Raw genomic sequence first — 72,089 nt, 5'->3', positions numbered from 1 at the left:
GTTCTCGAGAGTGGCACTGAAGAGTTTCGGTGAAATGGTATCACCCTGCCGCACCCCTCCCTTTACGTCAACGATGACTTCCTTGTAGAATGGTGAGATCTTGGTGGTGAATCCGTAATACAGCTCATGGAGGATCTTGATTTACTGAGTTTGAACGCCCTATTTGGCTAGGGCTTCAATGACCGTTTCAGTCTTAACAGAATCAAAGGCCTTCCTTAATTCGATGAATGTTAGAGAGAGTGGCATCATTTTTTCTTCTTTTTCAAAATTTTATTTTACAAAATCTCCACAAATTGCAAAATTATTCATAGTTGGGTTTTTGACATGCAGTGTTCCATCACCAGTCCAACCACCAGCGTCTACTTCCCTCCAGTAGGTTCCCTCTCCTACCCCAACAATACTGTATCTCCATGTGAAAATTATATTTCTTTTTTTTTTTTGAAAATTATATTTCTATGTGGAAAAATTGATAAAAACAAAATTACATAAAGATTAAACATTCTCATAATCACAAAAAAACCGTATGGCGGTAGATGTTAATGAAACTGATTTATACAGTATTGGAACTTTCATTCTTATGTGTGAATAACAGTTTCGCTAGGTTTAAAAGCATTGGCTGTGAATTTTTGTCTTGAATACTTTGCATATGTCATCCCACTTCTTTCTGTTCTTCACTGTTTGTGAGTGTCAATTTTCTTAAAAGCTCTGGGAATGCAATGTCAACTTAATTTTTTAAAATTTTCTTAATGTTTCCCATTTTCCTCCCTCTGCTGATGTGATCATGGTGATTGAAGAGAGGGTCACATGCTCTTTTTTTTTTTTTTTTGGCTTTTTTGGATCACACCCGGCGATGCTCAGGGCTGACTACTGGGAGAGAGCGGCATCTTGACCTCTCGTGAAACCTCAGTGAGTTTGGTCACTGTGTGAATATGGGAGTTCTCTTCTTAAACTTAAACTTTGCAGATCTTTATCCCTGCTCTGTGAAGTAGAATTTTGCATGAAGGAGATGGTGGTCCTATCCCATTTGGAATTTTGGGACAACAGCAACATCAGTCAGGCAAAACCTTCGATTGAATATGATGTGGTCAAGAGGACAAAGAACTTCCGGCTCCGGGCACATCTTTTCGAGTCCACTGTTCTTCCCGCAACAACATACACCTCAGAGACCTGGACCCTATGAAAATGGGATGAGAAAGCTATTCGGGTATCCCAAAGAGGAATCAAAAGAGCTATGCTTGGACTATCACATTTCATTCAAGTTGAGAGAAGGAATCTGGAGTTTCAACCTCCATCAACGGTCATCAAAGAATCAGGGATGCTGTCTCATTTGCCAAGGCATCAAAAATCAGATGGGCTGGACACGTAATGTGATTCAGAGGTGACTGCTGGACTAGAGCTGTTACCGACTGGATTCCACAAGACAACAAAAGACCGCGTGGTCGCCCACCTACAATATGGTCAGACTTTTTCGTCAAAACCCTGAATGAGCGGTTTGAGGCTCTTCATGTTCCTGGAGCAAGCAGATATCATTGGGCTAAACTAGCACGAGACGGATGAATGGAGACGTTACCGGTGCCTGCTCAAGCAAATTGAAGATCAAAGGGATGACAAGTGATACAAGTGATGGTAATATGTTATAAATGAATATTTATCTTATGGTAAATATGTCCTTACTATTATATGAACAGATAGATCATTAGCAATGTAGTAATTTAATCTAAGAATACTGAGTACTACTATATGTGTATATATATATGTACATATATATACACATATATATACACATATATATATATACACTATTCACTGTATCACTGTGATCACTGTCGTCCCGTTGTTCATTCATTTGCTTGAGTGGGCACAGTAACATTTCCATTCGTTCTAGCCCTGAGGTTTTAGCAGGCTCTTTACTCATCCTTCCCAACAGTGCAGCATTGGAGGCTCTTTCAGGGCCAAGGTAATGAGACCCATCATTGTTATTGTTTTGTGCACATTGAATATGCCACAGGAGCTTGCCAGGCTCTGCTGTGCATGCAACATACTCTTGGTAGCTTGCCTAGTTTTCCGTGCATTTCCAAGAGCTTTGTTTTATAGTCTTTGGATCTTGGCCATTGATGGGATTACATGGTGCTGGAGGCAATTTGTGGTTGTGACTGCCTAGCTACTGAAAAATGGGGGATCTGGGTGGAGGAGGCCCAGTCCCTATCCGAGCAGCCTTGGAGATCTCAGCCCCGGGTCCTGCATACCTGGGTTCCTCTGCCAGTTCCTTCATGCTTGAGGCACTACTCTTTTGTGGAGAGTGGCCTTGAGCAAAGCTGTGGCTGGATTCCAGAGGTCTTCAGCTGAGGGGCTCTGCTCGGGGCGGGGAGGGAAATTCAACCGGCCCCCTCTGAGGGGCCCTAGTGAAAACAGCCAGACTCAGGGGCAAGAACTTCTTTAATATATATTATTAAATTTAATAAATAAAAATATGGGAAAAACAAAAATGTCATAGTGCTCCGCTATGCCATGTAAGAACAGACAAGAGTATTTTTACATACACAGGTCTTGCCAAGTTTCCCCCATCTACTTTACTTAGCATATATTCTTTGTAGTTACTTTTGGAGATAGTGCTCTTCCTGGGCCCGGACCTTTATCTCAATTCTCTTAGGCACTTATGGCTAGTTAGAAAGAAAAACTTCCTGAACCTTATTTTTTAAAAGACTAATCAGTCTTAAACATCATCATTCCAAAGATGTTTATAAAGGGTTTTTGTGATAAATTTTGCTCCCCTGCACTTACTACATCTGTGCTTGTCTCTATACATAATACTGTGTGTTAATTTAAGGGAAAGAATCTGTCTTTTTAAAGCTTTGTAAAGAACAATAAAGTATTTGGGCACATAGACTTTAATTGTAGCAAACAAGTGTAAGTACTAATTAAGAGAAAGTGCAAAGTTTAAAGGCCATCTGGGAACATTCACTTTTTTATTTTTAATTAAATCATCCTGAGATATACAGTTACAAACACAACCAATACCACAAGTTGGCTTTTCTCTCCCCTCCCCCCCTCCTCTCTTCTCTCCTCTCTCTTTCTCTCTAATTAAATCTAATTAAAGATTTAGAGACAAATGAGCAATAATGTGATCTCAACAAACTGACTGTACAGTTGACTGGGCTGACGGGGTATTGATGGGACTGGTGTATATTATATAACAGATTGATAGCATTCCTCAGTCAAAAACAAAATACGTGCAGAAGTATTAAAAATAAGGGACATATGATTTCAATAGAACTTTTATTTTTCTTTTTGCATCACACCCAGCAATGCGCAGGGATTATTCCTGGATCTGCACTCAGGAATCACTCCTGGCAGTGCTCAGGGGACCATATGGGATGCTGGGAATGGAATCCGGGTCAGCTTCATGCAAGGCAAACGCCCTACCCGATATGCTATAGCTCCAGTCCAATTTCTATAAACTTTGGCCTGTTATTTTGTCCTATTCGTATCTAGTTCCAGTAAAAAGACTAATGATTAACCTCAGTTAAAGATTGCATTTATGACATTAGTCATAAAATTATGAAAAGGAAAATATGATATAATATAGCAATCCACAGGTGACTTTTGTTTACATTCTTTCCTTAGTTGCCATCTGCTTTTATTTTTAGCTCTGTTTTAGAATCTCATGCAAAAGATTTTTAAATAATGAATGCGTTTTTCAGTTAATTATTAGAACAAACAATTGATTCCAGTTGACTTGTTACAGCATAACTAGTACCAAAAATCTGACAGTTCTTAGTAATCTAGTAACCTAGATTACTGATTACTGAAACTGATCCAGGATGCTCAGTTCTCTCCTCTCACTCCTCCAGCACGTTTATGTCTTCGAGTGTCAATCTCCTCAGTGAGGAAGGGGAATTTCCCTTCCCAGCCTCTATTACTCCATTTTTCTCAAGACTCTTTTCCTTCATGCCCCTATCCCCCACTTTACTTCCTTTTCCTCCCTTTTCCCAGCTCACTGATTACACTTGGCAAATGTAAGAATTTGACCTTACACAAAGAAAGTAAAGTGGCACCAGAAACTTCTACATCTCTGCATGAATGAATGTGACTGTGTATGCACATGCTTTTACAGGTATATATCCATCTTTTTGTTACTGCATTGCCTCATGAACTTCACAAGGCCACGCCTCATAACTTAGTCTCCGCCTCTTTCTCTGGCATTCAGAATAAAAGTTTGCCAGAAATATTTCAAATGCACAAGTGGTTCTCATCTTTGCTGCAGGTTAAAACTAAAGCAAGGATTGGAAGAAAACTATAGTGGATCACCAGTTTCTTTTACAGGATCATCTGGACAGGTTGGATTTTATTTTTAAAATTAATATTAATATTTAAATTTTTAAATAAGCATACAAAATTTAGTCTATTATATGTCTGAAAAGGAAATAAAGTCTTACTATTTTAATAACTTAATGACATAAATAATTAAAACTTAAAAAGGAAATGTCTACCATTTAAAGATACCTTGCATGTACATAACTCTTTACTGTTTAATGAGTTTTAACATAAACCTATAGTATTATATTTTTATACTTTGGACATGTTCTCCATTTCACTGATGAAGAAACAAAGAGAGCATGGTGGAGAAAATGAGATTGAAAATTGACTTCTAATCTTATGTTCCTTTTGGTAAACTATGTCAGAAGCAGTCTGTTGGTAGCAGGGTCCTTGGAGGCTTTGTCACTTTTACAGTGAGAGTTATCCAATAAACAGTAGAAATCCAAGTCCTTGTTATCATGCTGACAGGTAGATCATAGGCAGGGCAGTCACTGTTTTGTCTAAGGGTACTTAGAAGAAATCATGGAACCTTGGAAGATTTGACCCAATAACTTTAGCCAGTATTTTTGAGCATACTGGCTACTGTGTCTACTGGCTATAGTGCTTAGTTCTGGGGTTTTATAATAGACAACGAGTGCTCTTTGTGTAATCTTTTTACACAAATACAGCCAAGTGTATTTGCTAAATGAAAGGCAAATAGGGGAATAAAGAAAATGTCTAGAGAAAGGAGGGAGAACAAAAGGAAAGAAAAATGAAAATGAAAAAAATCAAATTCAGTTGAGTTGATGAATCAGTTGTGTGTGTGTGTGTGTGTGTGTGTGTGTGTGATGCTAGATCAGTAAAAACAGATCACTCCTGGACAGGTTCAAGGAACCATAGGTTGTGCTATAGATTGAAACCAAGATGGATGTGTTCAAGGCAAATGACTTACCTGCTGTCCTATCACTCAGACCCATAAAATAAACTGTTTTGTTTTAAAGCAACTACAGAGGAGTCACATTGTGGTATAAAGTTAACATAAATGAGGGAATACTTGTGTTAATTATTCCTAGTATTATCACATACTAGTTAATATTTAATTATTCTGTGTTAATTATTTCTAGTATTAGAAGTAACCACAGAGGGGTAGCCAGGGCCAGTCAACATTCTAGTATAAGTCAACCACTCCCAAAAAACTACCAGCCAAGTTTTGCTAACCTGGCAGAACACCAAGAAAATCGCTCACTAAAGTAAATCAATAGATTGGGAAAGTGGTATATTTGTACACATTTCTTTTAGAGAAAGATGACTTTCACAAAGCAAGGAGGTTTGGGAATAGGCTTAATTATTAAAAGTTAACTTGTGATTAAACTCATAATTTGGTGATATTTTATCTGATATACCTGAGAAGGAAGTTTTGGAACAGTTGGGGTTGAAGAAATATCAGGGGAGAGGTAGGTGATGACCTTGCATGCTGTGTACCTCCTGTGATCCGTGTTCCACAGGGTCCTCTGGTTGAACATCCTGACATTTGGGGACTCGGTGTTCTGAACACTGCTTGGGACACAATTTCCCCAACCCCAGGAAGAGAGTATTTTATCATAAAGTCATGGGCATCTTTTTCTCAATGGGAAGGATATCCGTGATTAACTTCCTGCGGTTTCTGAAAAACAATACCTATAACTATTTTGACTGAAAACATAAGTAAACAAAAGGAGATATTCATTATGCTTTTCCTCTAGAGTAGAATCTGGAGTGAAAATGAAAAGATGTTATACTATGTTGTCCTAGGGAATGTGTTGTTGTTGTTGTTGTTTGTTGTTGTTGTTGTTGTTTTTATTGTTTGCTTTTTTTAAAAAAAGAAAAGCAAGAGCTTTTTTTTGTTTATTTGGGGGCCACATCTGTCGATACTCACAGCTTCCTTCTGGCTATCTGTGCTCATGGCTCAATCCTGCTGGGCTCAGGGAACCCTACGGTTTGCCGAGGATGGAACATTCCTGGCCTTCCAAATGCAAGGGAAGTGCCCTACCTGCTGCACCATTGTTCCAACCCCTTAAGATAGGTTTTACTGAATGAAATTCACTTAGAAAGATGTGAAGCGAGAGAAAGCACACAAATGTTCAAGAGAGAATGCAGGTTTCTCCAAAGTGGAAAACACAGAAAAGCAAAGATACATAGAGACATAGCAAGTGAGGTACATGTTCAAGGGAGATCAGGAGGGAAGAGCAAGCCTCAGCGAACTTTTCTTTAAAACCCACCCTTGATGTGCAGATCTACTCCGATATCGGTGCTGAGTGAAGATCTCGCGATGCCTGGGATCCAGCCGCACCGCAGGACTCAATCCTGTACTTCAACCCTTTGAGCTGCATTCCCCACCCCTTCCATAGTACATTTAAGAAACAATAAAAGAATCATAAAAGAACAATTAATAAAAATTGCAGGGGCTGGAGTGATAGTATTGTAGGTAGGGTGTTTGCCTTGCACGCAGCCCACCGGGGTTTGAATCCCAGCATCCCATATGGTCCCCTGAGCACCACCAGGAATAATTCCTGAGTGCCAGAGCCAGGAGTAACCCCTGTGCATCCCCGGGCGTGACCCAAAAAGAAAAAAAAAAGCAAAAAAAAAAAAGAAACATTGCAATAAAAATTGCAATAAACATGTACAGATTTACCCTCTCTATATTAAAAAAGATTATTGACTATGATTTTCTACAGATAATTTTCTTTTGTGAAATTTGCTAAGGAGACTTTTTTGACACTATACATTTGCCCTGCTCTGAATAAAGATATTACCATGCAATATGCGCCTTTCCCAAGAGAACATGTCTCTGGGGCCTCTCTGAGATCATTCCCTAAAATGCGTGATTGTCTACACCCCACCACCCAGGGACGAATAGTTGTCTTTGATGCAGTAGGGGAGATGCTTTCTGTTTGTTATCTTACAAAAAGTAAATTTTTAGGTGGATACTGAATGACCAATTTTTCTGAAAAGGGGGTCATCTGCTTAGTATGTTTTGTAACCTCTGATCTAAATTATATGATTCTCTCTAATAGCAGTATAAACTCATATTTATTAACCATTTAAACTAAGATGTATTTGGGCACAGAGAGTAGGATAGGAGATATGGTGCTTACTTCTCTAGCATGTGGCTGACCTGGGTTCAATTCTCAGCAACTCGTGTAGTCCTCCAAGCCTGTCAGGAGTAATCTCTAAGTCCTGAGCCAAGAGTAATCTCTGAGCAGTGCTGGTTGTAGCCCAACTACAAAAAAAAAAAAAAAAAAAACCAACAAAAATCATAAAACCCAAAATAAAATGACTTCTTTCTGTCCACTACATTTTAAACATTAGTTTCCAAAATACAGCATAATTGTTATTCTCAATTTGTAGATGAAATTATGGAGCATAGTAGAACTAGTTTGCTAATTCACATAATTTTAACCAGTAGATGAATATGACAGCACAGCGAGTAGGGCATTTACCTTGCATGCGCCGACCCAGGTTCAATTCCTCTGTCCCTCTAGAAGAGCCTGACAAGCTACTGAGAGTATCCTGCCCACAAAGCAGAGCCTGGCAAGCTACCCATGGGGAATTCAATATGCCAAAAAACAGTAATAACAAGTCTCACTATGGAGACATTACTGGTGCTCGCTCAAGCAAATTGATGAACAATAGGATGACAGTGCTATAATGCAGATGAATATTTGAACAGTGGTAAATATGTTTTAGAGACCACAAGTACAGGATATATAATATTATAATTATATCACTGTCACTGTCATCATCACCGTCATCCCGTTGCTCATCGTTTTGCTCGAGCAGGCACCAGTAATGTCTCCATTGTGAGACTTGTTGTTACTGTTTTTGGCATATCAAATACGCCACAGGTAGCTTGCCAGGCTCTGCCATGTGGGCTATATACTCTCGGTAGCTTGCTGGCTCTCTGAGAGGAGCGGAGGAATTGAACCTGGCTCAGCTGTGTGCAAGGCAAATGCCCTACCTGCTGTTATAATATCAAATATCAGTCAAGCGGCATGAATGCTGGCCAACTTCGACCATGAGTATGGAAATGTCAAAATGCACCTGAATATAGAGCCCTGTATAGATCTGTTAGCCCTCTCTCTTCTATTTCTTCCTTCAAATCCATTATTTCCTTGGTGAGTTTTAATCTTCTTGATCTGTCCAGAGGTGATAGGGCGGTGTTGAAGTCTCCAACTACTATCGTGTTGCCCACAATGTCCTTCTTAAGGTCTGTTAGCAGCTGTTGTAGGTATTTAGCTGGTCCCTCATTGGGTGCATACACGTTTAGGAGGGTAATTTCTTCCTGCTGTACATATCTCTTGATTAATAAAAAGTGTCCTTCACTATCCCTTCTAATCTTTTTCAACCTGAAGTCTATGTTGTCTGATACTAGTAAAGCCACCCCAGCTTTTTTGAGGGAGTTGTTTGCTTGCAGAATTTTTTCCATCCTTTGACTTTGAGTCTGTGTTTGTTCTGGCTATTCAGATGTGTTTCTTGCAGGCAGCAGAATGTTGGATTGAGTCTCTGAATCCATTTTGCCAGTCTGTGTCTCTGAATTGGTGAATTAAGACCATTGACATTGAGAGAGATTATTGTCATAGAGTTTTGTGCCATCTTTCTGTAAATATTTGTTGTGCTTGTAGGGGTTTTTCTTGTCTTATAGTAGCCCCTTTAGACCTTCTTTTAGGTTTTGTTTAGAGTCTATGAAGTTCCTGAGTTGTTGTTTATCCCCAAAATAGTGTATAATTCCTTCGAGTTTGAATGAGAGTTTGGCCGGATAAAGTATTCTTGGTGAAGCATTCATCTCATTGAGTTTTTTCACCATATCCCACCACTGCTTTCGAGCTTGAAGGGTTTCCTCCGATAGGTCTGCTGTGAACCTAAGGGGTGCTCCATTGTATGTGATTTCCTTCTTAGACCTTGCGGCTTGCAGTAATGTGTCTCTATCTGTTACATCCATCATCCTAACTATGATATGTCTTGGAGTTTTTCTGTTAGGGTCTCTTTTAGCTGGTACCCTTCTGGCTCCTTGAATGTGGATGTCTGCATTGTCCAGCTCTGGGAACTTTTCAGCAATGATTTTTTTGACTGTGGCTTTTTCATTGGGGTTGGCTCCCTGTGGTTCTGGTAGTCCAATGATTCTAATGTTGTTCCTCTTGAATTCATCCCCTAGGACTCTAATTTTCCCTAGAGCTATTTTGAGGTCTCTCCCCATTGATTATTGTTGCCTATAGGCTTCCTGGAGCTGATCTTGGAGCTCACTGATTCTGTCCTCTGCTGCAGTCATTCTATTGTTGAGGGCACCCACTGAGATTTTTAATTCATCTACGGAATCCTTGATTTGTGACATTTCCTTCTGTAGGTTTTTTCTTTCTGTTCTCATTTCTTCCCATAATTTCTCAGTGTCTGTTGTATCGTTTCTGTGAGGCCTGCCTTTAATGTAACAAATACCTTGTCAAACTTTCGATTGAGTTGATTGAACATCTTGAGGATTTCAGCTCTGAATTCTGTATCGGAGAGCTCCAGTTTGTAGGTAAGGTCTAGTGATGCATCAAGACTCTTTTCTTCGTCCTCCCCTTGTGGCGGGGATTTGCGCTGTTTCTTCATATTGCTGTGGTAGTATGGCAAAGGGGCCTTAAAGTTCACTTCTGGTTGTGGAAAAGGATTCTAAATGGGCTTGGTCAGTGGTGATCAATTTCTTCTGTACTCTCTCTAGAAGATGTCCCTCTCTGATGTTCCTCTATTACTTATGTGAAAGTTCAAGCAATACTATTTGAGAGTGAGGTCCGTTAGGTTTGGCTTGAATAGCTGCTTCTACTCATTGGTAGTTTTTGAAATTTGGAATTAGCTTGGAACGTATTTAGAAAGTATTTTAAGGCCCTCGAAGATGATAATAAGGGATATAGGTGATGAATATTGAGAAGTACCAAATAATTGCTTGGTATTTGAAAAAAATAATAACTGCGGCCACGTTAGCAAGAAATACTAAATGATCTTCTTTAAAGTAAACAAACTTACCTGAAAGTGGTTAACATGCTTCACATGATAGTATTGAAAAGAAGGAGAATAATAATAGGGTCTCTTTGAGTTAACTTGAGACCCACATACTTTTAATGTAGAAGGGATATAAACTTAAAATTCCAAGCATAAATTTCATAGTGATTTCAAGAAAAAAATGCTTATAAGAAGAGGTAAAAGGAACCTGATTATTACACAACAGGCAGGTATCACAGGATATAAGCAGAAAATAATAGAGCAATGAAACAAATACAAGCTTTATAACTACTAGAATACATATGGGCTGGAGCGATAGCACAGCGGTTGGGCATTCGCCTTTCACGAGACCGACCCGAGTTCAATTCCTCCGCCCCTCTCGGAGAGCCCGGCAAGCTCCCGAGAGTATCACGCCCGCATGGCAGTGCCTGGCAAGCTACCTGTGCGTATTGGATAAGCCAAAAACAGTAACAATAAGTCTCTCAATGAGAGACGTTACTGGTGCCCGCTCGAACAAATCGATGAGCACGGGATGACAGTGACAGTGACAGAATACATATATTAAAATAACAAAAATGTTTCTTCATATCAATAATTTTATTTAATGCCAAACACCAAACTCACCAATCAAAAACTTAGAGAGGTCAGGTAAAAGAGAAAGCAAGTCCATCTTCCTGATTCTTACAGAAGAAAGAACTGAATTTTGTTGATAAACACACACTCAAAGTAAAAGGTTGGAAAATAAATCATTCTGGCAAATGTTAGAAAAACATGAATATTCAAACCATATATATCAGATATATCAGACAAATAGATCAGATATTCAAACAGATATTCAAACAGATATCAGACAAAATACTTTAAACCAAAAATAATGTATAGGTTTATTTAATATTTAAATGAGGGTTATTTAAATTACAAAATTACTTAAATAGTTGGGGCTCCCAACACCTCTCTGGAGCCTGCTTAGTTCTGGGCAGCCGCTGGTCTCTGGAACCTGCCTCACAGGCGTTGAGTGACCGAAGTATGGTTGATTATCGAAAGAGAGCGAAAACCAAGCTCCCAGAAGCTAGCCTGATAGCCTAGTTCTCTGTCTTGGAGAACCTGGAAAGCTACCGAGAGTTAACTGCCCACATGGGGGAGAGCCTGGCAAGCTCCCTGTGTCGTATTCATATGCCAAATACAGTAACAATGATGGGTCTCATTCCCTGACCCTGAAGAGCCTCTAATGCGGCACCATTGGGAAGGACGAGTAAAGAGAGGCTGCTAAAATCTCAGGGCTACGATGAATGGAGATGTTACTGGACCTGCTCTAGCAAATCGATGATAGTGATACAGTGATACAGTGATACTTAAATAGTACTTAACCCTTATAACATATGTGCATCAAAAGAAGTGACAGAGAAACATATAGAGCATTTAAAAGTATGGAAGAGAAACATTGACATCAACACAATAGCAGTAGGAGACTGTAGACTGTAATATTTGTCCTTTGTTATTGGATAGATCAATCAAAAAGAGAATCAATGAGGAAATAATATCCTTAAATAGTAGTTGGAAGAACTAGTCTTAATAGGCATTTGCAGGACTCTCCAAACCCCTGCTCAACTCGGACATATTCTTCTCCACTCTGCATGGAACTTTTTCCAGAAAGACAACACACTTTGGCATATCGAATACGTCATGGGGTGCTTGACAGTTTTTTCCCTGTGGATGGGATACTCTCGGTAGCTTGCCAGGCTCTTTGAGAAGTATATATATATGTATGTATATATACATATATGTATATATTTCGCTTTGTGATGATGTGTTGGGCATCCAGGAATATGTTCACTTATGCTTGAGTGTGTGGAACATGCCCTAGAGCTTGGCAGTGGTAGGGTAGTGGAGGTAGGCTGCTGGGAATTGGATCCCTTGGGGTGGGGAGGGCTCTCATCAGACCCCTCTGGTTTCTTTTATTATTATTTTTTTTATTAGAAAATCACTGTGATGTACAGTTACAAATTTATGAACTTTTGTGTTTGCATTTCACTCATACAGTGATCATTTACCTATCCCTCCACCAGTGCCCATTCACCTCCACCAATGATCCCAGTATCCCTCTCACCACCCCTCCCCACCCCCCACCACCCCACCCTGCCTCTGTGGCGTGGCATTCCCTTTTGTTCTCTCTCCTTTTGGGTGTTGTAGTTTGCAATAGAGGTATTGAGTGGCCTCATGTTCAGTCTATAGTTTACTTTTAGCTCTCATCTTCCAACTCTAATGGGTCCTCCCGACGTCCTCTACTTGGTGTTCCCTTCTCTATCTCAGCTGCCTTTTCCCCCAGCATGTGAGGTCAGTTTCCAAGCTGTGAGGCACACCTCCTGATCCTTTTCTCTACAACTCTTGAGTGTTAGTCTCCCACTCTGTTATTTTATATTCCACAGATGAGTGCAATCTTTCTATGTCTGTCTCTCTCTTTCTGACTCATTTCACTTAATATGATACTTTCCATGTTGATCTACTTATATGCAAATTTCATGACTTCATCTTTTCTAACAGCTGCATAGTATTGCATTGTGTAGATGTATCAAAGTTTCTTTAACCAGTCATCTGTTTTGGGACACTCTGGTTTTTTTTCCAGATTTTGACTATTGTAAACAGTACTGCAGTGAACATACAAATGCAGATGTCATTTCTACTATACCTTTTTGCCTTTCCAGGATATATTCCCAGGAGTAGTATTGCAGGGTCAAATGGGAGCTCAATTTCTTTCTTTTTTTTTTAATTTAATTTTTTTAAATTAAATCACCATGTGGAAAGTTACAGTTTCCAGGCTTATCTCGGTTATACACTGCTCAAACACCTGTCCCTTCACCAGTGCCCATATTCCACCACCAAAATCCCCGGTATACCTTCCACATCCCCACCCCCGCTTGCGTAGCAGATAAATTTCACTTCATTTTCTCTTTACCTTGATTACATTCCATATTTCAACACAATATTAACTATTTTGTTAGAGTTTCCCCTCAAAAAAAAAAAACAGCCCTGCTGACAAAGAAGCATTTGATAGTTTTCCATTGCTGAAAATGAAGAGATATGAAGTTTAGAATTTCTCCATTTTAGTACTTTAGTAGTTAAATCCAGTGAGATATTTGTTAGAAATTGCATCATTTCCCTTTTTGGGGCAGCATGGGGCTCTGGCTTAGCTCACAGTCTAAAGACATTGGTGGAAGCAATTGCTGGTACCAAAAGTAGTCTAGCTGTCCTCTGGATCGTGGTCAGCAGCAGCAGAGCAGCCGCACAAATAAATATGTGGCCACTTGAGTCGCATCTCCGAGCAGGAGCTCAATTTCTAATTTTTTGAGAATAGTCCATATTGTTTTCCAAAAGGGCTGAACCGGTCGGCATTCCCACCAGCAATGAAGGAGAGTCCCTTTCTCCCCACATCCATGCCAGCACCGGTTGCTTTTATTCTTTCGGATGTTGCCAGTCTCTGTGGTGTGAGATGATATCTCATTGTTGTTTTAATCTGCATCTCCCTGATGATTAGTGACGTAGACCATTTTCTCATGTGTCTTTTAGCTATTTGGATTTTATTCTTTGAGAAAATTTCTGTTCATTTTCATCCCCCTATTTTTTGATGGGGTTGGGAGTTTTCTTCATGTAGAGTTCAACCAGTGCCTTGTATATGCTTGATATCAACCCCTTATCAAATGGGTATTGGGTGAATATCCTTTCCCATTCACCAGTCTTCCTCTGGGGCACCCCTGGTTGGGAATTCGGTGGCATGGTTAAGGGCATCTCATTTTATGCTCCCTTCCGGGAGGAGCAGCTGTGAGTTCTGGAGGGTTGCCGATGAGGAGATTATCTGGTGCTGGCAGGAGGTGGCTTATGGGTGTGACCCCTCGGTTGCAGGAGATTGGGGGAAGCAGGCAGAGGATCTCTGCTCCCAGATCCCAATGAGTCCAGAGTCCAAGATAACCTCTTACAGCAGAGTTTTATAGAAATCATGAAGAGTGGTGTATACATAGGTGGGGTGGAACATCGTCATAGCAAGAAGGAGAGGCAAAGCCACTTCTTCAGGGGAAGTTCTTGTAGATTTAATCTCATTTGAGGGTTCAGAACTCCAGATTACTAGGAGATCTGCTCAAGAACGGAATTCCATCTAGGATATATTGCTTTCTCCTTTCCTCAGCTAGTAATCCAGTTGACCAATCATAGTGAATTTACTTCTTATAATATTTCTAACTATTTTGTGTGAACACAGTAAGAGATATATTAAGCTTAAATGTTGACTCTTCCTAGGGACATCTCACTGCATAGTCCAGACTACAGTCCTCAGGCCAGATTAGTCTTTCCTAACCCAGCAGGGTCCTTCTTCAGTTACTACTTTTTGGGTCATGACAGAGTTTGTTTTCATGACCATTCTCTTAACTTATCATACTTATGGTGGTTAGCTTGTTCCCTTTTGACGCCAGGGGAGTTTGCAGCTTGTCCTGGGTTCATCAGTCCCTCATTGGGACCCTGCTTTTGGCGTATGGGCAACTGAGGCTTAAGTCAAGAAAATATGGATGCGCAGGAGTAAATATTATTTTGGAGTCTATTAACTCCCGTGTTGCAAAGCATAGATTAAACTGTCTTCTTGTGTCTATACAAAAAGGACATTGCTAAACCATGCAAGTGACATAAAGGAAAGAGAAAAGCAATATAGGATTATTAGTGCTTGATGAAGCTGGGTATGCTTCAGGAGCACTGTTGTGGGAGTAACTCGATAAACCTAAGCTCCCTGCAGGAGGAACAAGGACAACCCAATGTTATCCAACAACTGATAAACCAAAAAATAAAAATACTGAAGTTCAAAACATTTAAAAACCCATAAGTATTATTTTATAAAGGAATTGAAATAAGTCCCTCAATAATCATATTGACATCCTAGGTATAGGCTGTGTGGCGAATTCCTTGTTGCAGCTTGCCTCTATTTCCTTCTTTGCAAAATGTACATATAATAACTGGTGATTTACAAAGTTTTAAGCACCACAATTGAATTTGACACTATAACAGATAATGTATGTAATATATTATAACAAATAGTAGTCCACTTTTGATAAAGTTTAAAAAAGATTATTTGGTATATATTAGTTGTTTTCCTAATAACTCCCTCTGTCAAAGACCATAAGCCTTACCTTTATTAACACCAACTATGGTCAGTTTAGTAACAGGCCAGATTGCTATAAATATCATTTTATTTTTCTTAACTGTTTAAAGAAAAATATAAGCAGGGTTCTATTTTTGTTGATTTACATATAGACTTGCTTATGCCTAAAAATTCAAATATGTTTTACTTAAGTTTGGTCTTTGCAGGGTTATGTAATGGAAAACACTTTGACTTCTTAGGTTATATTGCAATTAACCAATTACTCCAATGTAAAATTGCTATAAGTATATTACCAGATTTAATAAGTCATTGCCAGATTTAGTCAATATTAGATCTCAGTGAGTTCCTCTACTTAATTTATTTATTCCACAATATTATTTGAATGAATTAGACCAGTTTCTAAAATGTAACATTGCTTCAAAATTATCAAGAAAGCTTAGCTTTTTTATTTTATCTTAGATTTACTGGAGATGCATTTAAAACATTAATTTCAACATTTAAATTTCTGCTTCAAGCTTTCACATACCTCATGATTCTCTCAACTGCCTATATTACAAAGTCTCTTAAACTTTTGTCATTTTCAACAAGCCTTTTATCATAACCTGCCAAAGTATATGAATTTCCCTCATGCCCTTGTCTATTTTGTTAATATTCCATTGTTCATTGTTCACAGTTTTCCAACCTGGAATGTCATTTATTCTTCATGATATGTTGGTGAGAATCTTGGGCAGTGATATTTCTTTTTTCAATTTTCTTTGGGTAGTGTGTTGGGTCACATCTAGCTGTTCTGAGGGCATAATTCTGGTCTGCACTCAGGGGTTACTCTATATGATACTTGGGAACCACGCAGTGCTAAAAATCAAACTTGAGCTTCCAGCATGCAGAGTATATGTGCTCAACCCCTGAAACGGTCCATTGGCCTCTATAAGCATTTCTTATCAAATCCATCATTTTCATTTTCATTTTGTTCTTCTCAATAGAATCTGCTATCTGGATAGTTAAAAAGGTTTCAGACTGTTCTTGCTATTTCAATATGTGCCCCCTCCTTTAATCTTTATATTCAACATAGTTTTCAGGAAAAAAAATCTTTTAAATAGAGTTTAGGTTTCTCAGTTCTCTGTTCAGATGCCTCCTGAACTTTACTGGGGTGGTCAAATATGTTACAAAAAGCTTTAAAATTTCACCTGACTTGACTCCTTGTCTCCCCTAGTGGCCTACTGCTCCCTTTCATCTGCCTAACCACTTAGCAGTTTTCTAAACTCAATGAGCTTGTCCTTAACTTGGAACATTTGAATTTGTATCGACTTCCTTTTTGTAACTTCTCAAACACATCATTATGGTTCACTCATTTATCTTATTCAAGGTATTTATTTATAAAGCTCCTTATTTTTTTAAATCTCATTTAATTATTACATCTTTATACAGAACTTTTCTAATTATTATCTTTAAAATAAATTCCCCAGGATCTGGAGAGAGTACACAGGGAAGGTTATTACTTGCAAAATACTCGCCTGGGTTCATATCTTTGTACCCTTTATGGCCTTCCGAGTCTGCCACGAGTGATCCCTGAGCACAGAGCAAGGAGTAAGTCTGAACATAGCCAGTGGAGATCCACAACTAAAATTTGAAAAAAAAAATTAAAAACTGAACTCCCCTTTCTACAATTTTGCTAAAGTTTTTAGAAATTAGTGCTATCATTTGACATTTTAAATGTTTTACTTATTTTGTCTCTCGTCTGTTTCATCTCAGCAAACATTCTATGCCACCCTTTGACTTCTAGGCCTTCAATGTATTAGTAAAATGAGTGAAAAGATAAAGTAAGGATGTCTTCCAATATGGTTTATTAAAATTATGTGATTTCAAAATACAGAAGAGAGAGACCAATGCTTTCAAACCTGCCACAATTGTATCACTCTCAATGAAATTCATCATTTATGCTGTTGTAAGACTTTAAAACATATTTTTCCATGTTATCTAAGAGTTTCATATCAGAAATTCTATCACTCCTTATAATAATAACACTTAGTGATAATTTACCATTTTCCCTGTCCTCATTACGCTTGATTTTTAACTTCTGGAATAATATGGTGAGAGCAAGTACAAAAGCTTTTATTTGGGGTTTTTTTTTATTAGTTTTTTAAATTTAACTATAGGAGAGAAATTTCACAAGCATAAAATCAGTAATTTACATACATGTTGACTTATGAGTCTAAGAAAGAAAGGGAAAGTTAATCTCTTTAATTTAAACAAACTGTAATTGGAAAACAAAGGGTTTGCTTCCAAGGTTTTATTCTTTGCAATGTGAAGAATTCCTGGAGAACTTAGTGTGGGTGAGGTGAGTAACAGGTGAGGGGGTAATAGGGTAAATGCCGACAGCTTTGCAAGTCCTGGGACATTTCCTGGGATTTCAGATTTTACTTTTCTTGGAATGTAAATACACACCTCCAGGGTAGAGTAAATCCCAGGCCTTACTATCTGTATTTTCACCTTTTAACTTCCAATCCTTACTTGTCATCTAAACCCACAAATTTTTTATTTACAGAATCAACCATCTGAAAACGTAAAAATAATTTCTCTAGTCTCGGCATTCAGTAACCTTTCTATCTATGCTGTTTTCTTCTGAGTAGTTTGATCCTCTATTTTTCCCAAGAAGTTTTTGATTTTCCAAATAACACACTGACATTCACATACATACTCCGACCTATAGCACCAAATTAGATAAATAATAAGTAAAGCAAAGTCACTTTTTCATGCCATGCACTTCCCATCCTGTTTCTGATATTCCCCTAGATTTATGTGCTAATATTTTCATATATAACTTGGTCTTATACAGATATATACTAAGATTCAGACACATGAACTAATAAATATGATTAATTTTATAGTAAAAATAATCTCCTATAAATATTTCCTTGAGTTTTCATCACTTAAGAATATACATGTAGCAAAATATCTGGAGAAAAGAATATTACCTCATATCATTAATTATATATCATGATTTTTATGTACTAAGCAGTTAGATATCATGTAGCTGTTCTTCCCTAATTATAATTCTATTTCTTGGGGCTCGAGAGCTAGTAGAGAGTGTAGAGTGATTTGCATTGCAGGTGCCAATCCAGATTGGGTTCCTGACATCCTATATGGACCCCAGTGAATAACTAGGAATGATTCCTGAGCACAGAGCTAGGAATAATAAGTCCTGAGCACTTCCAGGTATCACCAAAACAATAATTATAATTTTATTTCTAATCTTTATCTGTCCTATTTTGAGAAATAAGATTATCCTTTAAAATCTAGCACAAAGGTCTCTTTTGTAATCTTTTCTCATCATAGACCATGATAGCTTCTGGCTCATCTGTGTAGTAAAGGGCGTGAAGCTGGAAAACTAATAAAGAAATAATCACAGAGTATTTTCTTATTTATTATCCTCCAAGTCTAAATCTAAACCATTTGCTCTTCTCTATTACTTCTTTGTACCTGGTACTTTTCTTCTATTTGTCGTGTATAGTACAATTGATAATTTCTGGTAGTATGAAGTCAATGTAGGTTTTGCCTCATGGAACATTGTTCATTTGGTGAAATACAAAGTCATGTGAATCCTAATAAATAAAAGTATAATTATAGGTAATATGCTTGTCCACGGATTACAGAAGTTTTAGCTGGGAAATTCCTGATAACGTTGATACTTATATGTCACAGTGGAGGAGTATGAGAGGGATGGATTGGAATTTTAGAACTTATCCCTTATTTGGTAAAAGAGTTATTTATACTAATTAAATAACTAAGTGAAAACATTTGATCCTAAGACAGACAGAATTCAGATACTATTTGGAATCTCTTAGTCATCTGAAATTCAAAATCCCAGCCTCATGGAAACCACAGTTGCAGAATGAATAATGAAAAGATTTATCTAAGGAATGATCTTATTTTTAAGAGAGACTGAGAATGTGGAGATGAGACACATGATGCAGTGCTCAGAGCTTACCCCAAGGATCTCTCCTGGGTGTGCTTGAGTGATCATATGTGGTGCCAGGGATCAAACTCCAGTCAACTGCGTGCAAGGCAAGCACCTTAAATCCCATACTATTTCTCTGGTCCCTCCGAGGAATGTTCTTAATGAAAAGCGAATTAAAATCCTCTCCTTACTACAAAACCCTATCAAGTTTTGTTCAAGAACAAGTGGAAATAACTTTATGGAGGACTATCAATCAAGACTGAATTAATCAAGGATAAGAAAAGTGAAACTATTTGCTCTTTTCTATACCCCATAGTACCTTGCATTTTTCTTCTATCTGTCAAGTATAGTGTAAATGACAATTTCTGGTAATATGATTATAGTATACTGGAAGTTGAAATATATCATTGGCAACACTGTGTTTAGTGACTAATATGATATAATGTTGTTTAGCTTAAGTAGCTAAGAAAATCACCTTTTATTATTGAATACCAATTTAAATGGCCTGAAAAATTACTAAGATTCACTCTTACAAAATTTAGCAGTAAAAAAAATTTAAAAAATTTTTAACTTTTACATGATATTATTATCTTTTTATTTATTGTTCTCCAAGTTTAAATCTTAAAATGAACTAAAGTTGCCTCATTAATGTAGCTGCAGGTATTGACATATGCCACTAGAGAGCAGCATCATTCTATTATACTAGGACAAAGATTTTTCCTCAAAGTAATTATACTAGATCTGATCTTGTGTTTCATCTCAGTGCTTGTAGAGTCTAATTTTGATAAGAATTCTCAGTTAGGGACTGGAGAGATAGTACAGTGTGTTGGCCACTTGCCTTTCATGTAGCTGACAGCTTAACCCCCGACACCCCCTTATGGTTTCCCAAGTCCAGCTGCAAGTAATCCCTGAGCAGAGAACCAGAAATAAGCCCTGAGCAGAGAGCCGGGAAAACCCCATTCTCAATCCAACAAAATTACTCACTTTACTCATAATACCCCCTCAGGTAATACCTGACCGCTCAGCCTGCTTTCTGCAACAATTTCAATCTAGCTCCCTTCTTCACAATTTTCTCTATCTCCCAAACTGCTCAACTATAGTGCATTTTCCACCTTTTCTTTCTATTATTTGGAGTTATCCCAATTTTTTAATACTTCTTTAATACTATTGCAAAACTCCACTGTATGAATCCCTTATATTACCTACAATAGTCCTTCCTGAATAAACTCTACATGACCTCTTTACAAGTTTCATAAATATTTTTTTTCTTGATACCAAAATCTGGGGACTGATCAAGCCACATAAAGTCTTAAAGGGTCTATTGTTCTACTTCTTTAGAAATGTGCTATATAAATAACAAAATAATCAAGGGATATAATTTTATCGCCCCAAAGATAATATTTATAATTAAAGTCACTGTCTTTCTAGTGATATAAATCAATGTTGTTTAAATTACTCCTAGACATTTAAACAAGCTTATAAATAACAAAAATTTGAAATGGCTTGTGTTTATTCATATGCCTTCACTTATTTGTTTACGTATTTGTTTTTTTTAAAAAACTGTTGATGATTGTGTTTTAGTCATACAATGTTCTATCCCTCCAACTATGTAATTTCCCAGCACCTGTGCCTTAGTTTCCCTCCCACCCTTCCAAGCCCCACCCTCTGCCCATGCCTGGTCTTTGACAGGCACATCTCTTCTGTTCTCTCTTTCTCTTTCTCATTTTAGGCATTATGGTTTGCAAGACAGATGCTGAAAGGTTCTCATGTATATTGCTTTTCCTACTTTCAACACTCAGTTTCTGTCCTGAGTGTTCATTTCCAACTAATGCTGTCATAACGGACCCTCCTCTATCTTAACTGCCCTCCACCCCCACACCCTTGTGTGCTTCCCAGCCATTGACCAGTCCTCCTGATCCGTTTTCCCTGGCCTTAGATATTAGTTCCACATTGTTTTTTCTTTTTTATCCCACAAATAAATGTAGTCATTCTATATCTGTCCTTCTCCTTTTGACTTGCTTCACTCAGCATGATACTCCCCAGATCCATCCGTTTATAGGCAAATTTCATTTATCCTAATAAATTCATATTATGCAATTGTGCACATATACCATTGTTTCTTTATCTATTCATCTGTTCTTGGTCACTAAGCTTGTTTCCAGATTCTGGCTATTGTGATTAGTGTTGCAGTGACGTAAAAGTGCAGGTGGTGTTTCTGCTATGTTTTTGGACCCTCGGGTTATACTCCCAGAATTGGTATTGCTGAGTCAAATGGGAGGTCAATTTCTAGCTTTTTGAGGAATGTCTATTTTGTTTTCCATAAAAGTTGGAAAAGTTGGCATTCCAAGCAGCAATAAATGAGGGTCCCTTTCTCCCTGAATCTGCACCAACACGGGTTGTTGTTCATTTGGAGGTATGCCAATCACCAATCCCTGTGTGAGAGATGATATCTCACTGTTACTTTAACTTTCAACTCCCTGATTAACAATGTGAAGCATTTTTTTCATGTACCTTCTGTCCATTCGAATTTCTTCTTTGAGGAAGCTCCTGTTCAGTCTCTTCTCCCCATTTTTTGATGAGGTTGGATTTTTTTTTCTTGTAAAGATCTACCAGCACCTTGTATATCTTTAATATTAACTCTTTCCAGATGGGTATTGGGTAAATAGTTTTTCCAATTCCACGGACTGTCTTTGTATCATGGTCAACTGTTTCCTGAGGTACAGAAGCTTCTTAGTTTAATTTAGTCCCATTGTTAATCGTTGCTTCCTCTTGCTTGGTCAGCAGTATTTCATCTTTGAAGATGACTTGAGTTTCAACATCATGGAGGGTTTTGCCTATATTTTCTTCTATGTACCTTCTGCATTCAGGTCTGATGTTGAGGTCTTCAATCCATTTTTGTTCTGACCTTTCTGCATGGTAATAGGTAGTGAGAATTCATTTTTTTACAAGCAGCTGTCCAGTTTTCTCAGCACCACTTGTTAAAGAAGTTTTCGTTGATCCACTTGATATTTCTTGCTCCCTTATCAATGATTAGGTGATCATATATTCGAAGGTCTGTACCAAAATATTCTACTCTATTCCACTGGTCTGTGGGTCTGTCTTTATTCCAATACCATGTGGTTTTAATTACTACTGCTTTGTAGTACAGTTTGAATTAGGAAACGATGTTTCTCATCTTCTTTTCCCCAAGGATTGCTTTAGCTATTCATGGGAGTTTATTGTTCCATATAAACTTCAGGCATGTTTGATCAATTTTTTTGAAAAATGTTTTAGGTATTCTTTTGGAGACCACATTGACTTTGTACAATTTGTGAATGGGATTGTTATTATAATATCATTATCTTTTATTTCATTATATTCATATAGGAAAGCCATGGGCTTTTGAATACTGGTTTTGTAACCTTCCATTCTACTATACAAATCTACTGTTTCTAAGACCTTTTTGGTAGAAACTTTAGGGTTCTCTAAGTATAATATCATATCATCTACAAATAGTGAGAGCTTGACTTCTTCCTTTCTTATCTGGATGCCCTTAATATCTTTTCCTTTCTTAACTGCTATGGCAAGTACTTCTAATACTACATTGAATAGAGGTGGCGAGGGTGGGCAATCTTATCTTTTCCCTGATCTTCGAGGGATGACTTTTTACTTCAGATTTGCTGTGGACTTGTGGTAGATGGCATTAACTATATTGAGCAACATTCCTTTGATTCCCATTTTGTATATCTTTGATATTAACAATGAATCGGTGCTGTATTTTGTCAAAAGCTTGTTCTGCATCTATTAATATGATCATATGGTTTTTATCTTTTCTTTTGTTGATATGATGTGCTATGTTGACTGACTTACAAATGTTTAACTAAAACTAGACATAGAATTGATACTCAAACCCATGTTCTCCCTTTACATGTATCTCTCTTATTTGTCTGTATATCCCTGCCTGCTTGTTTCCAATCTGGAGAAGCCTGTGTTCTCTCTGAAAGATGTACTTCTCCACTTTCTCCCCTTACGTCTTTATATAATAATTTTCAATACAAACTACCTTCCTTCACACAAAACAAAACTAACAAAAAACCCATTGGACACAGTATTTCCAGGAGGGTAATTTTGGACTTTAAGAACAGGGATATAATCTTTGGAAAGGTACTTGAGGCCAAAGGGAGAGTTTCCAAAAGTGTATATTTTATTTTATTTTTTTTAAAATTTATTTATTTTTAATTAGAGAATCACCGTGAGGGTACAGTTACAGATTTATACACTTTTGTGCTTATACTTCCCTCATACAAAGTTCGGGAACCCATCCCTTCACCAGTGCCCATTCTCCACCACCCGTAAACCCAGCGTCCCTCCCACCCTCCCCAATCCCATCTCCCCCCCACCCCACCCTGCCACTGTGGCAAGGCATTCCCTTCTGTTCTCTCTCTCTAATTAGCTGTTGTGGTTTGCAATAAAGGTGTTGAGTGGCCGCTGTGCTCAGTCTCTAGCCCTCATTCAGCCCGCAACTCCCTTCCCCCACATGGCCTTCGACTACAATGTAGTTGGTGATCGCTTCTCTGAGTTGACCTTTCCCCGGAACGTGAGGCCAGCCTCGAAGCCATGGAGTCAACCTCCTGGTACTTATTTCTACAGTTCTTGGGTGTTATTCTCCCACTCTGCTATTCTATATACCATAGATGAGTGCAATCTTTCTATGTCTGTCTCTCTCTTTCTGACTCATTTCACTCAGCATGAAACTTTTCATGCCCATCCACTTAACTACAAAATTCTTGACCTCCTTTTTTCTAACAGCTGCATAGTATTCCATTGTATAGATGTACCAAAGTTTCCTCAACCAGTCATCCGTTCTGGGGCATTCGGGTTTTTTCCAGATTCTGGCTATTGTAAACAGTGCTGCGATGAACATCCATGTGCAGATGTTGTTTCGATTGTACTTTTTTGCCTCTCTGGGATATATTCCCAGCAGTGGTATTGCTGGGTCAAATGGGAATTCAATATCTAATTTTTTGAGAGTCGTCCAAATTGTTTTCCAGAAGGGCTGAACCAGTCGGCATTCCCACCAGCAGTGAAGAAGGGTCCCTTTCTCCCCACATCCTCTCCAACAGCGGTACTCACATCATCTCCATTGTTTTCTTCCGGTGTGCTCTCTACTCAATTCCCATACAAATAAATTTTTTTATTCTGGTGTTCTACCTTACAGTTCAAATGATGAGTTAAAAATTATGTAAACCATCTAGATTCAGGTTTTCTACTCCAAATTTGTTTAACACTACCTAGGAAAATGTTTACTTATTCCTTGACCATCTGTAGACAAAGGGAAAGAATTACTTTACATAATTTACTGTTCCATATCCATTTCTATATAATTCAGAACATCATTCTGGAAAGATTTACTAAAATATTTAATACCCTAGACCATAATAAACTTAGTGCATATAGTTTCATATAAATCTTCCTGATACCCTAGTATTACAGAGACAGGAATTTTTGATGCTCTCTTAGAATAGAAGTCACAGAGAAGTCACAAAGAAGTAACACAGAAGAAAGACTTTTATTGAAGGGACTTTTATCAGGCAAAAGAAAGGCAGCAAAAGGGAAGAACAAATGTTTCTCAGAAAGTAGTCACAAAGACTCTAATGATGTCTATTTTTTTTTATTACATGAAAATCAATAAGAAGGTTTAGTCATGAGTTTTCCCAAAATGAGAAGGTGTTTTCTTTTCTTTTTTTCCTTTTTGCATTTTGAGACACCCTTGGCGATGCACAGGGGTTACTCCTGCCTCATGCACTCATGGTACTGCTGGGTGCGGGAAGACCATGTGAGATGCTGGGAATTGAACTGGAGTAGACCACGTGCAAGGCAAACACCCTACCCACTATGATATTCTCCAGCCCCCGAGGTGTTTTCTAAGAATAGGACTTTACCACTTTTGATTCTATATAAAGGTGTATCTGCAGCTTGCTATAGCAGTTGTAAACTGTCATGGCGTGAAGACCATGTTTGCTGTTCTAACATATTACACTGTACTGCATTGTCCTCCAGTAGTTCATGGATATGCTTGAGTGGGCATCAGTAATGTCTCCATTGTGAGACTTGTTGTTCCTGTTGTTGGCATATTGAATACGCCATGAGTAGCTTGCCAGGCTGGAAGGGGGAAAGACCGTGAGGCTGCCTCTGGATGCTATCCTAAATTCTGTTGGTATTGGGATGTACAAAAACAATATCCTTAAGATCTGTTACAGCACATCAGCAAAATCGTGAAAATTAGGGCAAGACCATATCCTGCTATTATAGTGGAGGTAAATCGGGAAAACCCATTGGACACAGTATTTCCAACAAAAATACTGTGTCAGTTAATCTCATCAATTCACCAGGGCATTTTAAATCTCATCTAGATGTGCTATAGTCAGTCAAATAGATAATGAAAATGGAGAGTGGGCACAGATAAATTAGGACCTAAAAAGGGACATGTCAGTTAACTTCCTCTTTGAACCCCCACCTGTGCCCTGGTGAAGACAGCAGAAAAACTGTAGTTCTAGCATGTGGTCAGAGATCAAGGAATGTGAGGGACAAAGAGCAGCAAAATCCAGCAAAGAGACGCAGGCTGTGGGAACTATTGACTAGACAGCAAACATAACTGGATATCCTGACTCAGAGGTGAGATCATCTAGGTTATATAATCAGTGGGGGAAAAAAATTAAGAGTTCAGGATTAAAACTACATACACAGGACAGCAGACATCCAAAACTATCCACTGATGCTGTAAAAAACAAAAGACAGACCCTGATCCCAGTTATACCAATACATCTTAGAACTTTGTGTTTATTTTACAAGTGAATCTAGAGTGAGTCCAGAGAGATCGTACAGTGGCTAGGGTGACTACCTTGCATGCAGTCCCCCTGCTTGAATCCCTGATACCCCAAATGGTGCCCAAGCCTACCAGGAAAAATCCCTGAGCATGGAGCCAGAAGTAAGTCCTGAGTATGGCCAGGCGTGGTTCAAATACAAAAGCAAAAACAAAAGAAACCCAAATGGTTTCCTGCAAGTATTAGTGGAAATAAGAGAAATAATATACTGATCATTAGGAGACAAATAAAACATTATACCAAGATATTTATGAATCAAAATGTATAATACTACTGCTACATGATCTAGGCATCCCGGGTGTGAAGCAACAATAACATTTTTGCAGATAAGTAGAAAATTTCTGCAGACCAGCATCTGTCCACAGACTGATAGCTGAAAACCAATGCATAGACCCATTCTACCTCATGCTCCTCTGGAAGCTTGACTCCCTAAAAATCATTCTCTCAACAGACATGATTCAGTTTAAACTCATAGCTCTTGGATGACTTGTCATATTCCGGGTTTGTTAGGATGGTCTGGTTTTGTTTTGGGGTCACACATGGCAGCTCTCATATCTTACTCCCGGCTATAAGCTCAGGGGTCATTCCTAGCAGGGCTTAGGGGACTGCAGGTGGTATAAGATTAAATCAGGGTAGGCCACTAGCAAGGCAATCACCTTAACCCTTATGTTATCTCTCCTGCTCCTAAGGTAACATTTTAAGTATCTAAGGAAACAGATGGCATGCACTTTTTTCAAATGATTCTTCATAAATATTCTTAATCATAACCACATACTGGAGAACAGAGAATTCAAAGTTACTCTCTCTGGCAAGTGTAATCTAATGTTCTCTTTTCTACTTGAATAAGATGCAGACTTGAGCCTGGGGCAGAGAAGCAGGATGTACTAACAACCTGCAGAAAAGAGAAAAAGAGCATGTTCTGTGCTTTTAAACCTCTGAACACACTCATTTGTTCAGCCAGTTTTCCATTTCACTCATATTAAAACAATATGTGTGGTGCTTTACAGTTTACAAATCACATTTTAAAAAAGTCTAGTGTTTGCCCCATTCTACACAGTAAAGGGGATAAATTTTATCTTTTATATTAATAAAAAATAAATAAAATGATTAAGTTCCTAAAAAACAAGAAGGCAGATGTCTCATTCACTGTTGTTATTATTATGCACTGGTTAATATTTTATAGAGTCACCAATAAACTTAGGGAAAACCACTGACTATATTGATTCTTTTTCATACTATATTTACAATTTCCTAGCACTGTTGACATTGCTGAACTTATCCTGAACACAGCATTTTTGAAAAATAGCAAAGATAAAACCTTTGCACTCTTTTATTTCATAAAAACTTGTGACTACCAAAGAAAACCTCTTCCTCACAGAAATTAGATAGAACTCAAGATTGGTCCTTGTTTATGGATGAGAAAGTCATCAACAAGCCCTCAAGATACCAATTTTTTGCCTTGTAAATGATTAGCTAAACTGCATTTCTGGCTGATTGTAGACAAGTGAAATATCTGTCTCTTCTACTGCTCCTTAGAAATATATCAACTGTTAAATAGATTCAAATAAAAAAATTGCAAGTTATTCATTTTCAGAAGTACTTTGGGAGCATAAGTATTTTTGTTTGTTATGGTATGCAGAGATTATTTCTGCTGTATTGATTGTTAAGAGTTTAAATGATTAAATCATTGAGTATAGTTTAAAAAATAAAATCCTCAGGAGTAGCAATTATATATGTAAATGTCTCTTTCGAAAAGACAACCTCTATGCAGAATTTTAGAGCCTCTCCTATGAAATAATTACGCTAAAGAGGTTTTTGGGTGTGGCTGATTTTGTTCTTCTACACATATTTGAGGCAATTAAAACATGAAAACTAAACCAGTGTTAATGTAAAGAGGTTAATGTAAAGAAGTTCTGGGGAAATTTAGAGTGATTCTTATGGTAAGCCATACCCCTTTCAGAATCAATCTAAATTCAACTAGAAGACTTCATGGGGGTCTTAGTGATAGTACAGCAGGTAGGGCGCTTGTCTTTCACTCTGGGCCACAGGGTTCATTCCGGGCATCCCCATATCATCCCCTGAGCAACCCAAGGAGTGATTCCTAAGTGCAGAGCCAGAAGTAGTCCCTGAGCATCACTTGCTGTGACACAAGAAGCCAGACAAACAAACAGAAAGATACCATAAGAAACTGCTATAGGAAGCTTGTGAAGAGAACAACTGCATTTCAGGAATTTGTCTACTAAGAATGACAGTGAAAAGAAAACTAATTTATTTGATAAAAGAGAATTTTTTCTATGTATTTTTAAGATCCCATAAATAGGTTTTGTAAATCATTTTAATATATTTGATACTAATGTTATCTGGCATTTCAAAGAACCTGTATATTCAAATAAATACTACTAATAAATGACCTAATTTTTGTTTAAATAATTCTTAGACTTAGTGATTTTTTTCATGCATGAGAGAAGTTTAACAAGTTTTACTTGTTAGGCATATGGGATACATAAAAATGAAGCTACATGGATGTATTAGAGACAAATAGAGTCAAAGAAGTAATTAAAATAAACTGTAACCTTTTTCATTTGTTCTACTTCTGAGTGTGTTAAATTAAATTTAATCCTAAAGAAAATGGATTTGGTCCTGATAAATTAGATCTTCTTCTCATTATAGGAAAATTCTTCTACTGAGGTTGACAAAATACATACATGCATACACACATACTTACATAATAAAATGCATAAAATATCTCTCATCAAGATTCAAAGGGATTTCTCTCAATATCAGAATTTGTACTCTTAACATGAAAAGTCTTTCAAGGTATAAAACCTATCATATTACAAATTCCAAAGACCTCATAATTTTCTACATTAGACTTTATACCATGGCAGTTTACATGTGAGAAAACCCAAAGACCAAGGGAGAAAGTTATCCAGTATCTCTATAAAATAAATTACTTTAGTCATTTTTGAGAATTCAGTAGTACCTAATCTTCAGATATTATTAACATTCATCTAAAGTGTATGTAAATCTTTTGTACAATTGATTCTTGTTTTGCATTGCAGCTGAAACCACAGTCATGCTTAGTTTAAGGATGAGGAGAGAGGTATAAGAAATATGCTTAAGGGGCTGGAGCAATAGCACAGTGGGTAGGGCGTTTGCCTTGTACGTGGCCGACCCGGGTTCGATTCCCAGCATCCCATATGGACCCCTGAGCACCACCAGGGGTAATTCCTGAGTGCAGAGCCAGGATTAACCCCTGTGCATTGCCAGGTGTGACCCAAAAAGCAAAAAAAAAAAATGCTTAAATAATGTGACCCTTACACAAACATTATAGTTACTTACACATGGTTAGATTGTATAGCTTCCTACACACCAAGGTAACATGAACGTCATTCGAGGACTGGAATGGGAAGGAGTGGGAGTGAAGATAGACAGTCGGCAACTATACCACCTCCGCTTTGCTGATGACATCCTTCTAATAACACCAAACATTGGCCAAGCAGCACGAATGCTGGCTGACTTCGACCATGAGTGTGGAAAGGTTGGTCTGCAGCTGAATCTCATGAAGACAATGTTCGTGAGAAATGGACTAGTTCCTGACTTTCCATTTTGCTCTCAATGAAATGAACATCTCCAAATGCAGCAGTTATGAGTACCTAAGTCAGGACGAATGACTTGGCACCAGAGCTGCATCGAAGAAGTGGTTAAGAGAACAAAGAACCTCCAGCTCTGGGCACATCTTTTCAACTCTACCATTCTTCCTGCTTTAACATATGCCTCAGACAACTGTGCCCTGTGAAAACAGGATGATAACGGTATTCGTGTCTCCCACAGAGGAATCATCAGAAGAGCTGTGCTTGGAGTATCATGTTTCACTCAAATGAGAGAAGGAATCCTGAGTTCTGACCTCTGTCAATGATCGAGGATCAGGGATGCTGCCTTGCTTGCCAAGGCACCAAAAATTAGATGGGCCAGACACGCAATGCGATTTGCAGATGACCACTGGACTAGATCTCTTACAGACTGGATTCCACAGGATGTCAAAAAACCCTATGAGATGAATGGACATCTTTGTCAAGACCCTGAACGAACAGTTTGATGCTCTTCATGTTCCTGGAGCAATCAGATGTCGTTGTACTACACTAGCAATGAATGGAGACATTACTGGTGCCTGCTCAAGCAAATCAATAAGCAACAGAATAACAGGTGATACAGGTGATTGTTGATCATTGTTTAGTGTATACTTCTAATTAATACCTATTGACTTTATTAATGATGCAAAACAGCACACCTGGGACATAATGTTTCAAATACTTACTGGATGCTCTTGCCTCTCACAAAAAAATGAAAACTGATCTTGATAATAAAAATATTTTTTAAAAAAACTGTTATAATAGGTCAGTGGTTTGCTTCTTGCTCCACTTTCTCTTTATAGCAAGAAAGCATCTTTATAAAAAGAGAGCATTTTCTTGATGAACATTTTAGTTTTTAAAAAATTACAGAGTGGAAAATAGAAAAGTTGTAATGTATCCAAATTCAGGTTGTATACTTCGAACATCCAACAGCACAACATATTTTACATCTAGTTAGGACAGGTCTCATGGGGCCCCAACTTTCTCTAGAACCAAGACTAAATATGATCTGCAATGTTTTATTTAACTATGCGGTTATTTGTTGCTAAAAATGGATTGTAAATTTCTGTTGGGGCAAAATCTTGTATACCTGATTTTCTCAAGTTTTTGAGAAAATCAAAACATAAACCACAGACACACACAAACACACACACACATCCCTGAACAAATTTTATGGGGAGAACAGGAAAATATGTCCTCATATTCATAAAATATACTTTAGAGAGTTTTAGAAACGGGGTAGACTCAACATCCTAGGGATCAGCTTTATTTATATATTTTTGTATGAGATGTCAGTATGTTCTTACCAAAAATCACCTAAGACACAGGGGATACCATTGGCTTACAGAGGACAGTAATCAGCAAGTGGACTGGATGGCCCTGAGATAAGTTAACTTTATAAATAATTTGTTACTACTCTATTGAGGACCATTGAGCAACTTTTCCTGGTAATATTTGTGTCAGTTAGACAGTTCAATGGGTTGAGTATGTGGAAAGTGTTGTGGGAGGTTCCAGTTCAATCAACTGCATGATATTGATTTCCGATTATCCTTGGGAGCAACCTTTGGGCACAGAACTGAGAGTAATGTTTAAGCACAACTAGATATAAGTGTAGCCCCCCCCAAAGACAAAAACAAAAGAAATGTTTGTATCACATGCAGTAGAAGACTTTACAAATTTTTATCAAACTTTGAATTTTCAGTCAATCACCGTGCCTCTTATGAGGTAACTACTGACATCACCTCACATAGATCTTTCACACTGTAACTTTCCTTGTCACGAATGTCTAAGACACAATCCAGGAAAATATGCCAGCAAATCTCTTTGGCAGTTTAAATTGCCTAATAAGCTGTGTAAGATCTAAATTGAATATCAGAGTTAACCTTGTCATATGTCTATAAGTACTTTAGTTTTCTGTATGTTTTCATACTGTCCTGAGGAATTCCTTTGGAAACTGCTTTTGCCATAGCCAAAATTCCTCTAGAAATGACTGTTTTAACCTAGAAAAATCTTTTTGTTTTAATTTTAAGGTCACACCTGGCAGTACTCATGGCTTACTCCTGGCTTTGTGCTTAGTGATCACTCCTGCTAGTGCTCAGGGGACTGTCTGTAGTTACAGGGATCTAACCTGGGTCAGCCACATGTGTAGCAAGCTCTTTAACCCTTGCACTAACTTTCCACCACTGAGGAACTTCTTTTGAACTTCATAATGCAATTAATGATCTTTCCTATATGCCACCCACATGGCAGAGCCTGGCAAGCTACCTGTGTATTCAATATGCCAAAAACAGTTACAAAAATGGGCCTCATTCCCCTGAACCTGGAAGAGCCTCCAATATGACAGTGTTAAGAAGGATGAGCAAGGAGAGGCTGCTAAAATCTCAGGGCTGAGCAAGGCTGCCAAAGTGAAGAAGGACTAAAATGACTGTCTGCACTTTTAACGCATGAATGCTGACATCAGAAGCTTCCATCAAGGACCTGATGGAGCAAGCACAGAAGATCTAGTACAACATCATTGGACTGACCAAGATGAGAAAGCATCAATTACATTACGCCTTTTTCAACACTGGAGAAGAACTGTTCATCAGAACATGAGACAGTACAGGCATCAGTGGTGTCGGTGTCCTTATCAACACAAAGTTGGCCATGACCATTGATTTGTTCTAATGCCTAACAACCAGAATCAGACACTTACATTTGAATAGATGTAGCTAATTGCCAGCAGTTTCTATCTTTGTCATCTACGCACCAACATCCAACTACAACAAAGAAGAAATTGAGAAGTCCTACATGGAGCTGGAGAAGTTCTATAAAGAAGAAGAAACTTTCTACAAGATCTTTATCAGTGATTTTAATGCCAAGATAGGACCTAGAAGGTTACCCAAAGAAGTTCACATAGGGACTGATGGCCTAGAATGGAACAAACAGGGTGAGAGACTGAGTACATAATGTTGACCAAGACCATCCATGGTAACTCACAGTTCCAGAAGGCTGAATCTAAACACTGGACATGGGAGTCTCCTGGTGGACAGTTCCACAACAAAATTGACCACAAAATATTCAATCGATGCTCTTGCCTGACCAATGTTGCTGTTGTCCCAAAATTCCAAATGGGATCAGAGCACTGTTGTTTTTGTGTGAAATTCTACTTCATGGAGCAGGGAGAAAGGGCTGCAAAGTTTAAGAAGAGAACTCCCAGAATGACCACCAACTGGAAGCTCTTTCGCACTATTGCGACAATATGGGAATATGCTGTCCCTGACAACATTGACGGGGGATATGATCAACTAATTGTGCACTTCCATGATTGTGCGAGGAACGACAAGAGAGAGAAAGCCACAAAAAGATGCCTTTTTCAGAAACTCTCAAGCTCATTCACCAACGTGGTTTGGTGAATGAGCCTCAGACAATCACAAGCTAGCATCTGAGCTTGCAAAGCTGCAGAGAATCGATAAAGGAAGATCTCAAAGACAGAAGAGCAGCAGTGTTGGCTGATGTGGCAGAAGCCAGGAAACAGTTTCTCAACACTTGCTTGTCCTTTGCCAATGATAAGACCAAGATGACTGTCCTTCAACACCCTGATGGATCTATCCATTCCAGAAGGGCAATGGAAAAGGTTATCCACAACTTCTCCCTTTCAAAATCTGATATGCCACTTCGTTGGTAAGAAAGCATATAGCACCTGGTCCAGACAAGTTCAGACCCTAACTCCTGAAGAATCTGCCACCAGTGCTCATCAATTCAATGGCTCAGCTCTTCACATGCTACATGCAAGGTTCTGTCCCAGTGGAAAACCAGCAGGACCATTCTATTGTACAAGAAGGAAGACATCCATGACATCAGCAACTATTGCCCAATCTGCCTGTTGTCCATCATATATAAGTTATTCATTTGAGTCTTCCTGAATAGGAGTGGCAGAACACTAGACAATGGACAACCATGAGAGCAAGTCGGGTTCTGAAAAGGATTCAGCATGATCAGCCATATCCACACAGTAACTAAGTTTATTGAAGTTTTGCTAGAGTTCAAGACACCGCTCTGTCTAACTTTCATTGATTTAAAGAAGGTCTTTGATTCTATTGAGACTGAAACTGTCATCAAGACCCTAGCCAAACAGAGCATTCAAACTCAGTACATCAGAATCCTCCGTGAGCTGTATTACGGATTCACCACCAGGATCTCACCATTCTACAAGGAAGTGATCATCAACGTAAAGAGAGGGGTTTGGCAGGGTGATACCATTTCACCGAAACTCTTCAGTGCCACCCTCGAGAACATCATGTAAGGACTGGAATGGGAAGCAATGGGAGTGAAGAAAGATGGTCCGCAACTATACCACCTCCGCTTCACCTATGACATTGTTTTAATTACACCAAAAATTAGTCTATCGGCACACATGCTGGCTGACTTCGAACATTCCATTTGCTCTCAATGTAACAAACATATCCAAATGCAGCAGTTATGTGTAACTAGGCTGAGACCTCAACATGACGAATGATCTGGCACCTGACCAGCTTAACAGGAAGAGAGTGGCATGGAATGCCTTCAAGAGTGTCAAAGAAGTTGTTAAGAGTGAGAAGAATCTCTGGCTCCAGGCACATCTATTTTACTCCACCATTCTTCCTGCACTAACATATGCCTCATAGGCCTTAGCCCTATGAAAACAGGATGAGAATGCTACTTGGGTCTCCCAAAGAGGAATGGAAAGAGCTATGCTTGGAATATTACGTTTCACTCAAGTGAGAGACGGAATCCAGTGTTCTGATCTCCATCAACGATTAAGGATCAGGGATGCCGTCTCATTTGCATCAAAAATAAGATGGGCCAGACATGTAATGCGATTTAGAAATGACCACTGTACTAGAGTCATTACTGACTAGATTCCACTGCACATCAAAAGAACGTATGGCACCCACCTACAAGATGGTCAGACTCTGAAGAAATGTTTTGAGGCTCTTTATTTTCCTGGAGTGAGCAGACCCGATTGGGCTACACTAGCACACAACAGGGTCAAATGGAGATGTTACTGGCACCCACTTAAGCAAATGAATGAGCAACAAGATATCAAGTGATACAAGTGAATTAATGATCTTTCACTACCTATGGAAGGACAGTTGCTTGACCACAGGTGTAGAAAGGTTGAAAAACAACCATATAGTGAATGAGAAGCTCATCTTACTGTCCAAGTGCTCTGACAAGTTTAAATCTCTGACACGTTTATACCCTTTAGCCAATTTCATTATATTTTTATTTTCATAATGTCAACAAAATTACTAAAGCTGCATTGGATTCCCAAAATACCGTAGTCAAGGTCTTGTTCTGATCCTTCAGCCTTTTGAGACATAACCTTTAGTGACAGTCACAAAATACTCAATGCTGAGTATTTTGTGGAGGGGAGGGGAGATGAGAGGAGAGGAGAGGAGAGGAGAGGAGAGGAGAGGAGAGGAGAGGAGAGGAGAGGAGAAGAGAGGAGAGGAGAGGAGAGGAGAGGAGAGGAGAGGAGAGGAGAGGAGAGGAGAGGAGAGGAGAGGAGAGGAGAGGAGGGGAGAGGAGAGGAGAGGAGAGGAGATGAGAGGAGAGGAGAGGAGAGGAGAGGAGAGGAGAGGAGAGGAGGGGAGGGGAGGGGAGGGGAGGGGAGGGGAGGGGAGGGGAGGGGAGAGGAGAGGAGAGGAGAGGAGAGGAGAGGAGAGGAGAGGAGAGGAGAGGAGAGGAGAGGAGAGGAGAGGAGAGGAGAGGAGAGGAGAGGAGGGGAGAGGAGGGGAGGGGAGGGGAGGGGAGGGGAGAGGAGAGGAGAGGAGAGGAGAGGAGAGGAGAGGAGAGGAGAGGAGAGGAGAGGAGAGGAGAGGAGAGGAGAGGAGAGGAGAGGAGAGGAGAGGAGGGGAGAGGAGAGGAGAGGAGAGGAGGGGAGAGGAGGGGAGAGGAGAGGAGGGGAGGGGAGAGGAGAGGAGAGGAGGGGAGGGGAGAGGAGAGGAGAGGAGAGGAGAGGAGAGGAGGGGAGAGGAGAGGAGGGGAGAGGAGAGGAGGGGAGAGGAGGGGAGAGGAGAGGAGAGGAGGGGAGAGGAGAGGAGAGGAGGGGAGAGGAGGGGAGAGGAGAGGAGAGGAGAGGAGAGGAGAGGAGGGGAGAGGAGGGGAGAGGAGGGGAGAGGAGGGGAGAGGAGGGGAGAGGAGAGGAGAGGAGGGGAGAGGAGGGGAGGGGAGAGGAGGGGAGGGGAGAGGAGGGGAGGGGAGGGGAGAGGAGGGGAGGGGAGAGGAGGGGAGGGGAGAGGAGGGGAGGGGAGAGGAGGGGAGAGGAGGGGAGAGGAGGGGAGAGGAGAGGAGAGGAGAGGAGAGGAGAGGAGGGGAGGGGAGAGGAGAGGAGGGGAGAGGAGGGGAGGGGAGAGGAGGGGAGGGGAGAGGAGAGGAGAGGAGAGGAGAGGAGAGGAGAGGAGAGGAGAGGAGAGGAGAGAAATAGTACATGGTGTCTACTTTACTGAATATAATGCTGAGTTCAAATCACCTTCACCTCCTTTACACACCCTTCAGCCCTTCTGTGTCTCAACTGCTGCTAGCTTTCCCAGCAGTAATCTGCAATCGTTGGTATTGCAACTATTCCCTTCTGTACCATAGGCAGCGTGCATAAGCACCACAAAGAGGAGCACAACTCCTCAGCAATCATAGTAACTTAAACATGTGTAAGTGCCACAACTAAGGGATAATAGACAAAGTCAAGAACATTGGAATATATTAATGTCTGACATGCTACAGCTACAACAAACATTAAACAAAATCTAATTCTTAGATGCACAATATTCACAAGTCTGATAATACTAGATACTGCTGAGGATAATGAATAATGATAATTCTTTCAGTGCTCATCAGAATGAAAAGGTATACATTGACTTTGGCAGTTTCTTATAAAGCAAAACAGTTTTACCATAAGATCCAACAGTTACACTCCTAAGCTTTATGCAAATATGATAAAAAGTTATGCCCACACATAAATGTGAATACTAGATTTACTTATAATTGCAAAAATTTAAATCAATTCATGGACTTCAATGGATAATGAATAATGGATAATGATATTAGACATTAGGACATTATTTAGCAATAAAAAGAAATGAACTATTGAGTAACCACAAGAAATGAAGAAACATTTTTGGAGGGCTGGAGCCATAGCACAGTGGATACGGTGTTTGCCTTGCACGTGGCTGACCCGGGTTCGATTCCCAGCATCCCATCTGGTCCTCTGAGCACCGCCAGGAGTAATTCCTGAGTGCAGAGCCAGGAGTAACCCCTGAGCACAGCCGGGTGTGACCCAAAAAACAAAAAAAAAAAAAGAAGAAGAAACTTTTTTTTTGCAGTTTTTATTTCTCTTAATTTATTTTTCAGAGATCACAAAATATTTAATTTTTTTAATTAGTGGATCATGGTGAGGTACAGTTACATACTTACAAACTTTTTTGTTTTACTTTTAGTCATACAATGATCGAGTACCCATCCCTCCACCAGTGCTCATTCTCCACCACCAATTATCCCAGGAGTCCTCCCAGCTCCCCCACTCCATCCCCCCTACCCCGTCTCTGTGACAGGGCATTCATTTTTGTTCTCTCTCTTCTTTGGGGTGATGTGGTTTCCAATAGAGGTACTTTCAGCATACATCTCACATCATGAGCGGGTCTCCAAACATCTTTTACTTGGTGTTCCCTTCTCTATCTGAGCTGCCTTTTCCCCCAGCATGTGAGTCCAGTTTCCAAGCCATGGGGAAAATCTCCTGGTCATTATCTCTACTATTCTTGGGTGTTAGTCTCCTATTTTGTTACCTTATATTCCAGAGATGAGTACAATCTTTCTAAGTTTGTCCTTTTCTTTCTGACTCATTTCACTTAACACGATACTTTTCAAGTTGATCCAGTTATATGAAAATTTCATGACTTCATCTTTTCTAACAGTTTCATAGTATTCTATTGTGTAGATGTACCAAAATTTCTTTAACCAGTCTGTTCTTGGGCACTCGAGTTTTTCCCAGACTTTGGCTATTGTAAGCAGTGCAGCAATGAACATACAAGTGCAGATGTTATTTCTACAATACTCTTTTGCCTCTCCAGGATATATTCCCAGAAGTGGTATTGCTGAGTCAAATGAGAGCTCAATTTCTAATTTTTTGAGAATAGTCAATACTGTTTTCCAAGAGGGCTGAACCAGTAAGCATTCCCACCAGCAGTGAAGGAAAGTCCCTTTCTCCCCATATCCATGCCAACTTTTGTTCTTTTGAATGTGGGCCAGTCTCTCTTGTGTGAGATGATATCTCATTGTTGTTTTAATTTGTACCTCTCTGATGATTAGTGATGAAGAGCATTTTTTCATCTACCTTTTGGCCACTTGGATATCTTTTTTGAGAAAGTTTCTGTTCATTTCATCACCCCATTTTCTGATGGGCTTGGATGTTTTCTTCTTGTAGAGTTCCACCAGTACCTTGTATATCCTTGACATCAACACCTTATCAGATGGTTATTGGGTGAATATCCTTTCCAATTCTGTAGATTATCTTTGTACTTGGTCACTGTTGCCTTTGAGGTGTAGAAGCTTCTTAGTTTAAGATAGTCCCATTATTTTTTAAATCTCTGTTTCCACTTGCTTGGTCAGTGGTGTGTCATCTTTGAAGATATCTTTAGCTTCAATGTCGTGGAGGGTTTTGCCAACCTTGTCTTCAATAGACCTTATGGATTCTGGTCTGATGTTGAGATCTTTAATCCATTTTGATCTGACTTTTGTACATGGTGTTAGATAGTGATCTGAGCCCATTTGTTTGCATGTAGCTGTCCAGTTTTGCCAGCACCATTTCTTAAAGAGGCTTTTCTTGCTTCTTCTCCCTTATCAAAGAGTAGATGATCATATATTTGAGGTTGTGTGCCAGCATATTCTGCACTGTTCCAGTGGTCTGCAACTCTGCCTTTGTTCCAGTACCATGCTATTTTAATTATTATTGCTTTGTAGTAGAGTTTGAGGTTGGAGGAGGCGATGCCTCCCATCACCTTTTCCCTAAGAATTGCTTTAGGTATTCATGGGGGCTTATTTTTCCATATTAATTCCAGAAGTTTTGCTCCATTTCTTTGAAGAATGCCATGGGTATCCATATAGTGATCGCATTGGATCTGTACAATGCTTTGGGTATTATTGCCAAGAAATTAAGAAACTTTGAATGTATATTGGTAAGTCAAAGATCCACCCCAGAAGCTCTGTGATAAAAAAGAAAGCAGTGTTTCCTCAAATAATATTTCTTTCTTTTCATCAATAACTTGTTCCAGTATCATACTACTTCAACTATATTTTTTAGGGTCAAACTTGTTGGTTTTCAAGGTTTACTCCTCGTACTGCACTCAGAAATCACTCTCAGCAGTGCTCATGCTACATGGGGATCATATGCAGTACCAGGGATCAAATCCCTGAGGATTGCATGCAAGACAAGTGCCTTACCCTATGTACTACAATCTCTACCGCCCCCCCCCCCGAAGCTTCTTTTTTTATGCAAACTGCAATATCAGGATACCAGATGGGATATTGACTCATGAATCATTTAACACGACCAATTTGATCTTTAAATTTTCTTGTAAAATTTGATTTTTAATAGCATATATTGTGTGACTATAACTATTTCATGATTTTGAAAAAACTGTGTATGAAAAGACATTAAAATGCTGACTGATTTTCAGGAGTTCAAAGGTGTAGATACAGGGTGAATAGTTGGAGTAGATTAGATTTTTAGAACACGAAGTTGTGTGAAGCTATTACAAATGATGACAATTGTAGGTGCATGACAACTTTGAGTTCTTCCGTTCTAATAGATGTGTGCATTACAAAGCAGGAGGAAATAAACAGGGGAAATTATACAGGGGGACAGAATTATATTAAATTCTCTCATTCAGATATGAAGTATCTAACTACTAATGAATCCTGCTTACCTGCCAACATGAAGTGCTTGGGGGAATTATGGCTATAGAACTTTGACTTTCTTGTGAATTTGTAGTAAAAGTTAAAGATAATATCTAATTTATATTAAATACGATGTGTATACACATTCCTCCTGAGAACACTCTTTTTGTACTTCTATTAGGAGGGATTTTGAACATCACAGCTGCCTGGCCACTTTAAATTCCATCCTTGCAATTGATATTCTTTCTCTTCCTTTACTTAAAAAAAGTTTTTGTATTTTTCAGGACAAACCCAGCCATACTTGGGGCTTACTCCTGAGTCTGTGTTCATGATCCCCTAGCAGTGCTTCGGGGCCCATATGTAATGGCAGGGACTGCACCAGTGTCACCTATGGTGCAAGGCGAGTGTCTTAAGCCCATGTACAATCCCTCTGTCGTCTATTTCTCTCTCTAGCTATTATCATTGTCTAACCTTAATTTTTTAATGTATTAATAGTTACATTGTTGAAAAGAAAGTTTAATTACAATAATTTAATATAGTTTATCAATTAAAAAAATGTTTCCACTTCATCATTGACCTTCTCCCCCCACTACTGCTACTGCGATCACATCTATCCAAATAATCAAGCATTTGATTAATGTATTTCATTTGTGAGGGGGTCCTTAGGGGTGGCTCCTGGTAGTGCACAGGGAATTCCATGTGGTATTGTGCCCTGAACCAGGATTGGTCATGTGCAAGGCCATGTCTTGGCCCTTGTGCCATGACACTGTCTCAGCATCGTCCTTTAAAGGTACTGACATGAATTTCTGTCTAGTTTCCTAGAAAATCTGGGATTCTGTGTTTCTAGAAACTAAAATCAGACCAAGACCCAATTATCTTATAGCTACTGTGCTCATTGCTCACAGGGGAAAAAATTAGGTCAAAGTGAACATTTTTTTTTATTGTTTCATTATTATAAATATGAGAAACATTGTCTTTTAGACTACTTTTTAAGAAAAAGAATTGTTTACCTCTGGTAGTTGTCACATCACATGGTTTAAAATAGTGCCTCTTATTTATTTATTTATTTATAGATTCGGGGCCACACCCTGAGGTGCTCAGGTGTTCAGGGTCCGATCCTGACACTATGCTCAGAGATTACTAGGATTCCTGATAGTGCTCAAAGGACCATGTGCAGGGCCAGTGAATAGTCAGGATTTTGCCTGAGTATAGAGCTTCTTTCCCCACTGATGTCCCCTTTTCACTCAAGAAATGAAAGATGGATGAGCATGAAAAAGTATTTTGAAAACTAGAATTTGGAAAGATTTGTCACATTTCTCTTGTTAGTTACTTAAAATAGAATGGTGAGAGATTAAATTAAGGTTATATCTATTTAGTTTACATCATGCTTACACTCTGACTTCTTGGTATAAAAGTATAGAAGTATAAATCTCACGAATTATTATATAAAAATAGCAGAATTAAGATCTGTAGTAGGTTGGAGTCCCAGAAGGACAGGGAGGCAACCCCAATGAAAATTTCACAGTTAAGGAAATCATTGCTGAAAAGTTCCTAGAGCTGGAGAATGCAGATGTTCAGATCCTAGGAACCTGAAGGGTGCCAGCTAAAAGAGACTCAAACAAAAAGACTCTAAAACATATAGTCAGAATGATGGATGCCACAGATAGGGACACAATAATGCAAGCAGAAAATGCAAAAAAGGAAAATCACATGCAAAGAAGCACCCCTTAGATTTACAGCAGACCTATCAGAGGAAAACCTCCAAACCAGAAGAAAATGGTGGGATATAGTGAAAAAACTTAATAAGTGGGTCAGGGAGAAAAATCAAGGAAGAAATCAAAAGGTACCTGGAAACAAATAAGAATGAAGACACAAGCTACCAGAACTTGTGGGATGCAGCTAAAGCCATTGCTAAGGGGAAAATTTATAGTGCTGCAATATACCTCAGGAAGGAAGAAAGGGCCCACATAAAGAACTTGACCTCACAGCTCAAGACCTTAGAAAAGGACGACAAAAGGAACACAAACCAGGCAGAAGGAAAGAGATAATGAAACTTGAGCAGAAATCAACGACATGGAAACCCAAAAAACAACCCAAAAGATCAATGAAACGAAGAGCTGGTTCTTTGAGAAAATAAATAAGATCTATAAACCATTAGCAAAACTCACAAAGAAAGAGAGATTGAGAACCCTAATAAACCGAATCACAAATGAAAAGGGGGACATCACAACAGAAACAAAAGAAATTCTAAAAATCATCAGAGACTGCTTTGAAAGTCTGTAGTGCCATGAAACGAAACAGGAGAATCTAGAAGAAATGGATAAATTCCTGGATTCCTATAACCTCCCAAGACTGAACCAAGATGACTTGGAATACATGAATAGATCTATTACTATCAAGGAAATTGAAACTGTAATCAAAAGTCTTCCCAGAAACAAAAATCCAGGTCCAGATCGATTCACCAGCGAATTCTTTCAAACATTCAAAGAGGTTCTATTGCCAGTTCTTTTCAAACTCTTCTAGGAAGTTGAGGAAAGAGAAACACTCCCAAACAGTTTCTATGAGGTACATATCACCCAAATAACCAAAAGAAAACAGAGACACCACACAAAAAAGAAAACTACAGGTGATATCTCTGATGAACATGGATGTGAAGATCCTCAACAAAATATTAGCAAATAGAATCCAACAATTCATCAAAAAGATCATACACCATGACCTCAATAAAATACTAGCAAATACAATCCAACAGCTCATCAAAAAGATCATACATCACGACCAAGTCAGATTCATCCCAGGGATGCAAGGATGGTTTAACATTTGGAAATCAATGAACATAATCCATCATACCAAAAAAAGAAATGATAAAGCCATATAATCATATCAATAGATGCAGAGAAAGCATTTGGCAAGATCCAGCACCTGTTTATGATGAAAACTCTCACCAAAATGGATATAGAAGGAACCTTCCTCAATATACTCAAAGCCATCTGCCACAAACCTATGGAAAGTATCATCCTCAGTGGGGAAAAACTAAGGGCCTTCCCTCTAAGATCAGGGACAAGACAAGTATGCCCACTGTCACCATTTCTGTTCAAGATAGTACTGCAATTACTTGCAATAGCAATTATGCAAGAAAAGGATATTAAGGGCATCCAGAGAGGAAAGGAAGAAATCAATCTCTCACTATTTGTAGACTATATGTTACTATATCTAGGAGAACCCCAAAACATCTACCAAGAAACTTCTAGAAAAAATAAAACTTGTATAGTAAAGTAGCAGGCTATAAAATTAATATCCAAAAGTCCATGGCTTTCCTATACACAAATACTGGGAGAAAAGAAAGTTATATGAAAAAAAAGCAATCATGCCTCAGAAAATTAAGTACCTTGAAATCAGCTTAACTAAGAAGGTAAAGGACCTATACAAAGAAAACTACAAAATGTTATTTCACGAAATAAAAGAGGGCATGAGGAAATAGAAACATATACCCTGCTCATGGATTGGGAGAACCAACATCATCAAAATGGAAATACTCCCCAAAGCATTATACAGATTGAATGCAATCCCTATAAGGATACCCATGACATTCTTCAAAGTAGTGGATCAAAGACTCCTGAAATTCATATGGTACAACAAACCCCCCACAAATAGCTAAAGCAATTCTGTGGAAAAAGAAGATGGGAGACATTACCTTCCCTAACCTCAAATTCTACTACAAAGCAGTAATAATTAAAACAGCATGGTACTGGAACAAAGGCAGAGCAGTAGACCAATGGAACAGGGTGGAATATCCTTACACAGACCTGCAAATATATGATAATCTGATCTTTGACAAGGGAGTAAGAAATGTGAAGTGAAGCAAAGAAAGCCTCTCTAACAAATGGTACTGGCAAAACTGGACAGCCACATGCAAAAAAATGGGCTCAGACCTCTACCTAACACTATATACAAGAATGATCAAAATGGATTAAAGATCCAAACATCATACCAGAATCCATAATCTGCACTTTTATGTTCATTGCTGCACTATTTACAATAGCCAAAATCTGGAAAAAACCCAAGTACACAAGTATAAATGACTGGTTAAATCATTGGTACATCTACACAATGGAATACTGTGCAGCTGTTAAAAAGATTAAGTAATAATATTTGCATATAATTTGCATAAACTGGATCAACATGGAGAGTATCATGTCAAGTGAAATGAGTCAGAAAGAGAAGGACAGACATAGAAAGATTGCACTCATCTGTGGAATATAAAGTAACAGAATAGAAGACTAATACCCAAGAATGATAGGGATAAGGTTCAGGAGGTTTTCCCCACATCTTGAAGCTGGCCTCACATGACGGGGGAAAAGGCAGCTCAGATAGAGAAGGGAACACCAAGTAAAACATGTTGGGAGGACCCACTCAGATTGGAAGATATGAGCCGAAAGTAGACTATAGACCAAACATGAGGACCACTCAATACCTCTATCGCAAACTACAACACCCAAAAGGAGAGAATGCCCTGCTAACGAGGGGGGGTGGGCGGGATGGTATTGGGGTGGTGGGAGGACTCCTGGGATCATTGATGGTGAAGAATTGGCACTGGTGGTGGGTTGGGTACTCGATCAGTGTATGACTGAAATGCAAACACAAAAATTTGTAAGTACATAACTGTACCTCATGTTGACTCACTAATTAAAAACTAAATTGAAAAGAAAAGCCAATGCTAGATTATTTGTTTTGTATTGCATTCTATGGATAGAATATATGATGTCAAGGAAATTCTGTGTTCTTCTCTTCTGGGACAGAGAGCCACAGAATGCCCTGACCCTATACCAGGCTGTCTTCACCAGGGCACCTCAGAGGGGAGGGTGTGGTTGAGTTTCCTCCCCTGCCCTAGGCAGAAGCCCAGCAGCCAAAACCCTCTAGAACCCAATTACTGCTATGCCCAAGGCCACTGACCACACTCTCAGACAAACCTCACCCAAGAGGGTACAAGCCTCACCTAAAACAGGATGAACCTCACCAGAGAGAGGACTGGCAGGAAAACCCAGGTATGCAAAAACCCGTAACTGAGATTTCCAAGCCTGCTTGAATCGGGACTGGGCCTCCTCCCCCCAGCTCTGCAGTTTTCCAGTAGCGTGGCAGTCATGCCCACAAACTGCCCCTGGCACCATGTAATCTCATCAATGGCCAAGATCCAGAGATTATACAAACAGGTTTTGCCAAGTTTTTACATCTATTCTACTTGGCTTATATTCTTTGTAGATATTTATGATGATAAGGATCTTCCTGCACCTTTATCTAAATTCTCTTAGGCATTTAAGGCTAGGTTAAAATAAAAACTTCCTGAACCTTGTTATTTTTAAAGACTAATCAGTTTTAAACATCATCATTCCAAAGATGTTTATAAATGATTTTTTGTGATAAATTTTGCTCCCCCACTCTTACTACACCTGTGCTTATCTCTGTACACAATACTGTGTGTTAATCTCAGGGAAAGAATCTGTTTTTTAAAGCTTTATAAAGAGCAATGAAGTATTTGGGCACATAGACTTTAATTGTAGCCAACAAGTGTAAGTACTAATTAAGAGAAAGTGCGAAGTTTAAAGGGCACCCGAGAATATTCACTTCTTTGAGTTTTAATTAAAACACCCTGAGTAACACAGTTACAAACACCACCAGTGCCACCAGTTTCCCTCCAAACCCACCTCCTGAAGCCTGCTTCTATAACAAACACTTCTCTCCTTTCGCTCCTCTCCTCTCTCTACCCTTATCTCCTTCCTCTTCTCTCCCCACCTCTCCCCTCCTCTCCTCGCCTCACTTCTCCCCTTCCCTCCCCTCCCTTCCCCTCTCACCTACCCTTTAACCCCCCATCTCTCCCCTCCCCTCCCTTCTCCTGTACTCTTATCTCCCCTCTCTTTCTCTCTTCCAAAGGAGGTGCAATCTAATTAAAGATTGAGAGACAAATTAGCGCTAATGTGATCTTGAACAAACTGTTCAGTTGACTGGGCTGATGGGGTATTGATGGGATCGGTGGATATTATATAATGGATTGATAACATTCCTCAGCCAAGGACAGAATATGTGCAGAAGTATTAAAATTAGGGGACATGTGATTTCTATAAACCTTTGACCTGTTGTTTTGTCCTCTTTGTATCTAGTCCCAGTAAGATGATCAATGGTTAACTTCAGCGGAAGATTCCATTTATCACATTAATCATATAATTATGAAAAGGAAAATGTGATATTATAAAATAACAATCCACAGGTGACTTTTGTTTACATTTTTCCTTAGTTGCCATCTGTTTTTATTTTCAACCTTGTTCTAGAATCTCATGCAAAAAATGTTTAAATACTAAATGTGTTTTTCAATTAATTGTTAGAACAAACAATTGATTCCAGTTGATTTGTTACAGCACAACTAGTACCAGAAATCTGACAGTTCTTAGCAATCTAGTAACTTAGGTGTTCTCATACAGGATCCTCAGTTCTGTATTTCTTCCCTCTCATTTTTTTTTTCTCTCCTCTCACTCCTCCAGCACGTTTATGTCTTTGAGTGTCAATCTCCTCAGTGAGGAAGGGGAATTTCCCTTCCCAGCCTCTATTACTTCATTTTTCTCAAGACTTTTTTCCTTCATACCCCTGCCCCCCACTTTACTTCCTCTCCCTCCCTTTTCTCAGCTCACTGATTACACTTGGCAAATGTAAGAATTTGACCTTAAGCCAAGAACGTAAAGTGGCACCAGAGGCTTTCTACATCTCTGTATGAATGAAAGTGACTGTGTATGTACATGCTTTTGCAGGTATTTGTTCATCTTTTTGTTACTGCATTGCCTCATGAACTTCACAAGGCCACACCTCACAACTTAGTCTCCTCCTCTTTCTCTGGCATTCAGAATAAAAGCTTGCCAGAAATTTTTCAAATGCACAACTGGTTCTCATCTTTGCTGCAGGTTAAAACTAAAGCAAGGATTGGAAGAAAACTATAGTGGATCACCAGTTTCTTTTACAGGATCATCTGGACAGGTTGGATTTAATTTTTAAAGCTGTTATTAATATTTAAATTTTAAATAGGTATACAACATTAGTCTATTATGTCTGTTTGAAAAGGAAATCAAGTGTTAATAATTTAGTAACTTAATGATATAAATAATTAAAACTTAAAAAGGAAATGTCTGCCACTAAAAAGATATCTTACATTTTCATAACCCTTTAGTTTCTAATGAGTTTTAACATAAGCCTCCAGTATTATAGCTGTATACTTTGGACATGTTCTCCGTTTTACTGATGAAGAAACAAAGAAAGCATGGTGGAGAAAGTGAGAATGAAAATTGACTTCTAATCTTATGTTCCTTTTTGTAAATGTGTCAGAAGCAGTCTGTTGGTAGCAGGGTCCTTGCAGGTTTTGTCACTTTTACAGTAAGAGTTATCCAATAAACAGTAGAAATCCAAGTCCTTGTGAAATTTATCAGTTACGTATTCGGGGGCGGGGGGTGGAGGTGGGAGGTATACTGGGGTTTTTGGTGGTAGAATATGGGCACTGGTGAAGGGACAGGTTTTTGAACATTGTATAACTGAGACATAAGCCTGAGAACTTTGTAACTTTCCACATGGTGATTCAATAAAATAAATAATTTAAATGAAAAAAAAAAAGAAATCCAAGTCCTTGATATTATGCTGACAAGTAGATCATAGGCAGAGCAGTCACTGTTTTATTTAAGGTGACTAGAAAAATTCATGGAACCTTGGAAGATTTGACCTAACAAATTTAGCCAATACTTTTGTGCATACTGGCTACTGTGTTTACTGGCTATAGTGCTTAGGTCTGGGGTTTTATAATATACAAAGAGTGCTCTTTGTGTAATATTTTTAAGCAAATCCAGCCAAGTGTATTTGCTAAATGAAAGGCAGATAGGGGAATAAAGAAAATGTCTAGAGAAAGGAGGGAGAACAGAAGGAAAGAAAACTGAAAATGAAAAAAATCAAGTTCAATTGAGTTGATGAATCAGTTTTGTGTGTGTGTGTGTGTGTGTGATGCTAGACAAGTAAAAGCAGATCATTCCTGGATGGGTTCAAGGAACCATATGTTGTAACATAGATTGAAATCAAGATGGATGTGTGCAAGGCAAATGACTTACCTGCTATCCTATCTCTCAGACCCAGAAAGAAAAGTGTTGCTTTGTTTTTTTTTTTAAAGGCAACTAGAGGGGAGTCACATTGTGGTGTACAGTTAACATAAAAGAGGGATTACTTGTGTTAATTATTCCTAGTATTTTTGCATATTAGTTATTATTTAATTATCCTGTGTTAATTATTCCTAGTATTAAAAGTGACCATAGAGGGGTAGCCAGGGCCAGTCAGCAGTCTAGTAAAAATCAGCTACTCCCAACAGACTACCAGCCAAGTTTTGCTAACCTGGCAGAACACCAAGAAAATTGTTCACTTGAGTAAATCAATTGACTGTAAAAGTGGTATATGTACACACATTTCTTTTAGAGGAAGATGATTTTCACAAAGCAAGGAGGTTGGGAATAGGCTTAATTATAAAAAAGTTGACTTGTGATTACACTCATAATTTGGTGAGATTATAGCGGATATACCTGATAAAGAAGTTTTGGAAGAGTTGGGGTTGAAGAAATAGCAAGGGACAGGTAGGCGGTGGCCTTGAATGATGCGTAAATCCTGTGATCCATGCTCCACATGGTCCCCTCGTTCAACAGCCTGATATTGGGGACTCAACATTCTGAACACTGCTTGGGACACAGTTTTCCCAACCCCAGAAAGAGACCATTTTATCCTAAAGACATGGGCATCTTTTTCTCAATGGGTAGAATATTTGTCAGTAACTTCCTGTGGTTGCTGAAAACAATACCTATAGCTTTATTTTGACTGAAAGCATAAATAAACAAAAGGAGATACTCTTTCATTATGCTTTTCCTCTGGGGTAGAATCTGGAGTGAGAATGAAAAGATGTTATACTAAATTGTCCTAGAGAATGTTTTGTTGTCTGTAAAAAATACAAAAACACACACTCGGGAGGGTGCAATGATATATGAGTTGTGCTGTTGTTCGTGGGCTCTCGGGGCTGTGCTCTCTCTCTCTCTTTCTCTCTCTCTCGATGCTCTTGTTCGGTGCTCTCGAGCTGCTGTGTATGGGCCAGTTCGGGATGACTCCTCCTTGTGCTCTGCTTCTGTGTGTGCCACTATGCTCTCTTCCATCTTTCTCTCTATCTCGTCTCTGTAGTCTCTCCTCTGGTCTCTTCCAGCCTCTGTCTGTCTCTTGCTTCTGTGTCTTCTCTCTTGCTTCTGTGTATTCTCTCTCCACTCCTGTCTCTTCTCCTTGCTTCTGTCTTACCTCTACCCTATCCTGCCTCTGCCTCTGCTTCTCTTACAGTCTTAGTTTATATAGCAATCATATAGGGTGGTGACACAAAGGTGGGTTGAACATAAATAAATTAACAAAGAAGGGTAAGACCATTTCTCCAGGAGATTAACAAAAATCTCATCTAAGGAGATTACTCCAGATTACTAATAGATCCACTAAAGGGTGGGATCCAAACAGGGGTGTGTTACTTTCTTCCTTCCTCAGCTAGTCATCCACTTAGTTATAGTAAATTTACTTCTAATATTTCTAGCAATGCCATTATGTATGAGCACAGTAAGAGATATATCAGACTTAAAGTTTGGTTCTTCCTAAGGACATTCACTATGTACTTCAGACCACAGCCCTCAGGTGAGGGTAGTCTTCCTAACACCAGCAGGGTCCAGGTCTTGTCGTTACTTTTGGATCATGACAGCATTTGTCTATGACCATGCTCTCAACTTATAGTTGAGTATTGTGGCGCTTTGGCCTGGCCCGTTTCAATGCCAGGGTAGCTCACAGCTTGCCCTGGGTCCATTCTGTCCCTCACTGGGACTCTGCTTTGGAGGTACTAGAAACTAAGGGCAACTGAGTCGAGAAAGCAGATGCTCAGGAGTAAATATTATTGGAGTTAATCTGCTCCCAAGTTACAAGGCATAATATTAGCTGTCTTCCTGTGTCCATACAGAAAGGACACTGATTTAAGGTAAACTAAGTTCCCTGCGGCGAGGCTAAAAGGACAAACCCAATGTTATCCTACAGTTGTCGTTTTTGTTGTTCTTTGCTCTTTTTTTTTTTTTTTAGAAAAGCAAGATTTGGAAACTCCTTGATTCTAAGAATTTTGTTTCTTCTTGACGTCGGCTTGTCTATTGTTCTAATTTTTAAGTTCAAAAGAACTTTTATCATTTGTTTTGCTCCTTCCGATTTATTTTGCTTATTATGTCCCTTCAGAATTCCATTGACACTGTCACAAGAAAAATATTTTATCATTTCTTTTAGCAGAATGCCTATCACATTGCAAATATAAGTATTTTTCTCTAAGTACTCATGTGTAATTAGGCATTTTAATTTCATATATAGCTTAGCTATATATGAATATATATATATATGTAAGTAGTGCTGCAGTAGACATAGGTGTACATATGGATTTTGCACAAGTGTTTTTGGGTAATGAGCTACTTAGCTATGAAATTTCTGAGTCCAATGGTATATACTTCTAATGTTTGTTTGAAAAATATTATAGTATTTTCTGAAGAGACCATACTAATTTATATCCACCAGAAGTGTAAGAAGGATGTTTCCATATATCTTTAAACCTATTTTTAATCACTAGATGTTTCTGGTAATCCTTTTACATAAACCTTTAACACATGTGTTAGGTGATATCTCATTTGTGGTTTGATTTGTGTTTTATTAATAACTGATTATGAATATTGTTATATGTCTGATGACCATCTATATCTTTGTAAAGAGTGTGTCTAGCTCATCTTTTCAGGTTTTTAAAGACCCATTCAAAACCCATTAAGCGTATATAAACAGCAGCAAGACATGCTATATACATGAAAACCATAATATATACAAATATTTTAATATTAATGCATTATATATAACATATAAACTATAAATTCAAACTTTCTTTTCAGTCTACCACACAGATGGATTCTTCAGAGTCTGACTATTTTGAAAACTTTGGCAGAGTTCATGGGGTTTTATTGTACAAACACTTTATCAAATATTGGGATGCAGTGGAATCATTCCAGGCAAGAGAAGATGATGTTGTGATTGCGACCTATCCCAAGTCTGGTGAGTCTTGTTTAGTCAAAACCTTCCTTTTTACTTAGAAATGACAATGCCACCTTGATATTGATAGATATATGTATATAAAATATTCTTTTTTCTACTTTTATTCTCCGTATTAATAAAGATCATTGAAATAGTTTTGATACAGAAATATCAAATTTCTTAAATTTTAATCCTGTTCTTAAACCACAATAAAAACCTGTCACTTGAGCAGAAAAGAACTATATATTGCTTGCCTCCATAGAAATTTATATCACTAAGTACAGTTAAATAAAGAAATAACTAAATTTAAACTTATAAACTCTGCTTAGCTTATAGAATTATATTATGAACAAAGAGAAAACAATTTCACATTTATAAAGTATTACATTTAGGATAGGCAGTTCAACTGACTGAGTAGATGCTTTGCATGAAAGCTGTCTGGATTTCATCCCCTGACACTGCATAGTCCTTATGCACCACCAGAAATTCCCCTGAGCACTGAATCAGGAGTCACCTCTTCATACCACTAGGTATGGACAAAGATCAAAGCAAAATCCACTCTTTTGCATTGCACATATCCTCATCTTTAACTCTGCTTTTCTTTTTCGGTTCTTATTTTGAGTCACACTCAACTGTGCTTAATGCTTACTCCAGTTCTGCACTCAGCAATCACTCCTTAAGGATCACTCTGATGGGGCTCAGGCAGTCATATAGGATGCAGGAAATCAAACTGGGGAATTGCGTGTGCAAGTCAAGGAACTTATCCACTGTACTATCTTGTCTGCCCTTTTATCTCCACTTTTTTTTTTAAACGCCATACCCTCTGTGCTATCACTCCAGCCCTTAACTCCACATTTTAAACTTCACTTTTAAGATTTTTTTCTTGAGATTAACTCAATTATTAGTCATATCCTCATGGCATATTCCAAAAACAGTAACAGGAAGTCTCACAATGAAGACATTACTGGTGCCCACTCCAGCAAATCAAGCAACGGGATGACAGTGATGACAGTGATGATGATTAGTCGTATCATGGAGTATTATTGTTTGAGACTCCTAATCTTTAATTCTATCCAAATGAAATGCAAAATATTAATCAGCTCATATACTTTCTGAATTCATCATGGATAAATTGGACACATGCTACATGTATCTTTTAGTACAATATTGGTCCTTATTCTAATTTTGGTGTACTATAAAATTAAAGATTAAAAATATTCCTGGTTTCTGTCTCTATTCCAACTCCTTTCAAGTTATACTGCATTTATTTTCCAACTTTATTCGATATACTATAAATCCACCAATCTTATCATGTGTGGTCTTTGGTAAACAGAATTGCTTAATCTTTTATAGGCACAACTTGGGTTAGTGAAATTGTAGATGTGATCTACAAAGAAGGTGATGTGGAAAAGTGCAAAAAAGATGCCATTTTTAATAGAGTACCTTTTCTGGAGTGCAGAAATGAAGATAAAATAAATGGTAATTTTTGAATTGATTTTTATATTGCTGAAATAAGTTGCTGACATAACTTGAGGTGCAGATGTGAATAATACAAAGAAAAAGAATAAGCAAAAATGACAATAAGTATTGTCTTCTGCATAGAAGAGAAAGTACATTTAAATTTAAATCTTGATACAGTTTATAGCAAGCATGTGACTGAAATAAAGAGATTGAGGATAGCTTTTATATGTGTTTAGCATAGGTTAATAATTTGTATTTTCTCTCTAATATCTAGAGAGATATTACTCTAACACTTAAAAATATTCATAACTATTTCAAACGTATGTAAAAAATTATATTTATCACAGATTCCTTTTTGAATTGTCAATAATTAGAAACAGCATAAATGTAGAATGAATAATAGGAGAGTTAAAATGATTTTACTGTAATTTTATAAAATCATCGAAAATTTTTAAAAGCTGCATAATCGTTGACTGAAATACAATTAAATTTCATAGATGAAAATTAATTGTAATTTCAGTATAATACTTGAGAAAAAAAGAAAATTGATGTCAAAAATCCCATTTTTTATGTAGAACCTTGTAATTCTTGGATACATAGATATATTTTTATGAAAAATTGTTACCAAAAAGTTAGTAATAATTTTCCAAAGTGGTGAAATGTTATTTGTAATTATTTTATTCTAATATTATTTATTAATTTTTATAATAAGTATTAACTATTATTGAATGTTATACAATCTTATTTTTACTTCCATTTTAATAAAGGTCATATAAATATTCATGGTTTTTATTCTTTTAAATCAGGAGTAAAGCAATTAGAAGAGAAGGCATCTCCTAGGATCATAAAAACACATCTGACACCTGAACTTCTTCCAGCCTCATTCTGGGAAAAGAATTGCAAGGTAACTAAAATCAGGATTTATAGAACTTAATTCAAGTCAAAGATTTTGGGATGATCAATTCAAGTAATATAGTAAATGTGAGTATATTATTTTTATTCTTTCTATGAATTTATGTAAATTTAATAAATACGGATTATAGTCAACATAATAGTCTAGAGATCAATTGCAACTCCAAAGGTCACCTTGAAAAAATAGGTAAACTCTTTCTATTTTTTTATTGAATTACTGTGAACTAGAGCATTACGGAATTGTTCATGACTGCATTTCAGTCACACAGTGTTCCAGCTCCCATCTTTCCACCAGTGAAATTTCCCAGCAGCAATGTCCCCAGTTTCCCTCCCAACCCTTCAAGCCTCCCCCCACTCCATCTTGCCAATATGGCAGACACTTCTCTTCTCTCACTCTCTCTTTCTCTCTCTCATTGTAGGCATTATGGTTTGCGATACAGAGGCTGCAAAGTTATCATGTACTTTACCTTCTTCCAACACTCATTTCCTGCCAAAGTGATCATTGCCAACTAGAATTGTCATAATTGACTCTCCTCTATCTTTACCATTCATCTCCCACACCATTGACCAGATATTGACCAGTCCTCCTGGCCCATTTCCCCTGGCATTGGGTATTAGTATCATACTGTATTTTTTATATCCCACAAATAAATGGCATTCCATATTTGTTTCTTTCCTTCTAACTCAGAGTATCAGCATGATACTCTCCAAGTCTATCCATTAATAGGAAATTTCATGACCTCTTATTTTTTCTAACACTATGTAGTATTCTATTGTGTAGATATACCATAGTTTCTTTACCATATGTCTGTTCTCAAGCATGTAGGTTGTTTGCAGCTTCTGGCTATTGTGAATAGTGCTGCAATGAACATAGCAGTGTAGATGGTGTTTCTGCTGTGGGTCTTTGGATTACAAGGGAATTCCCAGAAGTTATATTGTTTGGTCAAATGAGAGCTCAATTTTCGTTTTTTTTTGTGGAATATCCATATTGTTTTCCAAATGCTAGACCCGTCAGCTTTCCCATCAGTAATGAATGAGGATCCCTTTCTTTCTGCATCTGCACCAGCTCTGGTTATTCTTGTTCATTTGGATGTGTGCCAGTCTCTGTGGTGTAAGATGATCTCATTGTTTAAACTCTCTTTATAGTCCTTTTTAGTTAAAAAAAATGATACCAATATATGTTGTTGCATGAGTAGTTATGAATTTTGTAAAATTTATTTCTCTTCAAACTGGTGTTTTTGACCATGTAAAACATAAAAATGTGGTAGGCAATAAACCAGAAAAATAAATGCATATGAGTAAATATCTTGTGCCAGAAATATAATAATTGCCAAGATAAATGCAAATATGGATTAATAGACATATCCGCTAAAGGAAAAGAACAAGTTAAAAAGAAAATGCCACGTAAGTAAGAGAGGAACTCTAATATAATTACCAAAGGCCAAAAATCCAGACTGAATAATATCTCATTTTATATTTGAAGGCTATATAGGAATTAGTCTTTACAGTCTCAGAGAAAATGCAAAGACATCTGAAATCAATTCACTTTAGCTTGAACTTTTTATATATGTAGTAGCTGAATGACAGAAGGAGATAAGCAAGTTTTATTACTATAGACAAAACAAAAGGGGTTTCATAACAATTACTGAATATTTTCATTCTGTACTCTGATTATCTATAACATATTCGACATTTTCTGGAGATCCCTGGTTCAAATTTCTAACAATTCCATGTTTCTTGTTTATTTAATAAAAGCAATCCTAAATATGCTCAATAGACTTTGTTCTGTTTTTTCCTACATAAAAGACTCTAATTCTAAAATACCATTTATATTTATTTTACTTTGGAATGACTGTGGTACAGGTAAAGGTGATTGACTGATAAAGAAGAGGGAAGATGCAAGACTTATTAAATAAAACAAGAATTCAATTTAAGGCTTCAAAATTTAATCTTTAGTGATCTGACTTGATTCATAATTTGATTACAAAAACAGGTATAGATTAAGTAAAATAGAGGTAATTGTCAATTAATACAATGACCTAGAGAATACTATAAATCATGCATATAAATGTTAAAATTACACAAGATGTTGGCATAGGGAATATCGTTATGAAATGGCACTCAAATATTCTATTACCAAGAGGATAATGGCCGATTCATAATGACATTAGTTGAAAGAAATATGGATGGTATATCTCAGGAACAGACTTTTAAAATATAGAATTGACTTTTTATTCTTAAATTAATTTTTTAATGAATTTTTTGAATGAATTTAATTTTTTTAGTGAGATAGTTACAAAGCTTTACAGAGTTACAACGTGAGATACAGTTACAGTTACAAAGTGATCAGGTTTTAGTTATACAATGTTCCAACATCCATCCTTCAACCAGTGTACATTTCCCACCACCAATAAATCCCATATTACTTCTGCCACCCTGCCACCATGCCAACCATGCAGCCTGCCTCCATGGAAGGCATTTTTCTTTTTCTTCTCTCTCTTTCTCTCTCTCTCTCTCTCTCTCTCTCTCTCTCTCTCTCTCTCTCCCCTCGCCATCCCTCTCTCTCTGAACATTATACGCAGTACAGTTACTGAGGGGCCATCATGTTTGGTCCTTTACCCACTTTCATCATACATCTTCCATCCAGAGTGATCCTTTCCAACCGTCATTGTCATAATGATTCTTCAGATACATTGTGATCCCAAGTGAATTCTGGATAAATTAGCAACTGTGACTTGAGGAAACTATAGGTAAAGTCATATCTTCAGAAAAGATCTAGTTATTCCTCAAATATAGGTAGAACATGAATTTGGCTTTTAGAACAGAACTGTCAAAATACAGATAAGATGAACTGGTGAGGATTTAGGGAAAGAGATATTTGCTTTAGCTACCTCTTTTTCCTATTAAAAATGGAAGACCAAAAAGATTTCTAGAAATCCTGAAACGAAATTGTAAAAAATGGGTATGGATTTTGAGATATAGAGACCATTCAAACTAGAGGAAATAACATGAACAAAAGAAAGGAGTAAAAATTCGGATAAAATTTCTGTGTATAACTGGCAAAGACTTCAATTTTTCTAATAGACCTAGGAAGCCATTTAAATATGACTGGGAAAATTCAACATGTCACTTAAAAGAAAATGACACTCACTTCTGTGGCAACGTTTTTATAGTAAAACTCAAAAATTAAAACAATATTAGTTAAAATATACTACAAGAGTTTTCAAAAAGTTAAATGTAGAGATTTCAAGAAGATCAAGGTGATGACTTTAATCAGATTGGTAGACAATAGGCAGTCAAGAGCAACTTTTCCAGATAGTATTACGGAGAAGACTTGGCACAGAAATGGGTGAACATAGCATAAGAGAGGTGTTTTGTTTTATTTTTTTCAGATGTTTTTCCTGCAGCTTTGAGTGTCAAATTGGGAAGAAATGACCAAGATTTAATCCAGTATGTGGACTCACTTATAACTAGGAACTTTGAGTCTCAAATGATTTTGCAAATGATAGACATTCCTAGTGCCAGTAATAGTAACTAAAACCGGTGTTTCACTTTTGCTATTTTGTTGACATGTTCTCTATAAGTAAAAGGAAAATCAGCAAGGTTTTAGGGATTTTTCACTTAGATCAGTTATTCATTATAATAAATCCTCAAAAACCTTCCTTTAGATTGTAAGGAAACAAGATTTTTTCTTTATTATTCTGAATAGTGGAATTGTATGATTTACTGAACTGAATGATTTACCAAATTATTGATTCTCACAGATATGTTTTCAGTATGTAATCAAAGCTTTCATTTAGGCTCTTTATTTATCTATTTCTAGATTCTTTTGGCCTAATTGTTTTTTGAGGATGGGGAATTGGGTCACTCCTTGTGATGCTCATGGGCTATTCCTTGTCTGTGCTTAGTAGGGACCCCTTGGGCCATTGAGGTGCCACAAAAGGAAACAGAGTCAGCTTCATTGCATGGCAAGTGTTTTAATCACTGTGTTAAGTCTTGCATGTGAAAATTAAATAAAAATAAAAATTTAGAACTTAAAATTTAGAATTCTGCAAGCGATGTTGGATTTTAGATTATAGGTCTATTCTTTTAGATACTGTCGACAATAAGTATGGCCTATATTTATGATTTAAAGCTTCCTTTTTAAGATACTTATAAGACTATTTAAAAATAATTCAATATATTATTTGATATTTTTAGATGATCTACGTTTGCCGGAATGCAAAAGATGTAGCTGTTTCTTATTATTACTTCTTTAAAATGGTGCCTGTTCATCCAAACCCTGGGACCTTTCCAGAGTTTGTGGAAAAATTTATGGATGGGCTGGGTAAGTTTCTCCCTCCCTCCCTCCCTCCCTCCCTCCCTCCCTCCCTCCCTCCCTCCCTCCCTCCCTCCCTCCCTCCCTCCCTCCCTCCCTCTCAACCTCCCTCTATCCCTCCCACCCTTTCTCTTATGCCTTCCCTCACTTCCTCCCTCTACACTCAGCAATATTTGGATGGTACTTCCAACTAGAAAATAGGGTAGTGGTCTCTCTGTGTGTTGCTTGTGCAACCATGTGATGGTGGCACTCAACTTGGAGCCACTTATACAAAGCATGAGTCCCAGTCTCTTGAGAAATTGACCTAGCTCAAGGTAAGTTCAACTACTTTTTATCTGAAAATTTTAAAGATCGGTCATAGAAGACAAACACTTATGAGAGGGAAAACATCTCAGATCTTGAAATAAAGCAGAGAAGTGCCATGTGGGCTCCAGGACTGAATCTCCAGGTCTCATGGCAGCAGAGGATCTGGGTTGTCCCTCCCCGGGTCCTTACCTGCCCAGCAGACTGGCTGTCACACCCACAATTTCCCTCTGGGTGCCATCTTAGTGCACCAACAGCCCTGGCCCAGGGATTTCCAAATGAATCCCCAAATAGATTTGTGCCATACAGAGATGTCTCTGGAACCCAACCATTTACAATCTAGAAATTTTCATTCACAATTACAGTTGGACAAGCTCTCATGATACTCAAAATTAGCAACGGAAAATAAATTATCTAGAGTCTGACACTGGCAGGTAGTCTTGACTGGTGGTGGGAAATTTCAGGCAAAACATAATACCCCAAATTAGAGAAAGTATTGGGGAAATTCTCTGCTGTAGAGTCAGGGTGAGGACTGGGATGTGGGTAGTGGAAAATGTACACTGGAGTGAGGGCTGTTTCATCATTGATGCTAAACCTCAAACATAAAAGTTGTGCAACTCTATCTCACGATGATACAATTAAAAAAAAGTAATGCAGAGTTCATGACCAATTCAATCAGCTTAATCAATGTCTGAACAAATAGCAGTACTCTACCTTATTAGAAAAATTTTAAAAAATACAGAGAGGTTCTAGAAAGCCTTGGAAATTATAGAATTTCCAGTTACATAAAGCAAATTCTAAATATCGACCTTTCCTTCCAATGCTTAAAAACAAATTAATAGACAGTTTCTCTATCTAGATTTTACACTTTTCCTTTAATAGATGTTCAGTGTCCAATGATCTCTTTGGTCTTATATTTTATTCTATGTAGAAAAACTGTTTCATAATATACCATTGAAACTACAGTGACACACACACACACAAAGGAATAGAGGAAAGAGAATTACCACATTTGCTCCCAAAATTTTAGTTGATTTGGGGGGACATATTGGCAGTAGGCCTATGGAAAAGATCTTGTCCAATCACACAGTGTACAGCCTAAATATATTATCTACATTTATTAGAACCATAGAGTATTATCTTGAACATAGATTACAGAAAATTTTATTATCTACCTAACTCCAGACTAAAGCAAATGATAAATGTACAGTTAGAGTCAAGAAAGAATTCAGTGTGATCTCAGATTGACTATAGAAGGAAATTAGCTACTACTGAGATAATTATTAAGCAATTGACTTCATAAATATAAGACATACATACCTTGATTTTTTTACGTTTTAGGAAAATTACTGTGACCTAGAACAGGAAACAGCACAGTAAGGCAGGGCCTTGTAAATGGCCACTCTTGCAGTGCATACAGTCCCTAGTGCACCACCAATAAAGACCTTTTAGCGCAGACCCAAGAGTAAGACCTGAGCACTGCCAGGTGTGCCTCTGAAGCTAACAAAAATATTAGTAGAAGAAATCTTAAAGGTATACTTAAACATAAAAAGATATACCTCATTATGGCAGAAAAAAATCTGCCTTATTGCAAGGCAGATATAGATAATACTTTCCCTCTATAGAAAGGGATGAATGCTATAATTATAAATATCATTACACAACTTTTTTGTAAAGAAAAATTAACCAGGGTGTTTGCCTTGCATATGACTGACCTGGATTTGATCAGAGGCATCCTATATGTTAAGCACCTCACACACCTGAGTGCAGAGGCAGGAATAACACCTGAGCAGCACTGGGTGTGACCCCCAAACAAAAATTTTGAAAAAAGAAAGTAAGAAAGAAAAAGTAACCAGGTGCTGGGGCAGGGTCATGGGGAGATTTTAATTTTAAAGCAAAGACTTACTGCTGACTAGAATACTTCAATATTTTCACTCATATATCACTTTATTTTCTGGAAGATTTTTAAGTTTTGTTTTTTCAATTTCTTTTAGTTTTGTTGTTTAACTATTTTTTTTTTTTCTGATGGGAGTTTGGGCCACACCTGTCTTGCCCAGGGCTTACTCCTGGATCTGTGCACAAAGTTCATCCCTGGCGGTGTTCAGAGGACCACATTGTAACTCTGGCTATGGAAGCAGTTTCATCCACTGTAATGCAAATACCTTAACCTCTGTACTATGTCTCCAGCCCAGGGTTAAGTACTTGGATATAAAGACAAAAAAGAAAAATAAAGGGATCATTTTTACTTGATATATTATATGCTTTCATAAGGAGAATGACAATGGGATCTGTAACACCTTTTACTTCTATCTTGAAATTAGTGTTTTAAAACTGTTTACTAATTTTAGTTGCCAAAGCTAATTTGTAAGTGATAAATTTGAGATTGGGTTGAATTATGATGATAGAATGTTGAAAGTACCAGTACTTTAATTCTCTTATCAGAAACTTGATTTTGCACACATGATTAACATACACAGACAGATATACAGACATTCTGGTTTCAAAAACACCAGCGAACTATGAATAATGTTGGTAAATGGACCAAGGTGCTTTACTATTACTCTGCATCACAAGTTGTGCCATCCGTAAATGTCGAGAATATGTTTCTCTGTGGATTATTCAACATATTTTGATTTTCTAGCCTTAAACAAATTTCTAGAAATTTACTTAAGATATATAGTTAGTCTTAGTTTTTGTTCCATTATAATTTGTCTATGTTTAGTTTTTGATTGTAATGCTGACATCATTTTCAAATTGTATAAAGGTGACACTATGCTCTCTTGTGGATTTTATTTCTAATTTTAGTTCCATATGGTTCTTGGTATGATCATGCAAAATCATGGTGGGAAAAGAGAAAGACTTCACAAGTGCTATTTATTTTCTATGAAGACCTAATAGAGGTGAGAAACTGAATATATATATGCATGTATATATATATAGATATATGCATGTTCAAACTGCTTATGTATAACTCCCTATTTTTGTCATTAATGGCCATGGTTACTTTTCCCTACATTTCTATCAGTGAGGATTTAAGATGGATTAAATTATTATCTCATGTTTATATTTTCCAATTAAAACAGAATAATGCATACAAAATTATATATAGAAATATTTTTAAAAGAAATTCATACATATTAATTTTTTATGAATAAAGATATAGTATAGCAGTTTTACATGAAAATATATGGGAACAGAAAAGATTAAAGAGGAAGTAATCTAAGTCAAATTTCAATAACCAAAAGAAAATTCTGAAGAAGGTTATAATTAGGACTGGAGCAATAGTACAGCGGGTAGGGCATTCTCCTTGCATGCAGCCAACCCGTGTTCGATTCCTCTGTCCCTCTCAGAGAGCCCAGCAAGATACCCAGAGTATCTCGCCCGCACGGCAGAGCCTGACACCTACCCGTGATGTATTCAATATGCCAAAAACAGTAACAATAAGTCTCACAATAAGAGACGTTACTGGTGCCCACTCCAGCAAATAGATGAGCAAGGGAATGACAGTGACAGTGACAAAAGGTTATAATTAAGCTAAAGTTTAACAGGCAACTTGTAATTTGTTGAGTAAAGGACTTGATAATGACATTCTGAGTTATAGTTGTTACTGCAAAAGTTGTATTAAATAAGCTGGTTGCATAACACTGTAAGTGTTCTAAGACAGGATTTTTTTGTTTCTTATACAGCTAATGTTTTGTGGTGAGTGTGTAACTTTTTACACATTTTCTAAATCTCTCTAGTATTTTTGTTTCATGACAAATATGTGAATAAACAATAGTAAAAGTATAAACTGAATGAATATTTTCATAATCAAAGATCTGTCACAAGAAACTGTAGTCTTTATTTCCATTTCTGGGGTCACGCAAATCTCAACTTGAAATATATAATCCTTTATTTTACTTTATGGCTACCCCAAATCTCTTCCCTTCAAAAAGACCATATTTTCTCCTTCATGCATACCATTCTCGTTCACTCTAGCTCCCTTCTCATATTTCAAAATACAACTTACACTTTGAAAAAGTAAAAGTGAATTTAGTCTTTGAGAATGTATGTTAATATTTATTATGATAGCTAATTGAGCATAAACTATACACATCAAGGAGAAAAGTATTTTATAAATATCCCTTTATTCAATGATAAATGATTTCAAGTTTTATTCAATGTTAGCAATCTGAAGTTTCTGAAAAGCTAAAACCAGAGGACAGAAAGAACGACAGTACAGCAAGCAGGGAACTAGCCTTGCATGTAAATTACCCAGCTTCAATTTCTTGCATCCCATATGGTAACCCAAGCCCTGCTAGGATTGATCCCTAAATTCAGAGCCAGAAGTAAGCCCTGGACACTTCCTGGTGTGAGCCAACCCCCACCGCCCTCGGGCACCCCCCAGCCTCCCCCACCAATAAAAAAACAAAAGAAAAAACCACCAAAAGATGGTTAGAGGGCTGAAGGACTATACAGAGTTTGAGGATAATATGTTGGACAAAAATATCCAATCCCCACTAAGTCACTGGCACCACACATTAAATCAAGAACCACTCAGGGTGGCCCAGGTGGTCGCCATCACCAGAGTCCCAGAAGCACTGCAGCATCTTTGTTTGCTAGCATTTATACTTCTGGTCTAACTGCAAAGGATCATCACAATGAGTAGCAGCCCAGGTTTCCTGAGTACAGCTTGAGCGTGAAATCTAAGAGAAATCAATTTCGCCCGGAAGTATTACTAGTAGTCAAATTTTAGCAATTGTGTGAAGGAAAAAATGTATTTTTTCTATTTTTGTTTATTGGGGGAGGAGGGATTCGAACACCCAATGGTACCTAGAGCTGAGTTCCTGGCTCCGCTTAGGGGTTATACTTGGCAGTGCTCAGGGGAGACTAAGCCCTGGTGGAACTTGAGTGGGAATGGCTGCATGGAAAGCAAACACCCTAATTCCTTATTTTCCTTCAGAGCACTCAGTCTCTTTTCTTTGAATCCAAAGCATAATCTATTTATCTCCAGCAAATTAATTTGAAAAAATTCAAATTAATTTTTCCCCTTTTAGGATCTCAGAAAGGAAGTGATAAAATTGATACAATTTCTGGGAAGAAAACCCTCAGAAGAGCTTGTAAATAAGATCGTACACCATACTTCATTCCAGGAGATGAAGAATAATCCAACTACCAATTACACAATGCTCCCGGACGACATGATGAACCAAAAAATATGTCCCTTCATGAGAAAAGGTGAGAATACTTGCCTCCATTTGTCTCAAATGACATGGGAAAATCAATAGTTTACAAGTTATTGTAGGCAAATATCTAATGAGACATTATATTGCCTGTGGAATCAACTTGTTTTATCCAGAGCTGTTTCATAATAAAACACTCTTCTGCATTATATGTACTTCAGAGGTATAAAATACTACTATTAGTATTACTACTACTACTACTACTACCATTTATACCATGCTGAATTTCTGTTAGTTGTTTGTGTATTATATTAAGTAGCTGGTAGGGTCTCAGAGTTTACTCACAGCACTAGACCACATGCTCTTCATGTGGGAACCTGAGGTTTGATCCCAAGCGTCATTCAAAGAAGAAGAAGAAGAAGGAGAAGGAGAAGGAGAAGGAGAAGGAGAAGGAGAAGGAGAAGGAGAAGGAGGAGAAGGAGAAGGAGAAGGAGGAGGAGGAGGATATTACTTGTAGATATCAAAGACTTAATAATATGCCACTATACTCTCTTATTAAAATTTCTGTAGTTTATAGCTACACCAATATTTACTTAATTTTTATAATATGTAATTTTAAAATAAAAATTCTTCTAAAATTCTACATAGTCTTAGAGAAAAAAATCCCTCTTTGTATCTCATTTTGATGAGGAAAAAGTACTTCAAAATTTAGATTTTATGTGATAAATGAAAGAAATTTTCAAGAATGTCAAAGATTCAAACTCATCAAGCTATGCACACTTTTTGTTGTATCAATTACGCTTCCATAAAGCTGTTAAAATACCACATCAATGTACAAATCAAAGTACAGTTCTATTTAGAAACAATATAAAAATATAACTAGAGGCCTAGAGATATAGTACAGTGGGTAGGATGCTTGCCTTGCACACAACCAACCTGGGTTTGATCCCCAGCATCCCATATCATCTTCTGGACCTCAGGACACTCAGGAGTGATTCCTGAGTGCAGATCCAGCAATAACTGAGAATTGCTGGGTGTGGCCCCAAAACAAGCAACCAAATGAACAAAACATAGAGCTAGTTAATATGCTATTTGGGAACAGATGTGAAATAACAAAATACATTCAGTTTATTGTAGGATAACATGGGGTTTATCCTTTTAGCCTTGCCTCAGGGAACTTAGTTTACCTTAAAGCAATGTCCTATCTCTATGGACACAGGAAGGCAGTTAATATTATATTTTGTAACTTGGGAGCTGACTGACTCCAATATTTACTCCTGGGCATCTGCTTTCTCAACTCAGTTGCCCTTAGTTCCTAACACCCCAAAAGCAGGGTCCCGATGAGGGACTGAATAGATTCAGGCAAGCTGTGAGCTACCCTCGCATTGAAATGGACCAGACCAAAGTGCCACAATACTCAACTATAAATTGAGAGCATGGTCATAGACAAATGCTGTTATGATCCAAAAGTAACAACGAGACTAGGACCCTGCTGGGGCTAGGAAGACTAACCTGGTCTGAGGACTGTGGTCTGGAATATATAGTTAGATGTCCTCAGGAAGAACCAAACTTTAAGTTTGATATATCTCTTACTGTATTCATAAGAATGACATTGCTAGAAATATTTAAAGTAGATTTAATACAACTATTTAAGTGGATTACTAGCTGAAGAAGAAAGAAAGCGACACACCCTTGTTTGGATGCCACCCTTGAGCGAATCTCCTAGTAATCTGGAGTAAACATCTTAGATGAGATTTTGTTAATCTCCTGGAAGAGTGGTCTTACCCCTCCTTGTTGATTTGTTAATGTTCAACCCACTTTTGTGTCACCACCCTATGTGATTGCTATATAAACTAAGACTGTAAGAGGGAGAGGGAAGACACAGAAGTGGGGAGAGAAGACACAGAAGCAGAGAAGACACAGAAGCAGGATGAAGACAACGAAGAAGAGAAGACACAGAGTGGGAGAGAAGACACAGTAGCAAGAGAGAAGACACAGAAGTGGGAGAGAGAGAACGGAAGATCGGAAGAAGAGAGATTGGAAGAGACCAGAGGAGAAACGACAGAGACAGAGTCAGAGATAGAGACAGACAGAAGAGAGCACAGCGGCACACACAGAAGCAGAGCACAAGGAGGAGCCATCCCCATTCGGCCCATACACAGCGGCTCGAGAGCATCAAATAGAGAGAGAGAGAGAGAGAGAGAGAGAGAGAGAGAGAGAGAGAGAGAGAGAACCTGAGAGCCTGAGAACAACACACACACACATCACATACCCCTTCTATGTGCGAGTTTTAGTATCCAAAGACACATAGAACATGCAGAGTAATTGCGCATTCAGAGTTACCCATAGGTGAGAAAACATTTGTACATTTGTACGTGTTTTGTTTAACCCTAAGAAAATCTTGCTCTTTGAACCAAACCAGCAATAAGTTTAGGGAAAATTTTTAATTACATTAGTAACATATGTGATATTAAACAAAGCCAAGTAAAGACAGACAAGAGAATGTACCCCTTGAATCAGCAGCCTCTCCATAATGCCCATATATGCATATGGATAACCATAGTAATATAAAGATATATCTGTTCACGAAGTACACATATATTTTGAAAGAAACTAGTGTTAAGATAAATAACCATACTGCTAAGGTGTTATTTTATGATCTACCACCAGAATCTACCAGATATTGAGTATAAACGTTTCCTATATTCTGAGTTTAAGGTTTATTTTATTGTGAAAGTTTAGAACTCATTGAGATAATTGTAAGTAAGCTATTTGTTAACTTGTAATACTGAGATAGCTTCACGCTTTCTCGGGGGAATTGAATGTAGTAGAGAGAAAAGAAGACTCTGCTAGACAAACATAATAACCAAAGAGGGCAATGCTTAAGAATTTATCTGTCCACAATAGAAAAATTAGAAGAGGAAATGCATATAGGAAAGTATGAATGTGAATTAAATTTTAGAAGCCATGCTTGACCATTTCCAGATTTAAGCCTCTATACCAAGGACATTCCCCATGGAAAAGTAGACAAAGAAAATACAACTTTTTGAGATTCACTGTCATCCTGTTGCTCGATTTCTTCAAGCGGGCACCAGTAACCTCTCTCATTGAGAGACTTATTGCTACTATTTTTGGCATATCCAATACTCTCAGTAGCTTGCCAGGCTCTCGGAGGGGCGGAGGAATCGAACTCGGGTCTGCCGCGTGAAAGGCGAACGCCCAACCGCTGTGCTATCGCTCCAGTCCTTGTGTAAAGTAATATGTGGCATATACATTACATATTTAATACTAAACTGAGAATAATAAGAAAAATGTGACTAGTATTAATGAGTGAAAAGTATTTAAAGATATTTCTGACTTGAAATATAGTATTTATTATAGTTCTTTTTGTTACAGGGATTTCAGGAGACTGGAAAAATCACTTTACGGTAGCTCTGAGTGAAAAATTTGATGAACACTATGAACAACAAATGAAGGGGTCCACGCTGAAAGTGCCAACTGAGATCTAACTACTATGATTCATATTGACATATCGGAGATTCTTGTTTTCTTCTTCAATTGTTCTGTATTCTATTTTTCATATCATACATTTATATCAATTATTCATTTATCTAAATCAAAGACATCTTTCATCATAAAAACTTTTACTGAGGTGCTTCAGTAGAACATTGCATGTATAATTATTCAACTTAATGATGACAGTTTATGAAACTTGATCTGATTTTATTTTATATTCTCTGAAGAAAACTCAGAATTTTCCAGCATTCTTTTGAAATACCTGTGGTTTCCAATTATATTATGTTTTAATGTATAATATAGTTATGTAGTATACAGAAATTACAAGGCAAAAGTATTGAGATGTAAATGTGAAGAAGAATCTCAATCTCTGAAAGAAAATTTATTATCCACTTTCCAAATAAATAACTAATATCGCCTTTTGTTTGATATAGTTTTAATAATATTTTAAAGTGAAACTTGTTTAAAAGTCATAATTGTTGGGGGCTGGAGCTACAGTACAGCAAGTAGAGCATTTGTCTTGCACACGGCTCATTGGGGTTTAGTTCCGGTTATCCCATATAGTTCCCCAAGCACTGCCAGGGATAATCCCTAAGTGGGGAGCCAGGAGTAACCCCTGAGTATTGCCTGAGACGGTCCTCCAAAACAAAAAACACATAATTAAAAATCATAATTTTTATATGCAATTCGGTTATAAACCCAGGACCTTTCAATTTTTTCTTAGTGGAACAACATACAAATTAATGAAATTCAGTGTCATTCTCTAGCTTGTCCTAAATTTCTGCAATTTCTTTGGAGAAAGAAAGCATCTGCACTAAAACTTTGAAGTGAAATAGATAATTTAACCCCATTTTAGACACTTGACATCTTCCCTAAACATTCCCTTCACATCTGTGTGGGCTGCAAACAGTGAAGAGCTTGGACGGTATCACGTGGTAAGGTACACAAGGATAGCCACTTTAGCTGACTCAATTAGTATGTAAGTTTTCCCGATAATTCTATCTCCAAAGATATGCTTCCAAGACAAATGCTAGATACCTAAATACATTTAGTTAATGCCTGTTTATTGACAGATTGATACCATATTGGCTGTGAGGTACTCAGCATCTAGATATGAATGTTACTTATAAGGGAACCTTAAAATGTAATTATTTTAAGTAACTGTAAGTTAAATATGAACAAAAATCAAATACTTATGAAATATGTTAATTATATATATATTTATGATAATTATATATACATAAATATGTAGGTATGAATAGATACTGAATAAGCAGTAAGGACAGGAAAATGGGTAAATATTCCATATAGAAGAATTTCTAATTATATAGTTATGTTTAACTTCCCATCCCACCCATCCTTTAAATGTGGGATTCACAGAGTGGCCTCCTTCAAAAGCCATGACAGATGTGGAGGAAAGGATATACAACTTTAATATATATTGTTGGCAAACACTACCCCAACTAACTGATCAAGATATACTATGAGTAAATACCCTTGGTATTTAATAAAAATACCACGTATCTGATTGGTCCTTCTCCAAGCATAATACCATAAAAGACATCATTTAACTCCAAGTTCAAAGGCAACATACAAAATACTTAATCAGTACAGCTCAGTTTTGTTACGACCATCAAAAATAAGTAAACTTTAGAAACTGAGAGTCAGGAGATGTCTTACAAGACATGACACCAAAATGTAATATGGTATCCTGTGAAGATTCTGGAATAGAAATGGATATGTGGTAAAAAGTCATAAAATTCTAATAAAATACAAAATTGAATAATTTTGACATTAGTTAACACATATTTAAAGTGTAGCATAGTCATATAAGATTTCTGAAATGTGGAAAATGAATGAATAACATACAGAACCAGTTCGATGCATTCCATATCTATATTTTTATTTCAAAGATGCAGGTAGCAAATGTTTCCAAACAGGCAGACATATAGTTTCACTATTAAATGTTTCCCAAAATGGATGATACTGTTACTCTAGGTTGCTGTGAAGGTAGATTTCCAAAAATTTCTAAGCCAGAGTTTTTCTGTGCAGGGGATGATAGGTAAGTTTAGGAGCCTCTAATTTGTAACAGTTATAGCATAAAAAATAAATATTAAAACAAGGTCACAATTTTAGTTTTAATCTAAATAATAGAGCATTATCCATACCTTGAATTCTCACCACTTCATAACTGTGTGTCTTTAATACCCTGTTCAGGAGTGGGCTAATATCTCAAGCAGTAGAATATCTATTCTAGAACAATCCCATCACTGCATGGACCCCAAGCAATTTGCCATAAGCCTGGCTCACAAGGTAATACCCAAAAGCTGGGTGTGACCCCTTGTATAAAAATAAAATGAATAGCCACAGGTACTATAAACAAATGTGGTGAATTTTGTATTTTTCATTTCTGAATTTTCTCTATCTTCTCAAACTTTCATCTTTACCCATTCAGCATACTTTTCAGATTGGCATATCTATCATGTATAAAATCTACTCATTTTCCTTGTTTGTGAGATTTCATTGTTGTTACTTGTGGGCTATTCCAGGCAGTGCTCGCAGACTATAACTGTCTCTTATTCCTGAAGCTGTCTGGAGAACCAAACATTTCTGAGACTGAACTCGGTGCCCCAAGCTTCAAATTATCTCTCCTGTCCCTGTAATAACATTTTTTTGTCTTGAAACGGATTTGTCTTCCTTGGCCTGATAAAAACGCTGCTGCTAAGTTACTTAAGTTGCCTGTAATCAACCATCTTCAGTGCCCTGGGCCAGGAATGATCCCTTATCACATTGGCAGGAGGAACACCTGAGCGCAACCAAGTATGACCATAAGACCAAACAAAACAGTATTGTATTACTAAAAGTAGAACATGTACCAAACAAAATTTATTAGTTTGAATATTGCTAGATTCTTGAGTAGTTGAAATTTTTCTTTTGATTTTGGTCTTTTGTTTGGGTCCAAAACGAGTGCTCAGCAGCTAGTCCGAGCTTTGTGATGGACTCTTCTGGTGATGCCAATGCCGGGGGACCATGTGGTGCTGTGGATGAAAAATAGATATTTCACATATAAAAAATTTCTTGCATAAGCAGTGCAACTGACATTTGGGTACATGTGTTTGGAAGAAAATTCCCAGGTGTTTCTCTGTTCACAATGTTTCTCTGGGTAGTTTCTCTGGTAGTTTCAATGTCTTCTGTTTTCATTTTTCTTCATTATTATCTTAATTTTTCACATCCGTCTAATACCTAATATTGTCACCTTTTAAAAATCACTCTCTTTTGAGAGTAAGTCACAATTCATTGTGGTGGTTAATTTGAATTTCGGTAATTGGTAGTGCTGAGGAACACAGCGTGACAGAGAACACTCTACAGAAAACATAATTAGTGTCATGGTGAAGAGAAAAAGGTGGCAAGAGTGTAAAATGCCTTCAAGAAAAGTGGCATTAAAATCTGTTTACTAACATTGATTTATCTAAAATACTATATGTACTGAAATCTTTATTGCAGAATTATCCACAACAACCAATATATGGAAATAACTTGTGTGAATTCATGAATGCATGAATAAGAAAGATGTGATATGGCATATTATTGTATAGAATGCATTGGAATTTACAAAGGCATATCATTCAAACACAGGAGAGAAGAATATCTAACCATTTGGATAAGATAAATCACTGTATCACTGTCATCCCGCTGCTTATCGATTTGCTCGAGCGGGCACCAGTAATGTCTTCATTGTGAGACATGTTGTTACTATTATTGGCATATTGAATACTCCACGGGTAGCTTGCCAGGCTTTGCTGTGCCAATAGCTTGCTGGGCTCTCTGGGAGGAGCAGAGGAAGCAAACCCAGGTCAGCGGCGTGCGAGTCAAACGCCCTATCCGCTTTGCTATCACTCCAGCCCTAGACATGATAATTAATAGAAGGAAAGTGCTAGAAATGATAGGATAAAAAAAACAAAAGAAAAGTTAATTTAGGTGTATCTTCTAAGCCTGATAAGTCAAAAAAGGTTTCCTTCTGAGAATGGTCCTCTATTAAGATCCCTGAATTAAACTCAATTTCCACATTGTTATGCATAAATGCTAAGCCAAATACCGTTGTATCTAAGGCACTTCATTTGGTGAGATGGGGTGGTGGCATCAGATTTATTTACTCCAATGAGCATGCTTGACTGTTAGTGGGATTATTTGGTTTTGGTGAAAGAAATTATCTATCCCAGTGTTAACAATTTTAGATAAGGGCACTGTCAAACTGCCCCCAGTGCCATGTAATCCCATCAATGGCCAAGATCTAGAGACTAAAATAAAGCTCCCGGAATACAGTGATGCAGAGTCTCTTGCTCCCATGCCTGGCTGTCTTCACCAGGGCCCCTCAGAGGGGGCAGGTTGAGTTTCCCTCCCTGCCCCGATCAGAGCCCTGGCAGCCGAAAAACTCCGGAATCCAGCCACAGCCATGCTCAAGGCTACTCTCCACATGCTCGGATGAGACTCACGCATGAAGGAACCAGCAGAGGAATCCATGTGTGTGGGAACCAGGGCTGAGATCTCCAAGCCTGCTAGATCAGGACTGGGCCTCCTCCACCCAGATCCCCCATCTTCCAGTAGCTTGGCAGTCACACCCACAAATTGCCCCCAGCGCCATGTAATACCATCAACAATTCAGAAGAGCTTATCAAGGGGAATATATAGTAATAGAGCATTGGGTGGGGAAACACATTTTTAAATGATATGTAATAGAAGACAAACTAAAGAAGTTTGAGCATGAAGAATGGTTATTTTTATTATAGTACTGTCCTATTTGACAGTATCACTGTCACTGTATCACTGTCATCCCTTTGTTCATAGATTTGCTTGAGCAGGTGCCAGTAACATCGTCATTCATTCTAGCCCTAAGATTTTAGCAGCCTCTCTTTACTTGTCCTTCCCAATGGTGCCACATTGGAGGCTCTTTCACGGTCAGGGGAATGAGATCCATCATTGTTACTGTTTTGGGCATATGGAGTACGCCATGGGGAACTTGCCAGGATCTGCTATGCAGACAAGATACTCTCAGTGGCTTGCCAGGTTCTCCGAGAGGGAGAACTAGGTTTTGAGAGGTCACACGGCTGCAAATGAGGCCACATGCTTCTGGGAACTTTGTTTTATAGTCTCTGATCTTGGCCTTTGATGTGATTACCATGGATAAAATAAATGAGCCTTAAAATCATCATGCTAAGAGAAATAATTCAGTCAGAGTAAAATGCTATATACTTTCATCTATGGGTAGAATATAAAAAATAAAGTGTGCTAAAGATACGGAGAATAGAATGCTTTTTACCTTCCGAGAGGTAGAAGGTAAGAGCTGAACAAAATGGGTAAGGGGGGTCAAAATTTATAAACTTCAGTTATCAATTAATAATGGGGCAATAATTGCACAATCACTGTATCACTGTCATCCATTTGTTTATCAATTTACTGGAACAGGCGCCAGTAAC

The 72,089-nt window shown here is 37.8% G+C and overlaps 1 protein-coding gene across 1 annotated transcript; it reads left to right on the top strand.

The window, feature by feature from the left end:
• The first annotated feature begins 46,733 nt into the window (after positions 1-46,733).
• On the top strand, positions 46,734-66,972 carry LOC101558028 (sulfotransferase 1E1). The gene is made up of 8 exons (XM_055140237.1): positions 46,734-46,827; positions 50,805-50,964; positions 52,297-52,422; positions 53,211-53,308; positions 57,517-57,643; positions 60,743-60,837; positions 62,974-63,154; positions 66,496-66,972. Exons 2-8 carry the CDS (start codon positions 50,817-50,819, stop codon positions 66,606-66,608), a joined length of 888 nt encoding a protein of 295 aa, XP_054996212.1. The 5' UTR covers positions 46,734-46,827; positions 50,805-50,816; the 3' UTR covers positions 66,609-66,972.
• The last annotated feature ends 5,117 nt before the right edge of the window (positions 66,973-72,089 follow it).

Source organism: Sorex araneus, chromosome 5 (assembly GCF_027595985.1).
Source record: "Sorex araneus isolate mSorAra2 chromosome 5, mSorAra2.pri, whole genome shotgun sequence".
In the NCBI taxonomy this organism is placed as follows: domain Eukaryota; kingdom Metazoa; phylum Chordata; class Mammalia; order Eulipotyphla; family Soricidae; genus Sorex; species Sorex araneus.
The sequence above is the reverse complement of the archived record's forward strand: the minus strand, read 5'-3'. Positions and strand labels throughout refer to the sequence as shown.

What these genes read in the sequence shown, in the direction of transcription:
- LOC101558028 (XM_055140237.1), top strand. Translation starts at nt 50,817, where the DNA reads ATGGATTCTTCAGAGTCTGACTATTTTGAAAACTTTGGCAGAGTTCAT. An exon ending in TCTGGGAAAAGAATTGCAAG is followed by an intron (nt 53,309 to 57,516) that starts GTAACTAAAATC and finishes TGATATTTTTAG; the next exon opens with ATGATCTACGTTTGCCGGAA. An exon ending in AAAATTTATGGATGGGCTGG is followed by an intron (nt 57,644 to 60,742) that starts GTAAGTTTCTCC and finishes TTCTAATTTTAG; the next exon opens with TTCCATATGGTTCTTGGTAT.